Source organism: Pithys albifrons, chromosome Z (genome assembly GCF_047495875.1).
Source record: "Pithys albifrons albifrons isolate INPA30051 chromosome Z, PitAlb_v1, whole genome shotgun sequence".
Classification (NCBI taxonomy): Eukaryota; Metazoa; Chordata; class Aves; order Passeriformes; family Thamnophilidae; genus Pithys; species Pithys albifrons.
In genome coordinates this window covers 40,125,699-40,194,467 of record NC_092497.1, presented here as the reverse complement: position 1 = coordinate 40,194,467, position 68,769 = coordinate 40,125,699, and the positions used below count along the sequence as shown (strand labels likewise).

At 41.0% G+C, this 68,769-nt stretch overlaps 2 protein-coding genes across 2 annotated transcripts; both read right to left on the bottom strand.

Annotated features, from left to right (window-relative positions):
- Positions 1–13,556: 13,556 nt before the first annotated feature.
- On the bottom strand, positions 13,557–50,640 carry PGGT1B (protein geranylgeranyltransferase type I subunit beta). The gene is given in 10 exon segments (XM_071580644.1): positions 13,557–14,136; positions 14,139–14,273; positions 15,354–15,462; positions 15,740–15,924; positions 17,267–17,312; positions 21,781–21,913; positions 23,407–23,558; positions 32,996–33,063; positions 45,147–45,265; positions 50,489–50,640. Coding segments are annotated over 10 exon segments (1,125 nt in total). The 5' UTR covers positions 50,623–50,640; the 3' UTR covers positions 13,557–14,092.
- A 163-nt stretch (positions 50,641–50,803) lies between these two features.
- CCDC112 (coiled-coil domain containing 112) lies at positions 50,804–60,211 on the bottom strand. Its single transcript, XM_071580642.1, has 9 exons — positions 59,840–60,211; positions 59,390–59,505; positions 58,056–58,177; positions 56,348–56,437; positions 55,052–55,127; positions 54,095–54,485; positions 52,872–53,276; positions 52,106–52,201; positions 50,804–51,015 (listed from the first exon to the last, which is right to left on the bottom strand). The coding sequence occupies exons 1-9, from the start codon at positions 59,879–59,881 to the stop codon at positions 50,836–50,838; spliced, it is 1,518 nt and encodes a 505-aa protein (XP_071436743.1). The 5' UTR covers positions 59,882–60,211; the 3' UTR covers positions 50,804–50,835.
- Positions 60,212–68,769: the final 8,558 nt, after the last annotated feature.

Below are 68,769 nucleotides of genomic sequence, written 5' to 3'. Positions count from 1 at the left end.
TCAGTGTGAATCTCCAAATGATTATCAGCACCAAGCAGCAAACATACCTTTGAACCTACAGCTCTGTAATGATAGGCTGTGTGAAAAGCCAAGGAATTTACAACCATTTCTGCTCCACAGTGCAAGAAGACAATATGAAGCTGTTTACTCCACTGGAACCCTTTCAGCTGGAGGCACACCTGCACCTGAATCTCACCACAACTTTCTTACGTTGATGTTCAGTTTTTCAGTGCCCCCTAACAACCATCTGCCAAAGCCTGTGAGACAAAAGTCTCATGTGGTGCACACACCATGGGCCTGCTCCAAATCAGCACTTTTGTCTTGCATTCTTTTGCCAATATCCACATTGGGATTTTGAACTATGTGCTCTGAATTTCTGGCTGCTGTCTCATGTTTTTTTTTTTCTTTTAACAGTGTGGTTAGTTGGTTTTGCTTTGTTTGTCTGTTTGGAGTTTTTTGGGGGGGGAGTTGTTCTGTTTGTGCTAAGTGTTGTAGGTTATGGACAGCCTAGGCTGTAATTAAAGACTTGGGACAGAAAAGATGATTCCTGATTCCTCTCTTGTCGCCTCCTCATGTCCCACTTCCATTAATGGATCAATGTAAATGTAAAGAGATGTAAATGTAGCTTAAGTCATGAATTGAGTCAGAGCGAGAAGGTTACAGGAGAAGATGGAAGCAGCTAATGGTTCTTTCATGATCTCTTGTTGGAATGGCTTAGTTTCAGCATTAGTTCTGTTAGGACTCCAGGTTCAAGTGCTGCCAGTGATACTTAGGCAGGAGGATGCCACAAGCAACTTCTGCATTGATTTCACAACTTCAGCAATGGCATCCTCCTAAGCAGCTCTAGCCAGGATGATCCTGGCCCTTGCATGACAGCACTCTCTGCCATCAGCCCTGCAGAAAAGTGTGCTTCTGCAGAGTTGAGCAAGTCTGAGCAGAGCCTTGTGGACAGTTCAGTGTCATTAACAAAAGCTGTCTCCATAGATCCAGACTACCTAGGAATTTGTGACTATCCTCTGCAGCAGCTCATGTTTATCTCCCCTTGGATGGAAGACAGCTTGTGCTAGCCTTTGTCTTGAGTGACTGAAGGCTGACAGGGGAACGTGCTCTTGGAAGGCCAGAGACAGATGGGGAAGCTTCATGTTGCAGATGGTGGTCCAGGGAGTTTCACCCCTCTTAGTAACAATCACTGTGTTTTACACAACCTTTACTGAGGTGGGCTGTATGTCAGAAATAGCTGGGAGCTCCTCACCTGTTTCACATAAATTGTGGATAAGAAATTGTTGTTCATACTTTTCATCTATTTTGTCTCTTAGGTCAGTTTCTTTCTGTGGAAATAAGATATCTGAAAAGTAATTCAAATCTTCTGTTCTCATGAAATATCAAAGTGTGTTGTCAGTTAATCAATATTAGAGTATGTCATATTATGTTAAAATGAAACAGTATTATTTGCTTTCTATCATTTAAACTTGAAGCAATCTCAAAAAACAGGGAACCCAGACAGATTATCAACTGATGTAAACTAAGTTGTATAATTTTATATCAATGGAAAAATGTTCGGAATTGCAATCCTGAAATATCATGCAACACAATGTTCTGCCTTGACATGTTGGTATACAAATTAAAATACAAAGGGAATTTGTGTTTCCTGACCTGTGAATTACGTTGATTCTCCCAGAACAACGACAGCTCTATATTTTCTGTTTGATCTCCTTCTCTGTCTTAGTTCTAATTCTGAACTAAATTGAGCAGTGAAGCCTACACAGATGCTCTTCTCTTTCTGTTTCCCTGAGATTGTGAGGTATTTTCCCACTTCCTTTGCACAAGCAGTCACCCTCAGCAGCCATCTACCACCATAGTGGGAGGGTCTTCTTCCACTGTGCCCCTGTACGTCACACTTGAACTTGTTGGCCACTGTTACCTGAGGAAATCTGCTTAAAGAGTGAGTGAAACCAGTTGCAGAGGGTTAACACAAACAATTCGGTATGGAGGAGAGAAAGAATGCCTCCATTTTATAGCATGCATGGGAGAAATAGATCTGTGTGCTTTCATCTCAGTCAACTCCAATGACACGAAGAATTACAATACAAGAGCAGTGGAGATACAAGAAAGATGATGTTGAAGGTAGTAGAAAACAGTACTGGAATTCATCATTAATTGATTCAGTGTTAAATTGCACATGTACGAGTAAACATTTGAAATCATGAAAAAAACCACACCTCTGAAAGGCATATCCCAGTGTGCATGTCTCTAGTAAGGATTGTGACCTGCTTTTATTCTCTTAACAGCATTCAGAGGCCTGCATCCAGCTTGAGCAATATGAAAGAAAATCCATGTAAATAGTTTATGAATTTTATATAAACTGCTGCCTTCCACAGGGAGTGATGTAGATGTGAACTGTCATTGGCAGAAAAAATGTTGCCATGAAACAGATGAGACCTTTTTATGACTGGAAAGGTATTGCAAGCAGGATAAAAGAGACCCAGTATTTGAAAGATCACAGTACTTGCAAGCAGACCTAAACCTCCTCCTGTAATAAACCCCATTCCCTCTAATTCTTTTAGGCACCACAGGGGGATTTTTTCCTCCCATTTCCACCTGTGCTACTCTAGGGCAGAAGAAGGAGCACAACCCTCTGGACTGCCCTGACAAGTAGTCAGGAAACCATCTTCTCTGTGTCTTCCACATTTTTAACTGAGGTCCATCTCTAGCTGTACCTTTGCTTTGACAATCATGTTAATAAACTCAGGGTTCAGATTTAGCCTGTGATTTCCTGGGATCCCCAGATCTCTTACTGTGATGCAGTTGCCAATTCACATCTTCCCTTTCTGTTGTAAAATTTGATTTTTGCCCTCTCAACTTCCTTAGTGATCTAATGTTTACTCCTCATCACTACAGACTGAAATAGAGTTTTAGATATTTTTATGTAGTTTGTTGTAATAGATACTGGCAAAAGCATGAAGGTCACAAAACCCATAGGACAAAATAAGGCCAACAAACAACATGAGACACTGAAGCAGTTAGGCTGCTGGTCTGTGGCTACATCAACTCCATTGCTAATGGCCAGCATAAAGATTCTCACCCTTCACCTGTGCCTCTCATTTCCTGTACTTCTGGTTGCTGGTCCTCAGGCATAGGCAAATCTAACAAAATTAAAGATGAATTTCAAATCCACAACACATTGGAGCCAGATATTTTGTTCTACTGTGCTCATACTACTTGGTACTGGAAATACCTACCTCTAAGCCTTTTGTCTTCCTCCATTTAAAGACATCTGCCCACGTACCATAAACATATTCATTCGGGATTTGTGGGACACAAAAATTGAAAATAAAGTACAGAGTGAAAACTGCATCTATACTGTTTGAATATTACTTTTATGTATGATTTCCTCCTAGACTGTCCCATGCAACACTAGCACAATGCCACATGCCCCTGGGAACAAGTTCATTTAAGAAATATGGGTTAAGTATATAGACTACAATTAATATTTAATGTATTGAGCATATTATTAGATATTTATGAGGAAAAAGCTAAAGTACATAATTATGCATGCCATGAATACATAATGTAATTGCCATTTTTTGTTGCAACTACAGTTAATCAAGTTTGACAATATAAAGAGAATTTTAGGTATCTAGAGTTTTACAAAATACTAACTGAGCAAAACACAGCAAGCTCGAGTCTATTCATTTACTGATTTTATTCACTTACTTAAAAGAATTTGTCTAGTGAAGAAATCAGAGACATGCAAATCAGGGACGGATAAGGGAAACATTAGCATTGGTTGCTGAGATATGCATGCAAATGTTGTGATTTAGGTTTTAGTGATTTTGTGTGTTTTGCAAAAGAGGCGGGTCTGTAACAGTGAAGGCCCTGAAGAGTGCAGAATAGGCACAAAAGCTTTTTAGACTTAGCTGGCCTTCAGAGACTATTACACCCCTCCACAAAGCTTGTCCAATTCAAGCCTTCAAGGTTTAAATGTGTCAGCTGGGCTACTGCACTTTTCTTTCAGCTTAATTAGACCAAGATTATGTTTGAGTTAACTTTTCTGTTTCAAAACAGCCTGCCATGTTCCTGCAACAAAATTATTTCTCTGCATTTACCCATGAGTTAAGAAAATCTTTAATCCCCACTAAGAGTGGGTTAAGTTCCTCGTGGATTGACATTACACAGAGCAAGGCTGGTGCAGACCCCACTGTGCTGTGTCAACGCTGACCCTCTCAGTGTTGCATGGCACCAGAATGAGCCTGCCCTTTGCCTATGTGACCACCAGGCACCTGAGCCCGTCCAGACCCTCCAAACCAATAACTTCAGTTAACACCAGTATCCAGCTGGGATCAGCACTTAAGCAAATGTCATGTTGCTGGATTACCTGCCTGCAGGAGCACTGTGTCTGCTGGCCTAGGCAGGCAGCACTGCACCGAGAGTTCCTGCATCTCTTTACCCCTTTGAAGGCTGACAAAGGCACTGGTGACTGGTCAGAGAATGTCTGGCTGAAACAAAGTTGGCTTATGTATATAAAGGGGCATGCACAGCAGAGCAAAAGGCCAGAAATGCCACTTGGGGAATTTATCTGAAGTCACAACAAAGCAAATTGTTCCTTGTGGTGTTAACAAAAAGTGGAGGGTGAAGAACAGTGACACTCTTACTTCTTGGTCCCATTGTGAGACATGGAGCATGGAGAGAGGATCTGGGGCAGCAATTTGCCTAGGACCTGAGATGGATGTGAGGGCTGGCCAGCAGTATTTGGTGTCCAACCCACTCCAATCATCACTCTGCGTGGTTCCCTGTGTGTGTGTTGCAGGTGCAGATCCACAGGGCACAGCAGCAGAGCTGCAGCTCTGCGTGCTACAGTGCAGAGTGAGCTGGTTCCAGCTTTGCTGTGTGAGCCTGGTCACTTGCATCACATGGGCCACGTGCAGAGCCATGGTCCCTCACAATGTGAGTCTGGGCCCTACAGTGAGCCCACAAGCACTTATGCACTGTACCGGAGTTTCTAGAAAATGAAATCTCCCTGGCTTTCCATTCAAATTTGTTTTCATTCCTTTCTCTTCTACAGGCTGCTTGACAACTTCAGCAGTTCTCAATGACGTACTTAAAAAAGCCTCCCTGATACAGCAGCTCAATTGAGTGAAACAGATTTCCCTCCAATTCAGTTATGACACACTAAAATCACAGAGGCACACTTGCTTTGCCCTGCTGTGAAGGAAAGTCAAATGTGTGGTTGGTGTGCTAAGGGTGACTCCTCCCATTGTCCTTCCCAAATAATTTGTCAGCCAAGGATTTCAAAGAGGTTCAAATCTTCATTTGCTCGTGTTTGCAGGGCACAGACCTTCACTGGAGTGACTGATGTTGGGACATGCACTTATAAAAGGAAAAAAAAAACCAAATGCCAAACCTTCCCTTACATCCCTGTTCATTCCAAATCTGGCTAGCATCAAAAAGCACCAGAAAGCTCAGCTTATTCTGACTCGATGAATTGTCTGTGGGTAGCTGAAGTAGGCTGACAGTAGGAATGGGAGGGGATTCCAGTCCAGACTAGTTATCAGATCAACAGTTACTGTAGATTTTAATTTCCTTTTATAGAAGGAAGACTGTGGGAACTATTGCTCTCCATGGCCTGTGGAGTCTTTGGCTTAAAAAAACGGCTCCCTGGGGAACAGATGCTATGTCACATTTCAAATGCCAGACTGAGTGTTTGCTCAGGTTTCCACTGCAGCCAAAAGCAGTGTGCTTGTGTTCACTTCATGCAAGGACTATGATGCTTCCCTGTTCCATTCATCCTGGATCATGACTTGGAGTTACAGGAGGTGAGAAAGCCTGTACCAGTCCTGAAGGGATACAGGCAGTTTTTAAAGCAAATGCAGTTAGGGCTGTCGAGCAGCAGCAGGAGAAATGTGCTAGGAGCCTACTTGATGCTGTGTATGGGGGGCTGGGGCACAGAGTTCAGGCTTCGGTGCCTGCCTGGGTCCTGTGCTGGTGTCCAGTGAGCACAGGAGCATGCTGACAGCTGTTACAGGGCAGTGGAACAGCTTTCCCACCAATAGCTGCCATTCCCAACTTGTACTCAGAGCTGGCAGCACCCCTCAGTAGCGGAGTGTGCATTCTGGGCAGAGCAAACTCATGACTCTGATGTTTCCTCTTTCCTGGATAAGCCAGGGGTGGCAGAAGGGAAGGAGATAAGGCTTGTGTTATGGCCAAGGAAGCTCACTTTGTTAACACGGTTAAAAGCTTTCCTCTAGATGCCCACTACCACAGTCCTAATTTTTAACAGCAGCTCTTCATTCTGTAGAAGGAAGTTGCATGAGGCTGGAGTTTACGCTGAGAACAACAGATATGGAGTCATCAGAAAAGTTTGGTGGCAGTTTGTATGGTCTGTGCAGGAAGCTATCTATAGCAACTGGGAAGTCACAGGGGGCACATTTTATCACTGGTCTGCAGACTCACTCTGGCCATATACAGGGACTTATATTTATAGAACCACATACCAAAATATAGAAGAGCCCTGTGCTTGTGTTGGAAAGCCTCAACACATCTCTCTAGCAGATTCATCTCCTTGGTCTCACCAGAGAACTGTGCATTTCAGAGGATACTTTGAAAGGATGCATGACAGCCAGCACCTCCCAAGGATGGCTGATCTGTAGAGTATGAGCATACAAACCGGAGTGCAAATACGCCCAATTTGTCTAATATTTCTGATTTCCTCTAAAGTATTTTTGTGCTACTTATAGAAACATTTCCACCATCCTGCTTCCCATCTATGTACCTCGCAGACTTGCTCTGTGTTAAACAGTCCAACCAGTAAAACTCTCCATAATTTAAGATTTTAAAGGCTGGGGAGCAGGAGTGAGGGTGGTGTGGGGGTGGTCGAGTGTGGTAGGGGTGATGTTAAAAAATTAAAATATTAGAATGGAAATAAAGAACTGCAAGAAACAGTTCAGGAGGGTCCTTAAGATCCTAAGGGCTGACCAAAATACCCCAAGGCGGGACAAAATGTTCGTATGCCACTCCAGACAGTTAGTCTAACCTGCTGTGAAAGAGGGCCCCTGAGGAATGCTCCCTGGGCAGTATGTTTACACAGATGATGCCTTTCCATATAATGCTGCTCCACAAAGAATCTGAATTTAAAGGACATTTTAAGGCATATAATAAGCAGCATGAAGGTTGACAAAGACTAAAATGTAATTCTGTAAAATGAGCCTATTTTAGTATGGCATTGCCGTAATTTAGAACTGGTTGTTAAATGAAGACTCCGGGACAGCATAACAGCAAATAAATATAGCTCTCTGCTTAGGGAAACCTTGAAATTAACCAAAGGTAACACACAATTTCAACAGCAATCTTACGTATTTAGCTTTCTAGGAAGCATAAGCACTGCTCCCATCCTAAAAGCACACAGGAAGGGTGATGAAAACCAGAGAACTTGCCTTGACTTCTATTCTGTCATTTTTCACATCAAATTGCCCTTTTCAGTTCAAATTGTTGCAGATTTCACATAAAAGGTAAAGTGGGATACTCCTTCCTAGGGTGAGGTATAGCCTTTGTCCCAAAGGGAACAAAGGGAAGATGGAGAAAATTTCTGGACAGAAAGCCAGGGATGACTCTTGCAGAAACAGCCTCATGAATGCCTCCATACTCTCTCATTGTGAGCATGCAGGGCACTTTGTTAACTGGTTCACACCATTGCTCCTGGTCCTTGTGCCAGAGTCTGGTATTCATCACTGTTACAAGTTAACGTGGAAGACATCTTCATAAGCAGACTAAAACTGTCAAAACACAACTCCACATGAGCATCTGCCTCCTTACATTTGTAAGTTTAATATAAAAAAACTAATCCGACAAATTGAAAGCTCCTTTCTTACCCACAAGCTTTCCCCCTCCCATGCACATTTTTAAAATCTTGAAGTGAGAGATTGCAGATGGTTTTCACAAAGATTTTCTCTTCCTTAATGAACTTCCCCTTTTAATTGTGAGTCAGGGACTATTTCCTTCCTCAGAATCTGACTTGTTCTCCAGTAAGAATGGCTCCTTCTGTCCTGTCTCATTCTCAAGTACAGAGCCTGTACCTACAGACATTTAAAAGGATGCCAGTCTCACCTTGGTGCAAGGCAAGATCATGGAGCAGACCCTCCTAGAAACTATACTAAGATGTGGGAAATAAGGAGGTGATTTCTTATCCCTTCACTAAGGGCAAATCATGCCTGACAAATCTGGTGGCCTTCTTAAATGGGATTACATTTGTGGATATGGAAAGAGCAACTGACATACCTGGATCTGTGCAAAGCCTTTGACACTATCCCACATGACATCCTTGTCTCTAAACTTAAGAGAGGGTGGATCACTTGACAAATTAGAAATGGGCTGGACAGTCTCACTCAGAAGAGTCGTGGTCAACATGTCAATGTCTGACTAGTGTCTGAAGTGTTAGGGTTGGGATTGGTGCTGTTTAACATCTTTGTGAGAGACATGGACAGTGGGACTGAGTGCACCATCAGCAAGTTTGCCAATAACACCAATGTGAGTGGTGTTGTCAACATGCTGGAGGGAAAGGATGCAATCCAGAGGGACCTTGACAGGCTTGAGAGGTAGCCCTGCGCAAACGACATGAAGTTCAACAAGGACAAGTGCAATGTCTTGGGCCTGGGTCAGGTCAATCCCAAGCACAAGTGTGGTGGAGAATGGATTGAAAGCAACCCAGCCAAGGACTTGGGGGTGCAGGTGCATTAGAGGCTGGACATGACCCAGAAATGAGCACGTGCAGCCCAGAGAACCAATCATGTCCTGGGCCATATCAAAAGCAGCATGACCATCAGATCGAGGAAGAGGATTCTACCCCTCTACTCCACTTTGATGTGACCCCACTTGGAGTGCAGCATCCAGCTCTGGGATCCCCAACACAGAAAGGACATGGACCTGTTGGAGTGGGTCCAGAGAAGGGTCACAAAACTGCTCCCAAGGCTGGAATATTTCTCCTATGAAGACAGGCTGAGAAGAGGATGTTCAGCCTGGGAAGGAGAAGGCTCCAGAGAAACCTTACAGCACCTGAAGGGAGTCTACAAGAAAGCAGGGGAGGGACATTTAAAAAGGGCATACAGACAGAAAAAGGGGGAATGGCTTTAAACTGAAAGAGAGCAGGTTTAAGTTACACATTACAAAGAAATTCTCCACTCAGGGTTGTGAGGCACTGGAACAGATTGCCCAGAGGAGCTGTGGATGCCCCATCCCTGGAAGTGTTCAAGGGCAGGCTGGCTGGAGATCTGAGCAAACTGCTCTAGTGAAAGGTGTCCCTGCCCATGGCAGGGGGTCTTAAAACTAGATGATCTTTCATGTCCCTTACAACCTAAACCATTCTGTGATATGTCTCACAAAGTAATGCCTCAAAAATAAAGCAGTTGTGTGATAGTTTGCTGTCTTGGTGGACTTAACTTTAAAACCTTCGGAGGTTGTAATTTCATTTACTGTGGCCTTGAGAAGGCAGTTCCTCACTCAGAACATGTAATTTGCAAAAAATGGCATCACATGAGGTACAGCTCACAAGGAATTGTACTTTTCCCTCAATTTCCCAACAGTTCCCTGATTGTTATTAAATTCAGACATGAATCAAGCAAATAAGAGACCAGGAAGACAAAAGCTTTAAAATGATGAACTGAAAATCTGACGCACTGTAACCACTCAGTAATTTAATAACTAGGTAGTATAAAGATGTTGAGACTGTTCTTTTTCACCCAGTGGTTGTCTAAACTGAGGAAAAGTGGTCTCTACTTGCAATAGCAAAACAAGAGCTCTTTAGAATCCCCTCAGTATCTAACACCAACTTAAAGAGACAAACTCACTCAACTGATGAATTTTGGAGATGTTTCATATTTTAGTTGCTGCAGTAGCATCTTCCTACCTGGGGTCTCTTCCTCATGTCCTGACATGCCTCCTGCCTCCACAGGGACACCATAGCAGGGCTCCTCCAAAATGCAAGCAGATGGGCTTCCCACAAAGGCTCTGACTGTGGAAATCACTGCTGCTTCTCTTCCACACTAGGCAAACCCACACTGAATGGCTACCTCAGTACAAAGGTGAAATGTATTTTTCAGGAAACTCTACAGTTTCTACAGGGCATTTAATTTTGTTACTGGTGTCCATAGAGAACAGCATATTTGATGTAGTTTCTCCAGCTTGTCTCAGGTTGTCTTTTACCTTGCTACAGGACACTTGACCATGGAGCAAGGTATTCTTAATATGTGCTTAGCATACATATTTCAGGTATTTCTGCAATGCCTAATTTACTTGTTAGTAGCTGATGATTGTTCCATGTAGAAAAACAATGACGAAGATGAGTAGTTCATTGATACAAACATGCTTAACAGCAGACTTCCAAAATGGTGTTATTCTATCTACCGGCAGCTATGTTACAAATCAAGTTGCTGTGAAAGCCCTAATGACAATTTTTAAACCCTGAGTCCCCAGATCCTGTTGAAAGGATACATTTAATTTCCTTTGTTGAACACAGCATTTCAAAGCTGCTTGTCTGGAAGAGGAGCTAGAGCCATAGACATAGGTTGGAGACTTTCAGATAGGATAGGGGCACTCAGACAATTGTCAGCCTGAGTCAGTACCAGAAAGCTTTTGAGTGCTGCAGAGGATAAAGCAGTAACTTTATAAATACATTGTTAATAAAGAGGAGGAATTAGGAAACACATCTGTTGCAAACCACCACTGCAGGAACATTAAAAGGTTCTGGCAGTGTACAGTAGCTGTTCTTCATAAACCTAGCCCTGATAGCAGAGATTTCACATCCTCAAGCGCAGAGTAAAGCCATTTAATTGTTAACTTCTTACTTCAGTTCAGCCTCAGCAATGTAAGGCTGTGGTTAACACAAAATTGTTAGAGCTGGGTAGTAATCATAAGCTTTGAATTTCTAGCTACACTTGAGCATCACAGTTCACATTTAAGTTTTAGCTGCATTTGGATGTATCTGTTTTAAAAGGGACTTTAGGTTACAAACTTCTTACATGTGACCATTGATTTATCATTTAAAATTTTTTCCAGTCAGAAGATAGGATAAACCACAAAACTGGTAGAGGTAATTCAATACAGTCTAGAATCAAAATGTCTGCTACACAGGAGTGTTCAGTTGTTCACCATTTCTTTGCCTGACATCAACTGGGGCATTAAGAATGGCAAATCATGCATAAGGGTTGGTTATTAGTACAGATTTTTGCCGACTTATAAAGATCAGAGATTTTAAACCAATTAATTAGATACTCAGTGTGGAGTGAAGGCATACACATTTTGCTGGCTTCAATCAAACAATGCGAATTAATGTAAACAAGTACTCCTCGTGCAACCTTTAGAAAAGGGTAACTCTGCTGTCAACACTTAGCCTATTTAACTGGGAAAAAAAGAAGAGTTGTGGAATAATTGCATGCCAAGGAGATCGAAATGTAACATCCATGTAACAACCCAAGATAGCTTACAGATACTGAAAACCTGCTTTTTGAAGCAAAACACTGTTAAATTACTTGCCATGAGAATTTAAATTATTGTTCACATAATGTCATTTTTCGCTGTTAGCCCCTTATTTCTGCTTCTCTACCCTGATATCCCTCACAGATGAGAACCTGGTCACAGATGGGGAAACTTAGGAACCATAATTTAAAATTTCTCAAGTATGGATTTGCTCCACAATAATCTAATACATCATTCCTCATTAAGCTAAGTAGGAATCAATATTTGAGCTGTTTCCCAGCTGAGACTAAGAGCACCTTATACCAAAATTCAAAGGTAAATCCTCTAACAGTGTATGCAGTAAATGTTAAAAAACTTGCAGATGGCTCATCGGCAAGGCAGAGACACAGTGGTAGGGATGGGGTAGCTATGATTACATCTCATGTTCACTGTAACTACATCACATCACAAAAACACACCCCACTCTACCACAAGTCAACATGTGGCCACCATCTGATGTCAAGACAAACAATGACTGTGTTATTCTGAACATTTTTTAATTCAAGATTTTTTTGTTTGGTTTTAAATGGGTTTTCAGCTAGGTAGATCCCCATGACCTGAGAGTCCTCTGTTCAGGGAAGCTACTTCAGCCCTTGCTGACCAACATCCCATTAAGCCTCTCCAGGAATATGGGATCCCCACAGGAACTGCTGTAGTGAGCCCTCAGCCTGGTAGGTGCTCTCTTTTAGGTATCTTGCTACTTCTTTTTAGTTGTAGCTGAATTTCCAGTCATTTTAGCATGTGGGTAATAAAATCAATTCCGAAGCTCTGTTTTCCTTCTTTGATTCCCTTCCCTCATGTTGCTTGAGTAAGTACCTCTCTCTTGCTCTTGCTGCATAACCTTACCTTAGGCAGTTCACATCCTTTCCACCACTTTGGTTTCATTCTTACTCCACACTCCCTTCTCTAGTTTTCTATTGCCTCCACCTGTCCTATCTCCTAGTTTTCATTTCTCTTACTCTGCACCAATCCTACTCAAACACCTCATTCACACTCCCCAGTACCAGCCCCAGAGTTCTCTTCATTCCACTGCTCCAGACTCCTTAGTTTTTCCAGCCATGTAGTCTCTCCTCTAAGGAAAGTGTCTACTGGGACGTGTCTACATCACATTACCTTACTGCCCGCTGCTCCTCCTCTGCTTTTCCAAGCAGATCACCATCATTAGTGATGTTCCCAATGCTGCCATGTCAATTAATCTGCTACAAAAATAAAATGAATTTTTTTAGGTTGGAAGGCTGCTACAGGATTAGACACCGGGACTGTTCTAGTAGCCTGAAGATGCCTACTGGATCTCTCTGACACGTGTGACAGGGGTACAGCTCTGCTACCCTCTTCATTTGCCTTGCATGGCAAAATCAGAACCACGGTTATCCCTGACGGTCTTTTTGCTGACTGAAAGGGTCTATATCCTGTCTCTTTGGGCTCAGCAGTGGCAAATGGTGTACTTGATCTGTTTTCAGAAGTCTTCAGTTGTCTGTGTTTGGAAGTCCTTTAGAAACAAGAATGTGCCCTAACAACTAGCAAGCAGAAAGACATCCTGGTATTGAACACTTGAAAGGCACAAACTGACCTGACATCAATGCATCAGCTGCAAGGTTACTTACTTTAATTCTGAACAGCGCTTCAAGCATACAAAGTAAAGCACCACTACCAAAGTAACCGAGAATGTTCATCATCACTTAACAGTACACCATTGTCCCTTTTTAAAGCCCAATGTCTCACGCTTTACACAAAATGGTTAAGAAATTTGGTATTCCACGCTAAAAAAGAAATATGTATGAAGAAATTACCAGAGTGCAGTTGTACAATTTTAATGTATTGCAAAGGCTTATCTTTGGAAACAAGTTCTAATGCTACTCTCACACACAGGTACATTTCCAAAAGACTGTGTTGAATATCTCTTATTGACATACATCAATATGCCACATTGCTATCGAATTTCACATGAAGAAACTATTTCAGATGAAAACTGTTTGGCTAACAATCCACTGCAACTGTGTAAAAGCTACTCAGAATTACGAAATCCATTTAGTAAGGCCACACAACATTAGAAATCCAGTATATTGGATAAAATAATTTTATTTTTATTTAATTCCTTTGTTTGTGAAAAGAAAGTTTATGGAATCTGAAAGTTGATGATAAAAGGTAACTTTTAACTGAGACTTAATATGGGAGATTCTCTAGCAAAAAATATGTCAAATAGTAAGATCATAAAGAACTCCAAGGTTCTGTGCTATACTGCATATGTAAACAGATTTGAAAATATTCCCCATTATATATTTTGACACAGTATGCACATATTTAAAAAAATAAAACTAAAATGAAGTTTGAATGCCTCAAGGGATTTCTTAGAAGTAAAGCCATTTGAAAAGCCATTTACAGTCTGTGGTGACAAACTTCTATATAATCAAAATATCTCCTTTTCTCACAATGCAGAATAACCTGCTGAAGGCAACTCCCTATCGAAGTGACGTCAGCAACACAGATCTGATTGTATGACTCCAGCACTTAAAAGAGCACATTGGTTATACATGGCTTTTAACCCTGGGCTACAGTTATGCTACAAGAACTAAATTCAAGTCTAAATCAGTCATGTAGAGAGGTGTGTGTTGTCTGAAAACTGTTTAAAGTCCGTGTTTTCCACATCTGATGAAGGTGGTGAAGGCGCTCTGAGGTTCTTGTGCTTACATTCAGGGCGGGATGAACTTTGCAAATACCAGACTCTCCAATTAATGACAAACCACAGATCCCAAAGTAGGCATGTAATGCATCTGAAAGGGTAGAACAGAAAAAATAAAATTATCTCAGGCTGTAACAGCCAAATGTTCCTATATTCAAATAATCCATAATAATTACAGACAAGGAAAATAAACAATCAGGTGCTATTTTTTAAACTTGAGTTTTGACAGAAGGAAATCAGTTTCTGCCAGCCACCAGCGCAAACTAGTTTTGTATTATAATGACTTGCACACTACTTTATTTTGTCTGAGTGGCAAAAGAGCAAAAGAATTTAAGCACCTGGAAACAACTTCAGCCCAGGAAGCAAGTTTTTTTCAATAAACCATTTTTTGGCTGATTATTTTATCAACTATGAGCTAACTACTGTAACACCAAAACCAGTGCCAATAGTTGCCAACAGCAAGATTTAGGGGAATGAAAGTCATTGTTTTTCCTACCTTCTCCGCTTCCTGATAGAACACCCTAAGGACAGGAATTCAGGCAGCCTGAACAATAGACAAGTGCCACCATTTGTTGTCCCATGTTGCTCCTGCTGCCCACCTTACAGGAGCACTACAACTTGCCAAGTCTGCCTCCTCTGGGTAGCAGCAAGCTATTAGATTGGATCATCTGGCCATCAAATCACAGACAAAAAATGGAAAGAGGCTGTGAACTTCATGTGCCCCTTGCAAATTCTCAACATGTAGTAATCTGGGGAGGTGTCAGAAAATTCCTATCTGACTACAATGATCACAGAATGACAGAATTATTTAGGTCGGAAAAGATGTCTAAGATCAGAGTCCAACTGTTAACCTACCACTACCAAATCTGGCACTAAACGATGTCCCTAAGTGCCAAATCAACACATCTTTTAAAAACCTCCAGGGATGGTGACTCCACCACTTCCCTGGACAGCCTGTTCCAGTGCTTGACAACCTTTCTGGTGAAGGAATTGAACTATATCTCTCTCTTTTCACTTCAATCATGAAAATCTCATTATATTATCAGTTGGGTTTTTTTCTTTTTTCTTTTTTTAAAGGAAACAACTTCCTTCATGCCTTTCAGATGTCTGACTGCTGGAATGTATTTCTAGCTTAGAATATGCTCACCAGAATTTTGAGAAGTAATTTTACCTGGATGGCTATCTGGCCACTTGGCAAATCCACCAACAAGGCGATCTTGAGTTGACAGGATGTAATTTCGGTTTTTCTCAAAATTTGTATATTGGAATATGTTCAAGAGCTGAAAAGAAATTAGAACATAACACCAATATGCTAAATCTTAGTATATTTTTAATACTAAAATATAGTGCTTACTTTAGAGGTAAGGAGTGACAGCAGGGATAGAAGTAATCTGGTAAACTTTCATTTCCTGCATTTCTGCAAGATGAAAGACCTTTATATCCATCAGTGCACAACTAGGCATTTGTGCCAAATATCTAACTCTTTCAATCAGAGAAAATGATGCTTAAAGTAACCAAAACAAGTCATAACTACCCTATAGCTGTTCTGTACACTACCTTCAATGTTGCTCCCACCCAGAAGGAATAGCAAGTGTCTACAGGTTTGTTGGGTCGTCCATGGTAGCCATTCTGTTGTCTCATTATACACCATCTTCTTATTCTGTTCAGTTCTTTTTCCGAAAAAACTTCTTCCAGTTTACCCATCAAACACAGTGATGCAATACCACAAAATGTAGAGCCACCTGTGAAGAGAGAGATGGGTTTGCAATGCTTTGACACTCAGATTTTCACCAAAGCCTGTTATGATCTCAGTCAGAACTTTAACTAAGGTGTGAATAATTAAATTAATGGATTTTTAAAAGTATGAAAATGTTAATTTTAAATCTAAAATCCAAATAGATAAGAACACTTTAGTTCAATGGGTATGTCAAAGGGGAAAAAAACCCTCAACCCAACTCATGCACAAATAAACCTGAATTAATTTTCTGGTTATATCTCCATGCTGTGCAACTTACATTACACAGCAGCCAAGAAATAAGTAAATTGCATTGCAACAGAAACTTTTCTTCATATATAACTTAAAAAAGAAAGATATTGGGATGCCAGCAATCACACTGAAGCAGAGATGCCAAAGACAGTCACAGACACAATCTCCCAAAGGACACAGACAAGTGTCTGAGGAGCAGAAATAAAAAAAATAAAAATAATTTTTTTTAAAAGCGTAGTTAATACTGTGAAAAGACTCCTGGACTCTCATGATTGAATACATACAAATTGTGCTTCTACGAAAATTTTAAGTGTCAAGGAAACTGCATGGTAAAATTTGGAATTAAAAGAGAAACTCATGTTCTTTCTTTGTGTAGCATGGCCATCCCTTTTTAAAGCCCATCAAAACTTATTGTGAGTGTATTCCCTGGTATGATAAAATTAGAGGCTGGGAAGGACCATAAGCAAGCTGTTGATAGAAGAGCTGGGGCCCAAAGTTCCTTGCACTATCCTGGTGCTGGATGATCCCAAGAGCTCTAAGGTTATTCTCATTCTGATTCTGAAATGCAGCAGGAAAAGGCTTCTGAAGTAATGCCATTCATTACCACTAGCACTCCTATCTTCAGAACTACCTACTATTTACAAAAGTTAACTGCTGCTTCAAGATTTGAGCTCACAACAGATTCTGTCATCTATGAGAAAAAATGTTTCTAGGCTTTACTAATAGCTGTTGAAATTGAAAATTATCAGGTGCATTGCACAGTATCTCTCACAGATGAAAATCATAGAGTAGCAATGGCACGTGTGGAAAAGGTTTGCTCTATCAGTAAGAGATGAGAACTGCAGTCAACACCTTTCAGTGAAACATTCACGAGGTAAAATTAATGGAGTTGACATATTAAGAGCCCATCTGCTCTGATATTAAGCTGGAACTAAGGGAAAAGGCATTATAGTCAGAGGCATGTTTTGGGTTTGCTCCACCTCACCCCACTTTCTTAAAATCAGAAAAGAAGGAACAGAAATGACATACCCTGCACCTCGTAACAGCATTTTCAATCCCAGTCTTAAAATAGATGTAAAACATTTTAACATTCTTACCATGAGATTCCAGTCCAGCTCCTTGTGCCAGGCCGTTATCATACGACTGAAGAAAAAAAATCCCACAAACCAGTTGCTTTAGAATGACATCACTTTCACAGAAATTGCAATTTCTTAGTTTACTATCAAAATTATCAACAGACCATAACATGATTAAGTTCTGGACCTCCAAAAGCTCTTGGCCCCAGGCAGTTAACAAATCAGCCCTGTTTCAGTGCAGGCAGCTTTTATGACTTTCATGGAATTAATTTTCGGTTTAAGTTGAAAGTCTGAAAATGGGTAAACACATCTTTGCCAGAAAGTAAAAGATAACTTTTAAAGAAAAAAACAAACCTATTTTTTGTCCTTACAGGAATTAAAAATGGGTATGTAATCAAAAAAAACCAAAATTAAATGAATAATGTTATGTGTCTCTAACCCAAAAGCTGGCTAACATGCACAAAGGCAAATTCAAGTTACTACTGAGCACAGAATACTCAAATACAAGAAATACTTCAGTAAGAAATGAGGGGGAGGGGGACAGAAGCAGTAAGATAAAATCTTTTCCCCATCCCTCTGAGTGCTGACATGAATTTCTCATGTTTTCTCCAAAGCACTCCAAAGTGGCCAGTAGGTACAGGACTCCTTGCCAGACCACTAATAACCCCCATAGTCCTAACAGGCTACAGGACCTATCATGTCTTTAGGAATTACAAAATTAAGGATTACTAAATTACTAATTACTAATTAAGGATTATTTTGTAGATCTGCTTTTAAAGCTAACATTGAGAAGAAAAAAGGAAACAAAAGTAGACAGAGAAGCTACATAAAGCTACATTGCTCTGGTTTTGAGTTGTTGCTGCAAGTTGAAGCAATGAAAAAGACTAACATCTGACACATACACTTCAAGTTGCAGCTTGACTTTCTAAAGTTTGAACCACTCAATTTTGAGTAATCTCTATGAATGTTAAAATGGTATAAACTCTTAGGCACTGCCTTCTGAGAAGGTAATCAAATGCGCTACCACACTCCTTAGACCCATTAATTGCTAAGCAAAGGCAAGTTGATTGGCAAAGCTATGCTGGCAGAGCTAATTAACTCTACAAACAGCAATTGTAAGGAGGGAAGGCTTGCTTTATGTACAACAAAGTAATTAACTCCAGAAAAAAAGCTGTTAAGTGTGTATGTCAGTCTACTATGTTGGGCTGTACAATTAGCTTGAAATTCTAATAGACAACAGCTGACCTTTACAACATTGCTTCATGTACCAATCTTCTGCTGTTCTTGATATGCCTAACTCCACAAACATGTGCTCTCTTTCAGCTGTATTGAATTGTATCTCTCACAGTTTTCACAATGCATCACTAAAGGAAACAAATTCCAAAGAATAGCCCAAAAAGTCCATAAGCTTATTACAAAGAATATGGTGTTCAACCAGCCATGTTATCCTCAGTCCAGATTAGTTGCAGTTTACATGTATGTCAATCTGGAAAACTGAACAAAGTTCTCGTTAACTGTCAGGTGCTTCATTTATGTGCAAATGATGACATACAACAGTCAATCAAAACCACACCTTTCTATCAAAGCAGTTTACTACTGAGCAAGGCAATCTTTTGTTCTATAATTAATGAAAGTGACAGAATGAGGAGATATTGTAGCAAACCAGCAATAAGTATTTGCGATAAAGTCTACGCCTGTATTTACTGTATAGTTAGCGACACAACAAGTAACAAGTGCAATAATCTCAAATAGAATTGGCTTTGAATTATTCTATATATAAGCTTTTTTAGCACCACCCACAAAATCTTAATGGGACAAATCAAGCTAACATTCTTGGATGCCACATTCCCCATTCACTGTATTTATGTATGAGATACACTTTTAGAAATACCTCATTCATGTGATAGGTAATTAAACTGTACTACATCTCAAGGAGACTGATGGAAAGACAGGAATGAAAGGAAGGAACAAACACTGCTGTGAAACGATTTTCACAATGGGCTTTGCCAGAATGGCTCTGAATGTCTGAATCTTCCTCAGACACATCTTCAGCTCTAAGTGTGACTAAGCAGGATGAAAAGGTTTTGTGTATTTTCCCAGCAGTACTAGACACCTTGTAACTGAATTAACGCACTGCAATACTGGTCTGACCAAACCATGCAAACCCAGAAAACAAAGACAAAACGAGTGTACAAGTGCACACCAACTCTGCAATGAATGAACAGCATGCCAATTGAATTAAAGACATTCAATTGAACACAATGTATAGTCCATCTACCAATTCACAGTAAACCTGGACAAAAATACAGCATTTCTTGTCATACATTTGTACATGGCAAGATGACTGTTGCATAGAGAACACTGCTGACAGGATCTCTACAAATTACTCTCTGAGCTAGTCAGAAAAAGACACAATCTTTGCAATAAGCCACAGTGGCTTCTTGGCTTTGACCATGCCCAGACTCTAGTTGTACGTCACTGGTCAAATGAAGCATTAGTACCAGCCCTATCAAGAAGTGTTGCTCTGTTCAGACTTCAGTTAATAATTTCTTTTAATTGGTACAAATTTTCCCAACAGGAACATAACAACTGGAATTGGCATGTGCAAAGATTAACTAGAAGCCAAATATGAATTTGGTTCAAGATCACTGTAGACAGTAGATCTCCACTGTCACTGCAAAGCTCTGAACTTTCAAAGAATCTCCACTTGCTTGCTCTATTAATGGCCTTATATGAAGCTCTCTAGCTTTGTCTTAGAAAGAGTTGCTTCTGCCTTCCTTCATCTTTTCAGTGCTAGTTATTACTTTACATACCCATCATACTCCACTTACCAATCTTATTTCCAGTAAAAAGAGTCCTGGTATATTAAATGCTCCTTTTACACAAGATGGTTCATACCTTTCACAGTTCAACTGAAGTTTCTTTGTATCCCTTCTAGTTCCACCATATCCTTTGGGACCAAAACTGCACTCAAATGCTTGAAATGCTGACTAACACTCAATGCAATGTACAGAACCATAAAATGAGGATTTTGTTCCTTGGTTTTGTTTTCTATTCGGTCTTAATATTTGAGTCTCCTATTCATTCTACCTTTGCTAAGCTATCTGCATAAAGGCTAATCTCAGTAAACAAATGTCCAGAAAGGATCAGAGAAGGAAAAATCCTTCCGATTTAACCAGTAAAAGCAAACACTCTGCCTTGGCTCTTTCCTCAGGCTGTGAAAGGAAAATGGATAAATCACTGTCCCTGTATGAAACCCTGCAAGAGGCTTCAGCAGGGATATTCTCATCCTGGGAAGCCATGCTAACAAAGGTGAGATACCAACTCCTGGGGGACAGAGGCTCTTACAGTATCCAGGCAAAGAAAATGCCAGGATCATATAAAAAAAACCCAACCTCCTAGGGACTGTTCTCTGGAGAATACAGGGGTGTGTAGAACTTGTTATGGGGTGGCTAGGAAAATGACCAGTGGTGAGAAACAGAAATATCAAAACAGACTGGGGAAGAACAAGCAAGGGAAAACAGAGGGAAAAGGCAAATAAATATACTGTTAGAGCATGAACAACAGACTGCAGAGGTCCATATGCCTCTATGATTGAGTCCTGGCCTTGATCCCCTTGGTCCATCCAAGACCACAGCAGTGTGCCAGGAAGCTTCTTGTGATGTACAGTAACAAATACTTAGGCATCTAACTATGTCCTTTAAAAATATACGAGAAATAAAACCCAATTTGGCAGGAGATTCTTTCTCTAGACTTGTTTCTCACATAAATTTTACAATCTCACTGCTGGCAGCAACTACTCATTTACATCAGAGGCTGAATGTCATCATTAATTTGGGTCTTTTTTGTGGACCAAAAGAGTTTACCACGTTTACTCACATTCAGGTAACTGCAGTTTTCAAGCATGCTCAGCTTCTTTAAATAAATTTATTTTAATCTTGGAAAAAAAAATTCCAAGTAATGAAACATCATGGGAAAAAGAAAACTTTCTCGAACCAAATATGAAGACTGTTTGCACATAGAAAAAAATGTCTATATACTCATGTGTATTTTCCTTCATTCCAAGTATCTAATAAATAAATAATGAAGCGCACAATTGGAAACAATACATTAAGTATGAACTGATGTCAATAATTAGTTTTTCCTTTGAATCTGTGTATCTTTTAAAAAGCAGGACTACAGCTCAATGTGATGTGAGGATTTTATTGATACAGTGCTTTATAAATGTTTTCTACATTACAGGAACAGTTCTCAAAAATTTGCTTTCATTTTTGTATGATTTTAAAGAGCAAAGATTTAATTTGAAGTGAGCAAGCACAACAAAAGACATTCTCTTGCTAGCACACACATTACATGAAAATATCAATGCAAAAAAATGAATGTACTTTGTCCTTTTCAACTTGCTAAAGTAGGAAGAGAAGTAAAGGAATCACTATAATACATCAATTTGAACAAAGAGATTTTTTGACCATAGTTAAGAAATAAAGCCATAAACCTTAAACCATAGAAAGAAATGACATTTTGGGAATACTTACCATACTTCTTCTGATATAGTCTATAGCTTTTTTCATATCCATGCCTGACCAGTTATCGAGCATGTAGCAGATACAGGAAGCACAGTACACAAACCTCATATCATTCTCACTTCCTTCCAGCACTGCACAGAAACTGAAAGAAACATTTCTTAGACACTGTGTCGCCTGTTACACCAGAAAATATGAAAAGCCATTCAAGGAATTGCACAGTGTTTCCTTTAAAGATTAGTTACTTCTATTTACAGTAGCCTGATAAATATAACCCAAAACTATGTGAGATTTTAAAAGATGTGATTCTAAGCCAAGGAAAATGAATATAACTATTAACATTGAGGAGCCCGGGTGAGTATTTCCAGGAATGTAATGAAACTGGTCTTTATTCATCCAAGATGTTAATGCTTACAGTCTTTCAACTGTTTTAGCATATACTGATACATTAGTTACCATTTTGACAATTACTGTTTTGGGCAGAAATCAGGCTGTCTTCATAGGAATCCTAACAGCTCACAAAGCTTTCTTTCCCGACTGCATCTTCCGGATCAGTCTCCCATGTATGTATAAATGTAATTGCTAACACCACCATTTCTAACACCAACAATGGAAATATCCTTCAAATCAGATACTCAATTCTTAGGGTTAGAACGTAGGGTTTCCAAACACCATGAACATTTTAAAGTTACTGTAGCTGGGTTATTTTGGCACAATCTCAGAAAGTATTAAAATGATGATGGATGCTGTGATTTGGATTCTTGTATCAGGAAGTGGCCAGCAGAACCACGACAGTGACCGCCTCACTGCTCTCAGCACTGGTGAGGCCACACTCAAATCCTGTGTTCAGTTTTGGGCCCCTCACAACAAGAAAGACACTGAGGTGCTAGAGAATGTCCAGAGAAGGGCAACAATGCTGGTTGAAAAGGGTTGAGAGCACAAGTCTTATGAGGAGATGCTGGCAGAGCCTGAAGTGTTCAACCTAGAGAAAAGAATGCTTGGGGGAGGCTTAATCACTCTCTACAACTACCTGAAAGAAGGCTGTGGCAAGGTGGGGGTTGGTCTCTTCTCTCAAGTGGGACAGAGGAAATGGCCTCAAGTTGCACCAAGGACGTTTACGTTAGATATTTGGAAGGGTTGTTAAGCACTGGAACAGGCTGTCCAAAGAAGTGGTAGAGTCACCATCCCTGAATATATTTAAAAGACCAACAGATGTGGAGCTTATGGACACGGTTTAGTGCTGGACTGGGCAGTGTCAGGTTAAGGGCTGGACTTCATGATCTTAAAAGTCCTTTCCAACCTGAATGATTCTATGACAGAAAGAAAAAGGTCAAAAGTTGAATTACTTGTGACAATAAATAAACTTTTAATTGTTTCTTCTATGATTTGTTGCCTAACAAGCCTCCATTTGGTTCAAAGAGCTAGTTAGTATACTCTGATGGGCTACCTATTTGCAATAAGCCAGCACATGAACTGGCATGTGTTGTATGATTGACATTGATTACCAACTAAAGTATTGTCTAATAGAACAAAAAGATACATAGTTGCTTTCAGAAAAAATGTGTTTCTTACATTTCATTCCATATCTGTCTTTCTATTAATTATCCAGAGAGTTATAGAATATAAAGTAACTTTTACCTTCCATCCTCCAGCTGGAGAGCTCTCAGTCCTGCCAGTATGGCATCTTTATTTACTCGATTTAAATCATCTCCAAGAATAACCAGACAGGATAGGCCCGTGTAAGTCATTGCTATGTGCCCACTATCATAGGGATGAGATATCCCTGGACCCTAGAAAAAAAGAGGAAAAAAATATAAATATTGAAACATCACAATGCCTTATATCACAGTCAAGCTTTCCTTTCTTTTTCCTAATTAAGAGGTAAACAAATGTCTTTCCTCTTTGCTGGTTACGGTTAAACTGAGGGCATCCTGCTCAGCTTTCCTCATCAAATTAAGCTCTTGCATAGCTCTGTTACCCTTGTAAACACTTGGTGAGTAGGAAGCTTTGCAGAAAAGCTTTGCCATGCGTTACATTTATGCAACACTTAAGCAAAAAGAGGGTTTGTCCTCAGCTGTACCAAAGTTTATCCTGACACACCATTGGGCATTAGTTTCCTGGCAGCTGGGTAAGCACTGTAAAACAGCCAAACCTCTGGAGATCCCCTCAGCAAAGACTTTGCAACCCAATGATCTACAAGTAGAAAGCAGTATGAGAGATTATTAGTGATCTCTCTGTCAACTGAAGCAATATCAAATTAGGCACTCATCTACTTTCACCTATACTTTAAAACAATAATCAGAGGTTAAACAAAGTATTTACATACCAAAAAACCAGAGAAATATAGACTATCCTGAGCTGAAGGGATCCACAAGGATCATGGAATGTCAACCGAGAAGCTAAAATGAGAGTTAAGTGCTGACTAGTAACACAATACAAATCACAGAAATGGGCAGGGGATTGATACTGCTGTGCTAAAACTATTTGTTTTCCTTATAGTATTTTATAGCCAAATTTCGGACTGTACCACTTCATGAAAACAGAGATCACATGTAACAATATATCTGTGTATACTTGGGATGTTTGGAGTTCCTGAAAGACAACTATTTTGAACAGTATAAAAGCTTCTAAAATACTGAGCAGTAGAAACAGATTTTTAAATCATTATTTTACTTTCATTACTGCCTAATCAGTTGCCATTTTTATTTTGCAAGTCATTCTGAAAACACAAGTAAAAAACAGTATAAAACCAAATTTAGTATTATGTTGTATGTCATTAGTATTTTTCAGGCAAATCATGCTTATTTCCAAAGCCAAAAAGCTATGTTTCTAACACAAAACTAGGAGAAAAATAATTATAAGCCACTAAACAGCAAACGACCACTCTCACAATAAGGAATCACAGTTGGGAAAGGGAAGCAGAAAACAAGTTGAAATAACTGTAGCAGTCAAGCTCTAGATATGCAACACGGAAGCAGAACAAGAGAGTGAGTGATGAGACCTGCTCCTCCTCACTTTTATTTCTAGTCCTGGACCCTCTAATGAGAAGCGGGCAAGACTTCAGAGTTCCCACTCCTATCCCTGTGCTGCCAGTGCTCCCATCACTGTCTCCCACCCTGCACATCCCCCAGCCACACACATACACAGTGGTGGAGGCGGGCAGGACCTCTGGAGTTCATCTGGCCCAACCTCCTGTTCAAGCACTGTCCTCTACAGCTGGGTACTTCACACACTTATGTAACAGAACACAGAGCCCACATAACAGGAGGGCTTTGAGGGGACAACAATCAGAATAACTGGATATTTCACACAACAAAAACCCCCTTCAAAACCAAAACCCAAGGAAACAGTACCTTTTTGTCTAAATCTGAAAATTCCTAAAATTTGTAGTAACTGGCCCTGTGAGAATTTGGTATCACAAAACAGGAATTTGGTTTGTCCAAATGCAAAAGATTACAGCAAGTCTTAAATGTTCCATGAAAAAATTGCCAGTATGGCTAAAATTTGCTGTTGCAGTTTGGGATTATTATGTAAATTCTCTCCCCTGCCACTTAACTGCCCAGGCCAGCGGTTAACAAAAGAAGCAGTTAACTGTTGATCGCTCGGGTGGGGGCAGGTTTGTCTCTTTTGGTTTTTTTTTTTTTGGATATTCTCCTCAGTCTTGGCTCGGCGGAACGCGGGAGCGTGGGCTCCAAGGAGGCAGGCTGCCCTGCTGGTTACTGCTGGGGTTTTCCTGGCTGTCTCGCTGCTGCCTACCCCGGCCTACTTTTCGTGCCGCGCTGCTGCTGCTGCCTGCCTTGGATTTGCTTCTGGTTGCTCGTACCTTTCTGCTTCTTGGACGGGGAACACAGGGGGAAGAGACTGAGTCCATCTGAAAGCTCACTGCTCGTCTGTCTCGCTGGAGAGGGACTGAAACTCACTCTGCAGCCAGCCGGGCTGTGACATGGACACTTAAGTATAACCTTTCCTCCCGAGGAAAACCTGCTGGGTTTTGTTGTTGTTTTGTTTTTTTTTTCTTTCTCTTGTGGTGTTGGGGAAGTGGGTTGCACTAGTCTGTTTACATATATATATATATATATCAGTTATCCTTCTTGTATTAAAATTCCTTTTCTTAAATTTGATAAGGAGTGGTGTGATTATCGTGGAGGAGGACCCTCCCCTGCTTGTGGGTAAAACATTTTGGTTTTTTTTCCCCTCAAACCGAGACATTTGCATAGGTGGGAGGAAGTGTTGCTAGATTGCCTCTGCTACAAAGAACAAAGTAATTCAGATGTTGTGTAGAAATCTTATCAAAGACACCATAATCAAAGAATGTAATTAGGTTTCATAAAAATAAGTTAATTTTTAAGTTATTATGAACAAAAATTACTTTTAGTTAAACCTATCTACTTCTGCCTCATAGATCCTTCTGACTGAGGTGACAGCAGCAGCTGAGCAAACTGTCAGACTAAGTACAAAAAAACAACTGCTGCCAGCAGCTCAGATTCATGGGCCAAGAACACAAATAAACCAAATGAAGTAATTTTAAGAATGGTAGAAGCCACAGCTCAAATACTAGGAACAACAAAGCAGTGAAACTGTGGATGGAGTGCGCTAAACATCTAAACAACAAAAAATACACTTGATCCAGTATGATTATTTCTACATGAAGGAATAACACAACAGCAGTGGGTATGGACAGTAGTGTTGAGAGATACCAACCAGTCATTTGGCATAACTTAAGTAAGTTTTCAGTAGACCGTATTATACAGAGTGATAACACTGTGTGATTTATGATGTTGTTTTTGGCTTAGCTTTACTTTCTTAGCGTAAGTAGCTGGATGAAGCCTCAGGCAGCAAGTTTTGAAAATACACCTAGATATGTTTTCAGCTGAAAGAGTTAATTTTCACAGCAACTTTCATAGTAGCTGGTACAGTGTTTTGGCTTTGTATTGGAACAACATTAGTAACACACTGCTGTTTTGGTTGTTGTTATGTTTAGCCTGTGTCTAGGGCTTTTTTAGTGTCCCATGCTCTACCACAGAGCAGGTGCACCAGAAATCCAAACAAGAAGACTACAACCACCAATTGTAGAAGCTGCAACTTGACAAGAACAGCCTGTCTGCATGGACAAAAAAGGAACCCAATAAGGTGTTAAAAGACCCCAGACCAAAAATTACCATGGGACCAAGGGGTGTGTACAAGGCATGGGAAGAGTGAGTAAGCAGTGGATGTGTAAATTCTAAGGTTGTAACTGTCCAGGAATTTCTGGGTCTCTCTCTGGAGGTACCCACCTTGAGCTGACTTGTCACTGTACCACTCTACTAAATCATTTAACTTTTATAAATCCAGTGGTTGAGACTCTGCTCTGGGAAACCCACGGTTGAGAAGACAGAAGCACATCTGAGAGTGTGAGTGAGGCGTCGAAAGGGGCACCTGCCTGGATCTTCTTGGAGTTGCTCACAGAGAAAGGACTCTGGTTCTAGCACTTAAAGTCTCGGGTGGCGTGTATGTGTGACTCCTTGAACGGTGTAAGAATGCTCAGGCAGTGGGTTCTCCTTTAACAGGAAGAACAGGGCCCACTAACGGAGAATTTCATTCTGAGTGCACCTTCTGGTTCAGTTTCATTTAAAAGGAGCGTTTCTGTGTGTTGCTCTTTTAGAGTAAGCACAAGAAATTGCTCTTATAAAGTGCTCCCTACTGAACTGAGCTAATGCACTGGTGCAGACATACTCTGAGAACAACAAAAAGGGATATGACCAGGTTGTGTTTGCTACACATGTCACCTTTTGTGGTAGTTAGTTTGAAAGTTCCACAGAAAACAGATTTACTTGAATCTCAGAGATGGAGTAAACAGTTCTGGTTCTACTGGCATTTACCATCATGGTCTCCACAATCTGAGCCTTCGTTGAAAGAGTTAACACCAAAAGAGGTAAGGTAAAGGGGAAGCTTTCAAACATTTAAACATGGTTGAATGGCACAACAGTGTTTCCTATCATATTATTTAGAACTGCTATTTAAACATAGCTCAAGGACACCAGCATTTCCAGCCAACCACCGCACAGAGAGATGGGAAATTCTCTCTGCTGCAAAAGCATGGGCAAGATCTATTCAAACACTAATAAAAAACACTACTAAACATGTACCTGCACAGACAAAGTCCCACTATCAAAAAACTTTCTACCTGCACCTGGCACTGCTGTCCCAAGGAAGGGTTCTTTCACCCAGTGTGCACGGAGCCAATGCACACACAGACCTGAGATAATTGTTTTTGACATGTCTGCAGAGAGATCGGTGCCGTATGGTAAATCCACAAAACCAGCACACCTAGTTACAGCCAAGAAGCATAATTATTCTTTCAAAATACATAAGTATTCACTAATCTAATTTCTAAATACACGCCTATGTAATAGCTATTGGGCAATCTTTTGACAGCTTTGATTTAAAGGTACAATGTATTTTAGGTTTGTTGCGGGGGTACAGTGGGTAATGGCCTTCCCTTAGAGCCTAAGCTGTAGAAGTGTGGTTTTTACTTTATAATGACCTAAGTCCATTTAAAGCACATGAGTTTAGCTGATTTAGCTAATTTCAGCAAAACTTACTGTACACTGCCATATGCAGCACCTACTCTCTAATTCAAGGTGTTTCTGCTCTTGTAATCTCTTCACTTGTTTCAAAACCACTCTGCAAGACCTTGCTGTTTCCCACAGAATCACAGAATGGCCTGGGTTGGAAGGGACCTTAGAGATCATCCAATACAATTCCTCTTCCATGGCCAGGGACACTTTTCACTAGGCCAGTTGCTCAGAATCCCAAAAAATAAAATACAGAGGTATTATCTTAAAATAAAAAAAATACATAAACATAATATAGAGATGTTTTGACCCAGACTTGTCTGGGTCTTTATAGCATTTATTGTTATTGTCTATTTATTTTTATCTTCCATTTATTGTTGTCTTCTATATGAGTCGCTCTGGAAAATATTTTTCTAAGTTATTCATCTTTCATCAGTATCATTGTTGCAGCCTTGAGAAAATACAATGTTGTGTCAGAAACACAAATGAGATCTTTCTTCCCCCAAGTGAAAGCGTATGCTATTTACCACAATTTTACATAAAAGTTTCAGGTATTGGCTTTCAATCTAGCCCTAAAAACTGATTTACAACATTTTAAAAGATTGAAAATACCTACACCCACCTGAAACTCTGAGAAGACTGTTCATCCCTAAAATAAAAAGCTAGTTTAAACTCTAATAACACCAAATCAGACAGATTGGAGAACTTGCAGCCATTAAAAAAATAATTATTTGCTAATTTTAAAATGAATCATCTCTTAAATGTGGTGATAGAAGAGTCACTGTTATCCTTCCTTTATAGTTAAGACTGTTAAAATTTGTGAAGGCTGTGTGGTGAGCTGGGGAAGTGGATATACTTTTGTTTTACTTTTTGCTACTGTTCCAAAGAGCTGTGAAGACACTGCCATCAAAGACCAAAGGGGTAACTGCTAAACAACCACAACTCTCAAACCAGACCCTAGTGAGCTGTCTTCATAACATATAGTAAAGTTTGATATTCTAACATATCCTTTGCTTTTTTTTCTATTACTTTGAAGGGTGCCTAGTGACAGAAAAGATTTGGCTACCCCCCGTATGGCACCTTCTCAGAGTTCAAGAACGAAATCACTGCAGTAGCATGTAATAAATATCAAACATCAATGCACATCCAAAGCATTTACAGGCTTTTTAAAATATTGTGTGTGTGTGTGTGTGTGTGTGTGTGTGGCTCGGCTTCGCGAATGAAGATTTGGGAAGGGCTGTCCCCACGTGGGTGTGCCCTTCCAGCCTGCGCAGTGGATTTTAGGTGAGGCACAACGTGTGCAGAACTGGCCCCGCCGTTTAAGTCCTGAGGTTCATCTGCCACGGCCGAGCGAGCTTGGACAGTGCCAGTGAAGTCCTCAGGACTAGAACCTACAGCACCCGGCATTTCCCAGGAGGTCTCCCATCCAAGTACTAATCCAGGGCTGACCCTGCTGAGCTTTCGAGATCTGACGGGATCGGATGTCCGGGAGGCATTTAACTGCCTATTTAAAATATTATGAATAAAGGAAAATTACAAGACCATTCACATCTTAAAGTCATGGCAGTTATTTCCAAGTCTTTCTGAGTTAGAACATTTCAGGGCAACAGTGCTGGAAATAGTTTAGACTTTTGTATGCCAATAAATCAAGCAGATATGATCCCTCTAATGCAGATACCATGAAAAAAAGTGCTGCAATGCTTAAATAAAAAGCACATCCACATGCAAACAGTTTTCTAGAGATAATGACTTCATAGTTAATTTCCACAGGTTACATGGTTCCACCTCTTTTTCCCTTCTGCATATTGGCTAACATATTTTAAGACACTGATGGACTGCTACATATTTACTGCAAAGAGAATATTTTAATATGAAGCATATACCATTGGAAGTTAAATTAAAACACCAGGAAGTACTGGGAAGGAAAAATAATCTTACAGACTTTTTGTCTTCAGGGCCTTTTACAAGATCTCATAACTAGATCCAGAAATAAATATTCTGGCTTTATACACTGATTTAATGCACTACACCACATGGCAATGACCCAAACCTTTGAGGAAACATGAGACTGATTCATTTTATTATCTCAGTATGGTAAAATTATGTCTCTATTCGTTATATGGTGCTGTTATGCCACAATATAAGCAGGACAATCTCCACTTTCTTTACATGACTGTTATGAAAGATAACTGTCTTTCTTCCAAGTAAATCCAGTCTTGTTCTTATACACCTATATTGAAATTGGTTGCTATTTTATCTCTAAACTTTATTTTCAACAAATTATCCAAATAAGTCACCACTACAGTTCCTAAATTTGTTTAGGTTTTAAGTTGAGTATTTTTCTTGTTTCCTTCAAGTTCAGTGGGTGGATGGATTGTCACTGAAGTAAATTTCTGCTGAAACTTGCTCCTATAGTGAGATCTCACTGCAGATTTCACCCACTGTGTGTAACAGGATAAAAACCAAAGCAAACCAAGGGACAAATTACCTTTCCCATTACATGCTGCTGAGCACTCAGCATAGGCAAAAAACTGTCTTCACAATTATTTTCAGTTTGTTGTAAAGTGCAACTTCTGAGTATTGCTGCTGTAAGTACTTGGCTGACTTGCTATGCAAAGAGGCACATGCAGTTATTACCCCAATGTAGACTAACATTTCCAAAAGCTACTCAGAAGCATAAAGTTACTCTCAAGCCCAGGACAGAACTACCGTACTTCTTCCACAGTCCCTCCTGCTCTCTGGCCTCTACTTTCCACATCCAGCTGCATCACACCTTCTGTAACACCCTGAGCAGCCTCTGCTAACCTTCCTCCTCTCTTTTATTAAGGACACTTCTTTCCAGATATAACTTTAACTCTCTTGAACCTCATTTTCCTGGGCTTCAAAACATCATCTCTTATGGCCATGACAAACTGGGATGAACAGAGCCTTGCCTGCACCTCAGTCTGTATCAGGAGCAATTAAATACTTGTGATTAGACACAGGAAGAAGAATACCAGTTGCAGACAGTGAGACTGGAAGAAACAGACAGGCCCAGTGTATTAATGCATGCCTACACAGCTGGTGTCACTGCCAAAATTTTGGAGATTTTTTTGACAGTCGGATGGTCTACATGGCATCAGGCATACTTGCATCAGATAGGATTTACTACCTAAGAGGAACAGGAGAGTCTTTGCTCAAGAGCTCATGGGGTCCACCAATAGAGCTTTAAAGCAGACCTTGAGACCCCTGCCACACCCTCCTCTCTTAACTGGAGAGCTATGGATTTGATGGGTGGGCTGCTCAGTAGATAAGAATTGGCTGGATGGTTGCATCCAGAAGGCAGTGATCAGTGGCTCAGAGTCCCAGTGGGCATCAGTGACAAATGGTGCCTTCAGGGATCTGTGCTGGGACCAGTGCTATTTAATAGCCTCACTAATGACACAGATGTAGGAATTGAGTTCATCCCCAGCCTGACCCCAGCTGATGGCACCAAGCTGAGCGGTGCAGTTGAAACACCTGAAGGACAGGATGCCATCTGGACCAGCTCAAGAAGTGGGCACATGGGAATCTCATGACGTTTAACAAGTACAAGTGCAAGGTGCTGCCGCTGGGTCAGGGCAGACTGGGAAGGTACACACTGGGAGAAGACGTCATCAAGAGCAGCCCTGCCAAGAAGGACTTGGGGGTGCTGGTGAAGAAAAGGCTGGACATGAGCTAGCAATGTGCACTTGCAGTGCACAAAACCAGCCATATCCTGGGCCGCATCAAAAGCAGCATGGTCAGCAGTGTGAGGGAGGGGATTCTACCCCTCTGCTCTGCTTTGATGAGACCCCATCTGATATGCTGCATCCCATTCTGGGGTCCCCAGCACAAGAAGGATGTGGCAAGTCCAGAGGAGGGCCAGGAAGATGATCAGAGGGAGCACCTTTCCCGCAAGGAAAGGCTAAGAGACTTGTGGCTGGTCAGCCTGGAACAGAGAAGGCTTCATGGTGACCTATCTGTGGGCTTCCAGTACCTGAAGGGAGCCTATGAGAAGCATGGAGAGGGACTTTTTACAATGGCATGTGGTGACAGGACAAGGGGGAATGGCTTCAAACTGAGAGTAGGTTTAGATTAGTATTAGGAAGAAAGGGTAGCGAGGCACTGGAACAGGTTGTCCAGAGAAGTTGCAGATTCCCTTTCCCTGGAATTGTTCAAGGCCAAGTTGGATGAGGTGCTGAGCAATCTGGGCTAGTGGAAGGAATCCCTGCCTGTGGTGGAGGGACTGGAGTGAGATGATCTTAAGGGCTCCTTCCAGTCCAAACTATACTATGATACCAAGGAACAGCATGTTCTGCACCACTTAACATGGGGCTGTTCTGCCTTTCTCTACCATGTGACAGTTCCTGAGATAGAGAAATTTCCCAGCGTTAGCAAAAGGCCAAAGAAGGAAAAACTGCACTGAGACAAAGCACAATTTGTACGCCAATTTCTTTACTGATCTGGAAACTCAAGTCCTAGGTATCATTTTACTATGTGTCTTACGCATGTTTCTTAAAAGCTCTGCAAACATTTCAGTGTATTAACAGTACAAAAATCTCTGCCTTCCAGATTTTCTCTAATTGTGCAGTATATATTGTAAAAAAGACACATCATCATTTATTGTCTAATTTAAAATATTTCACACACACACATACACATTCTTAACTGACCTTGGAGGGATTGAATGGCATCCCTAAATATGAAGAGCCTCTGAATCCACAGCGATTCATGTTTGATCCTGAAAAAGATTAAAACAAAACTAACTTGTCTTGTTAAAACACTCATAAACCATAATTCTCTACTGAGACCAAGACCCATTAGTTCAATACTATTGATAATATTAGTAGAATTTGCATGTGTCTCCCAGTTTCCAGCCTCAGTTTGTTATCAACCATTAATTAAAAAAACAAAACAAAGAAAACCACAAGCAAACTTCATTCTGCTGTAATGACAAAGCACCTTTTTTTTCCTTTATAAATTTAGTGGAAATAGAGTGTTTGGATCAGCAAGGAATTGTCTTCCATGCTTTTCAGAAACAAAAAAAAAAAACAAAAAGGATTGCACCTCTGGGAAAATGCCCAGAGCTAACATATTTGCTGTTCCTCTCTGGATCCCTGCCTACGAATACCGCCAGTTCCCAAGGAGAGCTGCTTTAAGATACTCTGTAACATGTTCAAGGGCAAACGAATGGCAAACACATTGTGGCTATCAAACATTTCTGTCAGTGATTCCCTATACTTTTTCAAATGTGTCAGAATACCTGAGCATGCTGCATACAGAAATGTAAACCACACACTGTCTATAGAGTTAAGTACAGGTTTGCAGGGCTCCATTCTGCTTTTGCACAGCAAAAACTCAATTGTTTCCTGCTCTGCCTCTGAAAGTAAAAACATCATGAACGCTGTAGTTAAACAGCACCAGGTTCTTTTTTTTTTTTTTTTGAGTTCTTCAGCCTTTAACCTAAAAATCCTCGGATACTAAGGCAAATTGCACCAGACTAAATAAAAACGAATAGTTATAAAGCTGAATGCCCTAAAAACATCACTGTACAATGTAGTCTCTTCTCCGGGGACACCCCCTTGTCGCGGGGGAGAAGCTTGCGTGCCCTCATGAGGTTGAGAGCTATGCTGGAGGTGGTTTGTGCCGCCAGTAGGGTCTCCCATGCCAGACAGGTCTCAGCTGAAGGGTCAGACAAAGTGTGTCCACGGGCAGGACGGGCTCGCTAGCCGTCTGGCAACCATCCTAGAAGAAGGACAACTCCAACCCCAATCCGGGGCAGATGGAGCTCGCTTAGCCCTGTAAGGCCATCCATTTAGAGAAGGATACTCTAACCAAACCTACGTCCTGAGGTATTCGCTGTCACCGTCCAAGCTCGCTAGGCCGTGGCAGATGAACCTCAGGAGTAAAGGGTGGGGCCAGTTCTGCGCATGCTGTGCCTCACCTAAAAAATCCATTGCACAGGCTTGAAGGGTTCACCCACATTGCAAAGCCCTGTAGCGACAGGTGAGGGTCGAAAACGGCAGGTGATAGGAAGCAGCTGGAAGCCGCAGATCCAACCCTGCATGCAGGCGGTTCAGGATATGGGTCATTAGAGACTTGATCCCGGAGATGACAGTCTCTTGCGGCAGCATCCTGAATGACCAAGCAGCCTTTTCTAGGGACAGCACTGCTTGCTCCACACGGAGAGGGGCTTAGCAAAGGTGGCCTAAACAAAGCTCATCTCCACACCCGGTTGGATAACCGCGGCCAACCGGCATCTTCCATGCGGTCAAACGAAAACAAAGAGATTTCAAAGGCATACACCTGTCTGCAAAGGTGTGTTCAAACTAACACTCGCATGTTGGAACATCAGAACCATGCTTGATACTGGGGATAGTGGACGTCCTGAGCGTCGTTCTGCTCTAATTGCCCACGAACTGTCACGGCTCAACATTGACATTGCTGCTCTCAGTGAAGTTTGTCTTCATGAGGAAGGCAGCCTTAAAGAACATGGTGCTGGCTACACACTCTACTGGTCAGGCAAACCCAAAACCGAAAGACACCTTTCAGGAGTTGGCTTCATGATCAAAAACTCCATTGCCTCCAAACTTGAAAATCTGCCGACAGGTCATTCCGATCGCATTATGTCCTTACGCCTTCCCCTACACAACAAGCAACATGTTGTTCTTTTTAGGGTATATGCCCCAAATCTCCAAGCTGACCCAGCGGAAAAAGACAAATTCTACACAGACCTGCGCCGCCTCACCCAAAATGTTCCTGCAGATGATAAGATCATAATCCTTGATGACTTCAATGCCAGAGTAAGTAAGAATTCTGAAGCCTGGAAAGGAGTCCTGGGCAAGCATGGCGTTGGAAACTGCAATGACAACGGACGCCTCCTGCTAGAGTTTTGCGCAGAACGGCAGCTCACCATCACCAACACTATCTTTCAACAGAAAGACAGCCTGAAGACAACCTGGATGCATCCTCGATCCAAGCACTGGCACCTCATTGACTATATCTTAGTACAACAGAGAAATGTCAGTGATGTCCGTCATACTCGAGTGATGCCGAGTGCAGAATGTCAAACAGACCACCGCCTTGTGCGCTGCAAACTTAACCTCCACTTCAAGCCCAAACCTAAGAGAGGTGGCATTCCAAGGAGGAGGCTCCAGGTCAGCAATCTTCAAACGGCCACAGTGAGAGACAGCTTCCAGGGAAACCTTCAAACTAGACTTAAAGATAATCCCATAGATCCCTCTCCTGAGGCACTTTGGCAACATATTAAAAGTTGCATCCTGCAGTCCTCTGAAGAGTCCCTAGGGTTCTCCTCCAAGAAAAACAAAGACTGGTTTGATGAGAACAATCAAGAGATCCAAGAATTGCTGAAGAAGAAGAGAACTGCTCACCAAGCACACCTTGCTCAGCCATCTTGCCATAAAAATAAAGCCGCCTTTCGTCTTGCATGCAGTAAGCTCCAACAGAAACTTCGAGACATCCAGAACAAATGGTGGCTCGACCTAGCAGAAAAAACACAACTATGCGCAGATTTGGGTGATCAAAGAGGATTCTATGAGGCCCTGAAAGCAGTGTACAGACCCACACACCAGGTTCAAAGCCCCCTACTCAGTGCAGATGGTCAACTGCTTCTAACAGATAAAACCTTCATCCTGAACCGATGGTCTCAGCACTTTCAGACTTTCTTCAGTGCCAGCTGTGTAGTCCAAGGCTCAGCAATTCAGCACATTACACAACAACCAGTGAAACATGAATTGGATGCAGTCCCTACTATGGGAGAGATACTCAAGGCCATACAGCAGGTGAAAACTGGCAAGGCAGCTGGGGTTGATGGAATTCCATCTGAAATCTGGAAGCATGGAGGTCAAGCACTCCATGCCAAATTCCACGAGCTTGTTGTGCGTTCCTGGAAACAAGGGGAACTACCACCAGATCTCCGTGATGCAGTCATCATCACCCTGTACAAGAAGAAAGGAGAAAAATCAGACTGCTCAAATTACCGAGGTATTACTTTGCTCTCCATTGCTGGTAAAATCCTTGCAAGAATACTTCTGAACAGATTAGTACCCACTATTGCAGAAGATCTTCTACCTGAAAGCCAGTGTGGTTTCAGAGCCAATAGGAGCACCACAGACATGGTGTTTGTTCTCAGACAACTGCAAGAGAAGTGTAGGGAACAGAACAAAGGTCTCTATGTAACCTTCGTTGACCTCACCAAAGTTTTCGACACTGTGAGCAGAAAAGGCCTGGGGCAGATCTTGGAACGTTTAGGATGTCCCCCCAAGTTCCTCAAAATGATCATCCTGCTACATGAGGATCAGCGTGGACAAGTCAGATATGGCGATGCACTCTCTGAGCCCTTTCCAATAACCAATGGTGTGAAACAAGGTTGCGTTCTTGCACCAACTCTATTCACAATCTTCTTCAGCATGATGCTCCAAAGAGCCACAGCAGACCTTGATGAAGAAAACGGCATCTACATCCGATATCGTACCAATGGAAGCCTATTCACCCTAAGGCGACTGAAGGCCCACATCAAGACCCTGAATCACCTTGTCCATGAGCTGCTTTTTGCTGATGATGCCGCCCTCGTTGCTCACACAGAAGCAGCTCTGCAGCGCTTAACATCCTGCTTTGCAGAGGCTGCTGAGCTTTTTGGGCTGGAAGTCAGACCGAAGAAGACAGAAGTTCTCTACCAACCTGCAACTCAAGAAGTCTTCCATCATCCTCACATCACCATAGGCAATTCAGAGCTTAAGTCAGTCCAGCAGTTCACCTATCTGGGAAGTATCATTTCCTCAGACGGTAACATTGACAAAGAGATAGACAACAGGCTGGCAAAGGCATACAGAGCCTTCGGAAAACTCCATAAAAGAGTCTGGTCCAATAAACACCTGAAGAAAAGTACAAAGATCAGTGTCTACAGAGTCATTGTACTATCTACTCTTTTATATGGGTCTGAATCCTGGGTCATCTACCGCCACCACCTGCGGCTTCTCGAACGCTTCCATCAGCGCTGCCTCCATTCAATCCTAAATATCCACTGGTCTGATTACGTGACCAATGTGTCTGTTCTTGAACAGGCAGGGGTCAGCAGTATCGAGGCCATGCTGATGAGAACGCAGCTGCGCTGGGCAGGGCACATCTCCAGGATGGAGGATCACCGCCTTCCGAAGATTGTGCTCTATGGTGAACTCGCCACCGGCTGCCGCAAGAGAGGAGCCCCAAAGAAGAGATACAAGGACTCCCTGAAACAACACCTCAGCATTGGCCATATTGACTGCCACCAATGGTCCACTCTGGCCTCCAATCGGGATTCATGGAGACACACCATTCACAATGCTGCTGCTTCCTTTGAGAATGCACGGAGAGTCAGTCTTGAGGAGAAAAGACAACGCAGAAAGAACCGTTCCTTGCCAGTGTCACCTAGGGAGACGTTCCGCTGTGCCTTTTGTGACCGGACCTGCCTATCCTGTATCGGCCTTTTTAGCCACCAGCACGCTTGCAGCAAGCGTGGGTAGTGCCCTTCTCAAATCTTCGTTCGCAAAGCCGAGCCATGATGATGACAATGTAGTCTACAAGTTCTTGAGTAATTTATCAGCATATTAACTTCCAATTCTAAGTATGTTCTGCATATACACAAAATTTAAATCGAAAGTTTTTACTGGCCTACAAACTTCAACTTGGCTGAAGTATGCAAGTTTCTCTATGAGACAAGTCTTGGGATCTACCTGGCATGGACTGAAACACCTGCAATATTCAACTTGCCCCACAGTTCCATGAAAACTGCTTGTTAATGATTCTATAATGTAAAGAAAGCAATTTCAGCCTGCACTAAAAGCTGATATGCCACAGTCAAATCCACAAAGAGGAAACAGAAAAGTGTCTGTATTTGTAGACAAAAAAAATGGTAACTGTTTTGTTATAATCTAAACATTCTCAGCAGAGAATATTTGTCTACTTCCAGAATCAAATACTTGCATTTCATGTTGCAGCAACCTTCGGAAAGCACAGTAAATGAAATTAAAGACTAATCTAAGATCCTCTGAAAGACACTGTCCAAAAAATTTCACAATTTCAAAAATGACACAATGTGAATGAATCAGTTAGAAAATAACTAGAATTTCTGCTATGTCAGTAGCAGACTTCTGAGGCAACACTGGAAAAAAATCACCATTCACTTGGTGCATTTTCAGTTGCAATGAATCTGTGTCTTATGTGCTTGAGCAAACTAGAAAACTGACTTTGAAATGGTACTAAGGTGGAAACCTCTCATCCAGAAAAGTTGCTGGCTTACTGGCACACAGCTATTCTGGCCTGCTGCAAAGGAAAATATGCTACAATTAGGATAGTTCTGCAGTTGAACAGAACTGTGCTGCTGGTTGCCAGACAGAAGGATTCATCCCAGAAATACTGATCCCCATCACGAGCCTTTTAGACTGTAGCTTATAATTCATTATCAAGATGAAATGGCAGCATGAAACTCGAGTGCCATGCACTGTTAGTGGTTCTGAATTCACAGCTACTCTGAAAACAGATTAAAAATAAAGTACATGAATGAAATTGGGACCCGTTACTCCCCTTAGCTGTTCAATTTTCATGTAGTATTTTAAAACCTTTCTTGTACTACTAAACTGCTATAAATTAGAAAAGAGTATGTGTAATTTTAAAATGCTGGATTTGCTGCCAATTTAAAATCTATTTTGACTCTTTTTGTCAGTATTTCTGATCTCCCATTCTAGACTTTACACACTGGCTCCTTGGAAAAACAGAAGATTAACATGATTCTTCAAAGCCCTTACGACTTAAAGGGAAACTTCAAAGGGACTTTTATTCTCTCTTCCAATCTCCATTAATATACATGCAGTATATGCTTCCTAGACATTCAGTATTACAAGAGAATTGCTAAATTTCCAGTCACATACATAAATTAAGAAATAGAACTCTGTGTTGATAAGGGAAGCATTAAAACAGGAAGGGAAAGCGGCTCATTTTCAACCAGATGACTCTGGAACACTGATGTCATGTCTCAACATTTTTTTAGCATCTCAATATACAAGTTCAAAATCAAATGGGAACCAACAGCGAGTTAGGGAAAATTACTGTCTTTCAGTTTATGGAAGAAACTTCATAATGTCAAACTTCACCTTCTGTGAAGCTAGTTTTACTACTTTGTTGCAAGGTATGTGTACTTCTTATTTTATGCAATAGCTTAGTAGTGCTAATCAAACTTTTGCCTACTTTCCTGGGCCACAAATGGGCTGTCAGCATCAGAAATAGAATTGGAAATTAGATATACCCTAACTAAGAGGGTGTGACCATAGCTTATGTCTCTTGTAAAAAATGTCTGAAGTGCCCAGTTCAGCTCCAGCACAGCTCGCTGAAGCATGAGCACAACTGCAGCTGTGAAATGGTACCACCTAGTGTTCACTTCCACCATCAGCTTACTAACCACTTTCTGAAGGAGCTTAAGACAGAGCAGAAACTAAAACATATTTAATCAACTGCATAAATACTGCAAGCTAAACACAACCAACCTGGAAAAACTTTTCCCATTTGACAGATAAAGTATACTGAGCCTTTTCCAAAACCAAAAGACTCCATTCTTAAATCAAGAGCTGAGACTTTGTGAAGAAAACCACGTTACTTAGGTGTGCTTATGCCAGAAAGTACTTGAGATAGGTAACAGAGCTTGAAGTGATGACCACGGACCACTTATTCTATGAGCTCTTTTTTACAGACAGAACACTTTTGTTATTTATATTTTATTATTTCTATTGCATGAAATGATTGATAAGTTTTACCACTACTTCTTCACATTTAGATTACCCATGCAGTCCTCTTTCTGCAAGGCTTTTCTCATTTTGCTAAGTACAGAAGTGATTTTATATATGCCATTAAAATTTTATTATATAAAAAAGAAAATTACAGCTTTAACACAGACTGACCCTGTCAGTACATCCAGATAAAAGTACATATAAGCTCTTTTTACTGACCAGGGCTAAGGATGTAATTATTCCTGTAAATCAAAGCACTGGAGGATGTCATAAAATGCAAAGTTGCATTCTCTAAAATGGAAGTCCATTATACATCCAGATAAATACTTCAAATGTAGCCATTAAAGAAAGTTGCATTGGAAGACAATTCAGATTTCTGCTCAAGAAACTCATTATCAGAAAGCACACATGTAATAATGATTTCAAAAAACAGTCATTGGCATTTTATACATTTTTTCAGTACTGACACTGAAGAAAAAATAATTATTATTACTTATCTAAACTTAGATTTTGACAGAAGTAAGTTTTAGGTCCATGTTGTAGCATAATGGTTTTTTAGTCTGCTATGTACGGGTCCTGTGGGTTCAATACTACAAATGAAATAGGTCTGAGTGTTCCTCTTGATTCTGTATTTTAGTACAGCAAAGTTAGGAAGGATCCAACTGCCAAAAGGTACAATTCCTTCCCTCTCCTTTAGTAGGCTGGCAATGGCACTCCCAACCAACACAGTTCACCAACACAACACAAAGCTAACCTTTTGTTAGATATTTAAATGCATGTTTTTCTGCCACTTCAGCAAGCTCTCAAGCAGGGTCAAACAAATGCTACTGTTTGTATGGGGGAGGATGGTGGATGAATAAGGCCAAGCACTGTTCCCACTGTCTGTAATGAGATTACTCAAGTACAAAGCTCTGGATTCACTCTCTTTTAAAAGTGCTGAACTGGCTTGTAAGAAACTGGGATACATCTTTCTTAAATTGCAATGAATTGCACTTTAAGACAGTTAAAATAAATTTGAAATTCTGTGAAGCAACTGTACTATGAGAGGAAAATATTAGAATTCTGACATGATAAGGATCTTAAGAACAAGCAGCTAGTTGAAAGAGGGGTTTTCATCAGACATTTTCCAACTTTAATAAGACGTAAAAAAAAGTCAGTCTAAATACATGTGATTTCTGGGAAGGCTTATCAAAGAGCACCACCTTCCTCAAAATGAAAAAAGAAAAAAATACTTTTTCAGTATTTCAGCTTTCTAAAAGGAAAGTTTAGTGAAGTCTTCCTGCAGTGCACACACAAATAAAACAAAAACACACACTAGCCACTCACCTAAGCAGAGTATGTACTAAAAATGAAAGAAAGGTAATCATGGCCAAAATCTATGCAATAGAAAGCCAAACTATTTAGCATGAGTTATAGAAGACAAGGCCCTTCAAACAAGCAGAAGGCAGCAATAAGTTGAAGCATTCAGCTGAGTTTCTGTGTGAGGGTCAGCTTGCATATGTGATATGACCTTCCCTCCTAATTAAAACTGGTATTAGGCCAGTCTCTGAAACACTTGAGCTAAAATTATGGTACCTAAAGGACATTATTTGTTTGAACCACAGTTACAATAAACCCACAGAAGAATACAGTCTATCATGACAGATCTTAATGTTTATCTCCCTTTAGTACATTTCAATTAGGCTGACAAAGTATGTATTTGCTTTCTTAGTCAGCCAGATCCAGATCTCACTACTTTGCATTAGTGAGCTGTAGTTTCACATAAAAATTTCAAAAACTACAAACCTCTGAAGTAAAGCTTTTATTAGCCATCAGATGCATTACACACCAGTAAATACAAACATGTTACCTAAAACTACCACAGGATATTGTGGGACTCTACCTAAAAAGTGTTCTAAACTACTAAATTCAGAATTTTCTGCCAAGTTCTGTAGTGCCCTGCTGTCGTGGGTTGACCCCTAACCAGCAGCTGAGCACCACAGAGCTGCCTTACAGTGTCAGGGCAGGAAAACAGAGAGAAGGGGAGAAAACTCATGGAGTGAGACAGAGATAGTTTGAAAGGTAAAGCAAAAGTTGTGAGCACACGCAAAGCAAAGGAGGAATTCATTCACTACTTCCCATCAGCCAGGCATGTGTAAAGCCACTTCCCAGAAAGCAGAGCCTCAGCAGGTTTAAGGGTTACTCAGGAAGACAAATGCCAGATCCTTAAACTTTGCCCCCTTCCTCCTTTTCCCAGCTTTTATTGCTGAAAATGATGTCAGATGGTGTGGAGTATCCCTCAGGTCAGTCCTCAGGTCAGTCTGGGCCAGCTGTCCTGGCTGTGTCCCCCAGCTGGTATCTGCTGGCGGAAAAGGAGTGCAGCGAAGAAAAGAGCCAGCCATGACACTGTGCAGGCACCGCTCAGCATCAGCTGCGAGACTGCTGCTGTTTACCAATACCCTTTCAGTCCCAGGCCTAAAACACAGCAGATTAGGGGCTACTATGAAAAACAGTGAGTTCTATCCCAGCCAGTATATATATACACTGTAAGAGTTATTGATAAAAATAAACACATCCTAAGTTTGTAAAGCATCAACTGTTCTGTCTCACATTCACTGGAAAAATGACTGTAAGGTAGCAGTAGATCTCAAAATAATTTGAACTTGCTATCTTAAAGAAACATTTTAAACGAAAATCAGCCAAAGTTGTATAGATAAGGGAACCTTTGGAGGGACAAATGTGAAGAGATGAAAAATGTAGTTTTCTTTAAGAATTACAGAAATTCTCTTTTTGCCTGTTTTAGAAATTCAACCATTGATGTGATCAAAAACAAACCACAAGAGTTGTAAAAATATATTCCAATTTAAAATGTATGTTTTAAATGGTTTTCAGTCCCAGAACCAAATTTAGTGAAGATATATCAAGAACAATACAGTTACTTTAGATTGCTTTAGATTTGGAATTCAGTATTCCAAAAACTACACTATAAAACAGTTTTAAAATGTAAATGTTTAAAACACAGTATTTCATGGAAAGACAGATTTATCAGAATGCATGTAAAAAAAGCTGCAATAGTATGTTTCTTTAAAAGCTGTGCTTGAGTGTTCATTTTTTCACCCAGAAGGGTTCAGATCCATCCAGCTAGCAATCACATCTTTAACTAGAGATGCACAAGCATTTGAAACCAAAAACTTCACTGCTGTAGCCTATGAAGACTTTAAATGCTTTTTCAAACAGGCCAAAAGAGGGAGTAAGAGCTTTGCTGATCAGAGGCAGCCAATTAATTCTGGCTGCAGACACCCAGAATTAAAAACCAGATTTTATTGGAAGTAGACATGACAGGAGGGTAGGCATTCCCTTCCTCACACTTGATCCTCCCACATTCAACTTGCTGCTGCTCGCATCATTTACATTTTGCACTGTTTATTGTCCCCTAGATGAAGCAAAAATGAAATAAAAATAATGCTGAAGTTTTAGGGGTCAAGTGACCAGATAAGAGTACTGTTATTGACAAAACCATAAGAACGGGAGTTATTAGTGTGATATGGAAACACAGGACTAGAGGAAAGCTTGTACTTGTGTTGAAAAGCAGAGATTTATAACTTAGAAAGCACAGAATGCACTGCCAAAAGCATCCTCCCCAAAACTACTCTCCTGTAGGTTTTTTGTGGAGATGACAGCTAGAAAAAAGGAGCACATCTCATGGACTGTAGACTCCACATTTGTGAGCTGGTATTTCTACTGCTCTCCCTAGGAGGCTTTGACAATGGGAATATTCCTAGCATTGGCCACGTAGAAGCTCCCAAAGAATTACTGTACACTATGAAAGACAAATAAAAATGCCTCTTCTAATCCCTGAAGTTTTGCAAACTTTCCTGTTCTTTTAGAACACCCTCTTGAAGACTGGGATAAAAGTCAGAAACTGAGCAACTCCTCATGGAAAGATTTATTAATGGTATGGGACAGAAACCCTCTCATGATTAAAAACATTGTGGGAATAATTATATGATCCAGACTCTTAATTTTCTATAATCTGTTTTGGAATACAACAAAAGACAAAAGAAATCTATTGAAACTAATTCCTGGAGTGGATCTGATGGTTTCTCAGTCTGCAGTATAAGAAAAAGGATCTTTCTATTACTGCAAAAATAAAGCATCAGCAATCTTGACTTTCATTTGTCATATATAATTAAGACTAAATAATATAAGGAAACACACATCCACCCAAAGTACTGTTTTATAGACACGCACCTGGAATGACCTTTTCTCTAGAGACCGCCAGCCTGGAGCAATACCCACCTCAGCATTGAACACACCAGTCCCTCCTGCCGTAAGGCAGCAGTGCCCAGCCCACTCCTCCCTCACTCCACCCCTTCTGCTGCTGCTCACTATTCACCTGCACTGTCACAGAAAATACTGCCAATATAAATTAGCCCACAGGAAAAGCACCTCCCCAACTTCTGTAAAGTCACAAGCAATTAGACATTTCCTGTGGGCCTCCTCTCCAGCTTGGATCTGCTGTGTACCTTCCAATCTGAGAAAAGCTGCTACACAGCAACACCATTAATCCCTCTAAAAATATTGGGTAAATTCAAGCTTCATAGATCTAAGGAACAGATTTTTCTTGCTCAAACAGGGACTGTTTTTATCATTTTTGCCTCTTATCCTTACACCTTCAATTTTACAAAAGCTGTTCCAAATAACCACTTCTGTGCTCAGAGCTCCTGGTATGGGAGTGGAATTCAATATAAACACTATTAGACTTGTTACAGTTATATAACATTTACATTTCTTTTAGAACCAAGTAAAACATTCCTCTGAGATGCCTAAAGGTGCAACTTCATCATATTATTTTCATATCTTCAAATTAATTTCTCCTTTTCCTAACTATTAATTGTGAGGGACCTATTTCCAAGATTTGTTTCACATCACTATCTGAAATTACCAGGCCAGCACTTCAGGAAGGTCAACGCTGTGTTTTGTAAAAACTAGAGCCATCCACTATTCCCCAAGTAGAAAGCAAAAGTAAAGATGTTAATATCAATAAAAAAACTAAAAACTCACTCACTGTCTTCAGTGGGAAGGACCTGCAGGGAATAAATCCATTCTATTATATCATCTTTGTTCACCACATCTAAGGAATCCAACATATCCAGACCAGAGAGTGCGAAAAATGCAATTGTCAACCTAAAAGAAAAAGATAAGACTTACACTTCCCACCATAAAGATCAATGGGAAATTAACAAAACGTTGCAGAAACAGATACATCTATGAATTCTCAGTCTTTGATAGTGGTGCAACACAGAGACTAGCTCCAAAACATGAAATTAATCTACTGGATAAAATAACATTCTTTGTGCTGTAGATATTTCTCCGTCTCAACAAGGTTTTTCATTTAAGCTGTCCCTCTTTTTATATAATGACATGACAATTCAAAGTTAACCTGACGCCCTCTTTACCTGAATACCCAACAAAACAACCCTCTACAAAGTAAACCAGCTTATGTTATTAACACATGGAGCACTAGTTCTCTGTGAGGAATTCTTATATGAACAATACCTAAACATGCATTAGGAGTATATGCAAGCTGCTTCTCACTTTGTCCCAAACCCAGTTTCAGACACTTAAGTCAGGTGTCAAACAGCAAAGCCTACCTTGTAATCAAACAATGCAAAAATACACATACAGGGTGAATTAACATCCAGAGCCACTTATTTCTTGTCCTTGGGCATAAAGCAGCCCAGATGACTACCTTGTTTAAACATCTAAAACTAAGCACACCAAAATCAAGTATCCAACATAGCAGTGAAGTAGGTACTATGCTGGAAGTCCCTCTTCCCATGATTTCTTTCCTTCCATAAACATGTCCTACCATACCTGCTAACTAACACTTTATTTGTGGGGTTTGTTTCTGCTTCAAACCACTGCAGCCACACAACTCACAGCAAGGGCCCTCAAATGTGGGTTAAGAACTTCCCAGAGTTTGCTGTGAGAGAAAACACCCATGTAATGGTACCATGGAAGTCTGAAGTTCTGACTCAGATCAAAATTAGCTGAATGCACATTTTGCCACCCACACTCACGTCTGCCTATCTTCTGGAAATTCTTGCTCCTCTTCTACCAGATAAGATGATGGATTGTGAAACAAGTGCTACATATGCAGAAACTACCACTCTGCAGGTCAGGGAAAACCAAAAGTTAATACCAGCTTTCCTCAGGAGATTAAGTTGTAACCTGCATTTTCCTCACGAGCTGGTGAACCACTTTGGCCACCAGCAGTAGGCACCCCTGACGATGAGGAGACAGATGTGGAGAGGTGTCCCTACAGCCACTTAACTTCTGCATGTGGTTTTGCATCAGAACTGCAAACAGTAAAACCAAGGGAAAAATGGTGATGTGAGTCAGCCCAAAACACACCTTCAAAAGAATTATTCTAATTAAAACACAGCAGCCAAATGACAATGAAGGAGACACTAATCTCAATACAGTGGCAGAACCTCCAAGGGTGACATTCCTACCAGTGGCCTGGTAAAATATATCTCTTTACAATTATTATTACAAATAAATTCAGTAGAGAAAGCCAAAAAAGGTATGTTGCACACAAAGGTATTTCTGTGTAGAACAGGAGTAACTTTTAATTCTTCTGATGACTAAAAAATTGTTTTTCAAAGTGCAAAATTAACACTTCAAGGCTAATATCAACTATTGCTCTCTGTTTAACCCAAAATCTGACCCTGGATAATAAACAACCAATGCAATCAAAATCACTACTTTTATTAAAAACAAGGAATTTACTGTTCAGCTACAGTAAATTATTTCTTTGAAACACTGCCTATGTGTTCTGATTTTCACAAACACAGACAGTCTTTTACCGCAACTAACTGAAAGAGATTTTCACACTATTTTACCCAGCTAAGCTACTTCAAATGAGGCATAAACAACATGCCAACATCAGTATTAGAAACTGCTATGAAGCAGGTCCAAAACCACAAAGCTCTGCACACAATACAGTCAATAAATCTCATCTACAGTGGAAAATGCTATGTCAGATAAATGATTTTGAACAGTGGTTTTACACATAGTTAGGTTTCGGTTCACTTACTCAGTTGATTGTCTGCCTCCAGCATTACCAAGGAACAGCCCACACTGGGTGTTGGAATTTGCAATAGGCAAGAACCTCTGTCACCTCTGGATACAGAGACGTCCCAGTACAGCACCTAGATACTGCATCCTTACTCCACAGGCTATCCTGCCTCACAGAAACTTAAGACAGATGTTCTAAGAAAAATAACTCTTAGCAGCATTTTAGGTGACACATGAAGTGTAAAAACTTTATCTTTCAGCCATTTCGACAGGGGACAGTCAACAGGACATCTCTGATGACAGATTCAGACCTCTTCACCTTCAGGCATGAGCAAAGACTACAGTTTCTCAGCAGAATTCAGAAAACAATTGAAAAGGCCAATTTGAGAACCTGATTTAATGTGCTACGAAGAGCACCATGAAGTACCACAATCTGAAAGACTTCAGAAACTAAAAGAGTTGTATTCACCTGCAAAACCTGATAGTATGCATAAAACATTATTAATCAGAATACTTAACAATTATTCTTGTTGCAACTACTGTTGCAAGCAGGAACTACAGATAAAAATAGTTATGAAGGCTTTGAGTCAAAAAGTTGAGTAAAGACTATTAAATGAATTTGCTTTATCCTCCCTTATGGTTTGGCAATCTAAAGCTTAAATCAGAATAGACAAGCAGAGTGTGGAAAATTTCAGTCACTACCACCCTTGCCTGGTGACAACAAATGCAGTTGTTTCTGCTGCAGTGCAGTGAACAAAAAACATCTCACTGACAAATGACTTTATTTATTTACTAATTTATTTCACAAATCTTTAATTTAGCTGAGTTTCCCTACCTAATTCAGAATGGAATCACACAAATGCAGGAACAGGGGAAATAAGAATAAGAGGGTTAACAGCATTTCTTTCTGCAGCAGTATCAGATCCAGAGGTTTGCTTAAGGTTTGCTCAACTCAGCTTGGCAAAAAGGCAAACTTAGTACCCTCCATGCCGGGGATGATGCATTTATGGTTTAATCTCCCACTTAAAATCTGTCGACAGACATGCATACACTCCTGCAGAATACTGATCTAAGAATCACTGCAAGAGGACAGAAAAACCTGTAGCTGACTAAAAACTTCACGACTTCAAAAAAATGCATGCATTTAGATGGCCTTGACTTTTATTCTAATTCAAAACTTAGACTGTGTTTATAAAACAAAAATTAAGGGATAGTGAAATAGTTCCAAACTGACTGCTACAATTTTCAGAAAACAAGCACTGTTTCAGTGCTGCACAGCTCTTATGTACAACACACTGGGCACTGGCTAAAGGTAGTCCTGAGGCTACTGTGACCACACACCAAATTTAAGCTCAGCCATCAAATTAATTTCTCAGGGGTTCTCAAACAATCGTTACCACTAGTATTACTCAGTAAGACTGGGGAACACATTTTGTGAAGTGGAGCTTCTGTTTCAGGTCAGCGGCAAACAGCAACAAGCTTGGCAATGCACATCAGAGCCTCCCTCCAGTGGTCCCACCACTCGCAGAACGCAGGCCCTCAGACGGGAGGAGCCAGGACCTGACAAGCCAGGCCCTTAGTGGAGACCCCAACACTTCACTGGGCAAGCTGCTCATAGTTAACTCTTCCAGTGGTGAAGAACATTTTCCTACAGCCACACCATTCTTCCTGAAGCACCTTATTCACATGGCCCCTTGCCCTGTCACCACGGTCCCTTCTAAAGAGCCACACCTCCATCCTTCTCTCCAATTTGTTTCTCAGTAATGGAAGACTCTGATCAGGTTTTTCCTCTTGTAGGCCAAAGACATTTTTTTTAGCATTTTCATGTCAGTGGGGCTAAGGTTAGCTATCTGTGTTATCACTGTAATACATCTGCACGTTATTGTAACTTTAAGGTCTAAAACCAGTTAAAAGCGTAAGAGGCCTAGAATTCCTCTTGCTGCCATATAAAATGAGCCAGCACACTGCAACACTAATTAATTCCTAATGAATAAACTATTTACAGCTCTGAAATCAGAATTTCACAAAATTACAGAACACTGGGGTAGGAAGGGACCCCTAGAGACCATCTAGTACAACTCTACCTCTGCCAAAAAGCAGGTTCATCCAAAGCTACTTGCACAGGATTGTGCACAGGCAAGTCCTGAGTTATCTCCAGGGAAGGAAACTCCACAGCCCCTCAGAGCAGCCTGTTCCAGAGACTGGTCACCCCCACAGTGAAGAATTTTCTTCTCATGTTCAGATGGACCTTCCTGTGCTTCCGTTCATGTTTGTGGCCCTTTATCCTGTCACTGGGCACCACTGTGGAGTCTGGCTCCATCCTGTTGCCACTTCACCCAAACCTTATGATATTTGAAGGCATTGAGAAGATTCTCTCTCAGTCGTCTCTTCTAAAGGCTGAACAGGCTCAGCTCTCTCCACCTTTCCAAAAAAAACAGATGATCCAGTCCCCTAGTCATCTCCGTAGCCCTCCACTGTACCCTCTCCAGTAGTTCCTTTTCTAATTTACCCCTTCAGTGTCAAGTTATGTTATTTAACACAGAGTTTGCCACTATCTGTACTAGTCCCTACACGTTTTTGCCAAGTGTTTGTGCTTTCAGCTGAAATAAGGCTTGAATCAGCAGGATGACCTGATCAAAGCCATTGAGCATTCTTCCCGGCAGGACTTGCAAGAGATTACAAAGAGAAAAGAATCTGATTATTTTATTGGTTGAATAAAGTACCAAGCTGTTTACATGTCTCCAAAGTTTTTATCAAGTGAAGCTTGACAATCAAATAATTGGTTTTCTTGTGCCTCGGATGTAACCAACTACCTTATGTGAACATTCCAAGAATATAAAGTACATTTTGAAGCCATTACGGGGACAAATGTCCCTCTCATTCATAATATACTTCACTAGTATTTTACGTCTTATACTAGCTAATGAAAACTGAAAATATTTCTCTTACATGAACAACAATCTTGTGCGTGCTAACCCTGAGCTACAAAAACCTTAAGTAACTTATTTTAAAATGGCTTCCAGGGCGGATTAAGTGAGTGAAGCGAAGGTCTAAAAACAGATTAAAAGGATCAACAAGTCTTCCCTCGAGGATAATCTAGCAGTTTACGCCAGCAGAAACTACACCCCTCCATCAACCCGGATTTTTGGGAGCCGTCTGCCGCTGGCCCTATTTACAGGGAGGGTTTTCCCTCGTGGGGCGGCCGTGCCGCTCCGTGCCCACCGCGGGCCGGGCCGGGCGATGCTTCCCCGGCCGCGGGGCTGGGGCGGGGTACGGCGCCGGCTGTCCCGCCGCGCCCGGGGAGGGAGGAGCCAGGCCCGCTGCTACCTGCTGGTCTCCAGGGACGAGTAGCGCTCGGGCAGGATCTGAAGGCAGCGCTGGAAGAAGCGCACGTGCCGATCCCGCAGGAAGTCGAGGCGCTCCGGCTCCGCCGGGCACGGCGCCGCCGCCGCCATCGCCATCTCGCCACCGCCCGCGCCCGGCGCGCCCCGATGGCGTCACTGCGGCACCCGCCCCGGGGCGGGGACAGGGAAGGGAAGGGGAGAGGGAAGGGCAGGAGAGGACAAGGCGGACGGGAGAGGGGAAGGGCAGGAGGGTACGAGGCGGAAGGGAAGAGGGGAAGGGCGACCCACCCCACCCCACCCCACCCGGGGCTGTCCCAGGCGACTGTGCTTTTAGTGCCACGGGACAGCACAGCGGCCGGTCCGACAGCCAGCGCTTCCTCCGCGAAACTCCCAAAAATCAAAGGGAATATACGTCCTGTGTGAAGCCAACGCTGTGCCGGCCTCTGGGAAGGGCTGGCTGGTTCTTCGCCCTGCGGTAGGGCCGGGCTCGCTCTGCAGGCCGAGGCAGGGCTGGGGACAGAGCAAAAGGCGTGGGGAGCTCGGGGAACTGCAGCCCTGCCACGACGCACACCCGCGGCTCCCTCACCTGCCTTCACCTCCCCTCACTGCCCCATGGCTCCCTCACCTCCTCTCACCTCTTCTCACGTCCCCTCACCTGCCCCATGGCTCCCTCACCTCCTCTCACGTCCCGTCACCTGCCCCACGGCTCCCCCCACCTGCCCCACGGCTCCCGTCACGTGCCCCACGGCTCCCTCCACCTGCCCCACGGCTCCCGTCACGTGCCCCACGGCTCCCTCCACCTGCCCCACGGCTCCCGTCACGTGCCCCACGGCTCCCGTCACGTGCCCCACGGCTCCCCCCACCTGCCCCACGGCTCCCCCCACCTGCCCCACGGCTCCTCAGCTGCCAGCAACACCTCACAGCGGCGCTGCCATCTCCACCCCATGTGCCTCCCACCCTTGGGGAGATACACACAGCCTGGACTGGTCTCCGGGGACCTGAATCTCGACCTCAGAGTGAAACAAACAACCAGAAAAAAATTGGTCTTTTTCGTTGATCAGAGGAGTCACATTACACTCCTTGGGTCTTCATCACAGAAACAAGTGCAGAGTAAAGGTAACAGAGCTAGACAGAAAGAGACATTTCCCTCCACAGGGAAAGAACTCTCACAGGGAAGGAAGAAACATGAAATCAGCAGGAGGGGTCACAACTGCTTGCTGTCATCAAATTTTAGTAATTTAAAAGGTTAAGCTCTTTCAAAACCCAGTGTACCCAAAATGCTTCTGGAAATGGTAGAAAATAATTTAAAAAAAATAAAAGCCAGCACCCGTAGTGCAGCTCATTTGTATAACCCATAGGCTTTACCCAGATAAATGCTACCATGAGAAAAATCAATTCTCATCTTCTTTTTTTTGTTTTTTTTTAATACAAGAATAACTATGCCTGCTGCATTTCTGTTTCCTGATAACAAGCATGACTTTGTTTTCCTTTATCAACCATTTAGATAATTAAAAACAATTGCGTTTTAGATCAACGAAAAAACCCTTTGCTTAAACCACTAAGCTGCACACACCTCAGATTAAAACAAAGAAAAAGTTACCTTCTCTCTCAACTTTGCCAACCTTTTTTCTATTTCTTGTTTCTCTATTTCTTTAGCTTCTTTCTGTAAACCCCTTAGCTCCAGTCTATGTAGATCCTGAAATATAATGAATGGAAAAGTAAACTTTTCTTTAGAAGTAAAACATTATATATATATGAAGCCTTTTCACAGTTAATTATTTTTTGTTCTAAAATTATTGTCATAATACAGAGTAAAGTTTCACTAGGTACTACTACAACTTGTCCTGCACAAACAAATTATAGTTACATGGCTTTGAAAAAAAAATGGAGTGTAGTAGTTTATTTATAAAACTCTAGTGTGAATGCTGACGATATCAGTTCTCCAGTAATTGCATTTACATTGATATGAAATGTAACAGCTACTGAAACCTGCAGGATATTCAAACATCTCTTTTTATCTCATATCTCCTCACAACTCTCGGGGCCTCTGATGTTTTCTATAGCAAGGAGGGAGGACAGCACAGCTGAAGAAGTTTCTCCCATTTTCACACAGAAGTAAATAAAACCACTTCTATATGTAGAAGGAAACATGGGCTTAAGTAATCCTGCAGAATTTAAATACTGAGAAAAGGAACATCTGCATCTAAAATCAAGTTTCATACTATTTCTTGTTTGCAATAGGTGCCGTTTTTCATAGTGCATCAATAATGGATGAAACTTGGATTTTAAAAACTGTTTAACATATATTGCAGGAGGAAGTAGGTGACTCTAAAACAACATGCATAAATGAAGATGTAATTACGCACACGCTCTTGAAACCTAGAAATTCTTTCTGCAGAAATTTTCTTCCTTTTGTCCTTTTCCGCTTCCTCTCTCTTCTCATGTTCAAGCTTTTCAAATTCCTCCTTTATTTTCTTCTGCAAGGTATTCCTTTCCAACAGTAGTACCTTTAGCTGGTGCTCTTTTCCTTGTCTTTTCTCCCTGTTTTCTAGTTTTACATGTGATGCTTCTTCCATTGCAAATGCTATTGCTTTCTGTTTCTTCCATGCTTCAACTGCTGCTTGTTTTCTTTTTCTTTCTTCTTCTGCTTTTTGCTTCTGAGCTTCTTCACGATGCTGCCATTTTTCCTTGAGCATTTTTTCTGATTTCTCTTTCTCCTTCAAGTTTCTTTCTTTTTCTTCCTGCTGCTTTTCTTTCCACTTCTTAATTGACTGCAAGAGACCAGTAGGAAAAATATCCAAGGTTTTAGTGAAATTTTACCCATTCACATTGATTCAATCTGACGAAATGTATACTCCAAGGGCACAAACTGTAGATAGGAATTGAAAATCTACTGAATGCAAAACTTACAGCAAAGAAGCACCTTTATAGGTTTTCTAACTTCTTTTTTTTTAATGAGTCACAGAAGCAGATCTAATAGATTTCTGCTAAAACTGTTTCAGTTACAGCAACCATAACAGCTTTGGGTAGTTACGAACATCGGTGTAATATGTTTTTTTAATGCAAATATATTCCAGATCCTAATTTTTTTTTCATATTAAGAATTCCACCCACTATTTCCTGATATTTTTTATGTCAGTTTATCTTTTATTACTCAGATGGTTAGTTCTTGAAAGAATCATAATTCTGTATGTCAGTCTGGCATAGGTATATTGCCTGTATAGTGGGACAGACATTCTCAGGGACAAATATATAGAAACTGCAATTTTCAGATGAGATCATTTACTGCACTGAGATGGGCCTCTAACTTGCTAGACTGATGCCACCAAAAGCATTTGTAGTACAGTTTAATACACAGCCCACTTCAGTGTGTAATTAGGTCTCTGCTTATTGGTAATTATTTATTAAAGACAAATACTTTTGGCAAGTTGAGAATGCCAAAGACCTCAGTTACATACCAACAGAAACTGTAACAGAAATCCACCTAGCATTACCACCAGAGAGGCAGATACAAAAATAAGAAATGTATACATTTTAAAAATAAGTACTTTTTCTTAAATTTCCAAAAGCCCTAAAGGGGTTATTTTACCTCTTTCTTTCTTTCATGTAATATTAGAAATTCTTGATACCATTTGTCATGCTGTTCAATATCTTCTTTTGTTCTTCCACTGAGATACTGAAGGGCTTCATCCATATAAGACAACTTTCCTTTGTATTTACTCCGTACTTTCAGAAAATTTTGATGATCATAATCATCCCAGCCTCCTTGCCGCCCTCCTGTTTGCTGAAGAAATCTTTCAAACTCTACTACTTCTTTGGGTAGGTGATTTTCCAGTGTTTTATCAACTGTAACTGTGGTTGATGGTAATTTCAAAACTTTTTCTGTTGTTAAGCTGCCTAACACCCACAGTTCCATTTTTCTCTCGAAAAGACTGAGCTCATTAATGGTAGCTTTTTCCTCCTTCAAAAGCTGTTCATATCTGAAAAGTGACAAACATTGAAATGCAAGAAAAAAAAAGAATCCAGGATTCATTATCCATTCACCACAAATCAATTTTGGAATTGTTCAATGCCACACAAAAGCTATTCTCCAAAGATTGAGAGCTGAAGGAGTAACAGCACAGTTGTAATGATCCGATAATAAAGCACCACACAATGAGAATTAAGTTACCCTTTTACTGAAAGCACATATTTGTGGCATTCATACTAAGTCAATCCCCTCCTGACACCAGTAGAGAGGAAGAGAAACCCCCACAAACTCACTTAGAAAACAGAACACCAACAGCAAAACCACCATTATCTAATTTCTTCTGCAGCCCTTCTCTAAAGAACCTTTTCTTAGGCTTACATTGGAATGCTGCAATAACCTCTCTAAAAGGCAGTTTATCAGGATTCTAACATTGATAGCTCGTGCTTTGATTTACAGTAATCACTAGGAAAAGAGTAAATCTAAAGAATAAACTTAAATAGTTTGCTGGACTAGTGCAAGTTTTCATTTGTCTTATGAAAGTATTTGTTCTTGTAGCTGAAACATGTATAAACATACATTTGCCTTTGTTCCTCTTTAAAAGCATTAATTGCATTTTCAATTTCTTCCATCATTGCCTTGAGCTTGTCAACAACTGAAAAAGGAAAAGAAGAAAAAAAAAGCATAAAACTTATGACAACAGTATTTAGCCAGCACTATCCTGAAATGCAGAGACTTCCATGACACAGTGTACAAAAAAGCATGCACTTCCACCTCAAAGTCTTAAAAGACACGACTCTTATTTATTCAAAAGGTGTGTTTATGTAGTGACTTAGCAAGCTGGATGCCAATCTCAGTATAAATGTTTATTTCCATTAAAGAAGTCTCATTATGACTAATTTTCAACTGATTCCTAGTATAAGAGAGCCTTTACCCTACAGAGTTCTGCTTTTGTTTTTCATAGCAATGCAGTTAGTGACTTAAACACACTCAAATATTTGGTTTATACCAGGCTGTAGCAATCCTATTTAGCCTGCAGGTCACTGTAAGACTTTGTCCTGTGCTATCAGCATGCTGAAGTCCTGACTTTGAGTAAGATGGTAAGACAGCTGTCCAGAGAAGATTCCTTTTGCAAGGGTAGAAAAAAGTTTTAGAATCTGTTTTGAACCAGCATAACATCTCTGTTGATACATACTGAACACATAGTTAAAGTAACCTGGATTTTGGTAAAGTTACATAATCTAAAACTCTTATTTCAGTTTTCATGCCTTGTTAGTCCTTGGTATTTTCACTGACACCTTAAGAAGATAATGATTTTTTTGTAGATAACACACTGAATAAATGAAACGGGATGCATTTTATCTAGCATCAGAAAGCCCTCAAATACTAGGAGGGTCTCAACCTGAGTCCCACATAAAGTAACAGAGTATCACAAGAGAATGACTCTTTCCCAAAAGTTTTAAAACATCCCAGCTGAACAAGTTCCTGCAGCATTTTACACTTCAAGCCATGTGGCAGCTAGAAATTAGTTCCCTGTAGAACCTACTCTGTGACCTCTTACCAGATCAAAGGGAGTTACACAGAATACCAATTTTATTTTACATAAGACAAAGAGTTATATATAGAAAATGCCTGGCTTTCAACAGCCTGAAAGAACAAACACATCAGTTGTAACACCAAGTAACTTTCTGTTTACACACAGAACTGCTTAATCTTTCACTATTTCTTAGGTCTTTGCAGTCTTCCCTTTCCAAATTCCTAAAAAAGCATATAGACTTGAGGAGTATCCCAAATCTGCAGGACAATGACAAGTCCAATTATGCCAGAAACCTGTCTGTAGACAAAAATGTTTCAAAATCTATCATCATGACTTACATTCTGGTGTAGGCTTCACATCCTTTAATTTTTGCTGAAGTCTCTTCACATTGTTTTGTATTTTTGATAGCTGCTGCAGGATTTCAGCTTCTGTTACACAGAATAAGGTAGTGATAGTTCTAATAGTTTTCTGTCCCTCAAAGTCAATATAAGAACAAGAGCAATGGAGTATCCGAAATAAACTGGGGTTTAATCTAATCAGGGATATAAATTCTGTTTGATCGTAAGAAACTGCTGTGATATCTATAACTGCATGTAGCTGACCACATGATGCATGTACCTCCCCATATTGCATCACAAGATTTTAAAAGTAGTAGCTGCTATTTCTAAAGGGGAATTTGGAGAATACTGCCCATGCAGGTGATAGCTTCTCTAGAGTTTTGAGGGAGACTTTGACCTAGGCCTCAAAACACTCATCTATGAAGAGAAATCAAACTTGAAAGTGTTATGTGCATGTACTACTTCAAAGAGATTTGTCTGATGTGTTAAATAGGGTAGAATAAATGTTTTTGTGTACTCCAAGCCTGTGTGCAATAATTTGCTTTGCTACCACTTGGCTCCTCATGAATCCATAAATACTGATGAGAATGCAGTTAGTACCAAAGATGTATCCAGAACAAGACATATCTTCCATCCTAAAAGATTTAACAAAGTAAGAGAGTGCAAAACCTAAAACTAACAGAATCTAGCTAAGACATGACCACTAGTTCCTGCTGAGATTACAGGAAGTGCAAAAGCACACAGATCATGCTGAAAGACCTGAACATAGTAAATTGGAATTCAGGGGGTTCTTGTACATGCCCTAGAATATCATAGTCCAACATTCCTTCACATCTCACATGTGGTTCCTTATACCTCTCATCACTGTCCTCTTTATTATCTCATAACATTTATCTCCACCCATACATTCATGTTCCCTTCTTACTCCTGCAAAGCTTTCTGAACTTATTAGCTTAGTCATTCCATGAAAATATTTACATTTCTTAAGGACTGCAAGATGTAAAGGATATTTTAAGATTACTTAAAGAAGCACATTAAAACATATGCAAATTTGTAAGATAAGTATATTTTTAGTTGTCTCTATGTTCCTTTCCTTTCTTCAACTTATTTTGATCAGATGGCATAGCATGATTTATTTGATTACTTTTGAAAGAATTCAGGAACTGTGATCAGGGAGTAATTTTTTTTTTTAATTATATGATTAGTCTGTAAGTGGAACAGATACTGTAGGACAGATCATGTACCATCTCTCAGTACCATTTAAACTAGGAATATTCATGACCCAAAAAGTTGAAAAATGAAAACATTTTTAAAAGTATATTCAAAGGCAGCGATCAGTATGCCAATGTTACAGTAAGAATGTATTTATTGTACCTAAGATAGACTACATTAGATTTTGCAATACACACACAAAATTGATGTTTCTTGAACAGTACCTTTCCATCAAAGTTGTTGTGGGTGGTATCTTACATTCAAGATTACAAGAAAACAGTTAATGACATAGAAGGCCCCAAATGTTTATGCTTCTGACTTTTGCAAGTGAATTGTGGAAGTGTTTATAAGCAGTACACACAGTGAAATACCACACTTACCAATATCTATCTTCCACATAAACTAATCTCCCTGTACTAGTGATTATTAAACCATTTACACAAACAACAGTGAAGAAAAAAAAGCAAACGACAAACCCAAATAAAACACCACTTACTTTCTGTTTTTCTGCTGACAGTCATGCTGTGTTCCAGATCCTCTAGTATTCTGTATTCTACCCTGAAATCACTCTTCCTATTATAATGCAGTCCATTTTTGTCTTTTTCTATATTTGCAAGCCTAGGAAAAAAGGGTGCCACACTGAGTAGGGCATGAGTGCTTAGCAAAGCCCCAAAGTTTTCCAAGGTTAGTGAGCAGCTAAAGCTATGTCAAGAGGACTGTCTTAGATTTTCCACAAATCCCTGGTTTGTCCTTGCAACTGTCTTCAAGGAAAATCTTTTGGCAGTTTTAAGACTACACACTGAAGTAACTTTAAGAACTTGAACAAGAGAAAGAAATTAACAAGGAAATCACCTCACTGGCAGACAATGAGTGGTTCATATACTGAAACAGTCTGAAATTCTATGTGTATGCTCACTATCTGGAAGCCTTCTGAGACTTTTCCCTGGGGAAGTGCGGGCAGACAGGATGAATTGATGCAGCAGCACACTTAGATGGAGCCCCAGCACAGAGATGGCTACATAGGGAAAATGAGCCACAATTAAATGGCATGGCTTGTTCCAAGTTGCTTGGAGATGTCAACATTACCCAGCAGTCAAATTTGGAGCCATAACCCAGGATCCAGGGCAATCAATGTGAAGTCGATTTAGTCAGACAGGGTAAAATACTCCTGTGAGACTTAAGTGCCACTGTTCATTCAGGATTCACAACTACAAACGTGTCCTTCAGCCAGGTGGCTACAACAGCCAATTCCTCATAAAGCTCATCTGTTCAAGAAGAAACTTCCCTGTTCTTTCAGCTACCAGCATAGTTGTTACCAGCTTGGTCAGGATGTGGGGAAACAGATTTAAATCACTTCTGTGCCTGAGTTGCCTTGAACACTCATTTTCCAAAGCAGTGGCCTAGATATTCTAGATGAAGCCTTTGCACCTTCCCTGGAGAAGCCGCTGTACTGCTGCAGCAATTCCCCTTTTGTTTCTGTGTCTTAATAAGGGCTTTAGGTCCTTAGAAGGGTAAGCACAGCTGAGTAGGAAAACTGGAAACTCAGTTGTGCCACACACACTTCCTTCTTATGTACGCCTAAAGCAGCAATTCTTACTAAAAGCAGATGACTGGCCAAAGTCCAGATGCTAATTGGCACAAGAGGGCATTTTGGTGCTCATAAGCCTATCCTGAACTCCCCAAACAACCACAGTAATTTGTCTGAGCTGCTCAAAAGAAAACCTTAGCCTGAAGATTTCATTACCATATATTCTTTACGTTGAAACTCAAGTTAATGTGTTACCTCCAGAACAGCATGAAAACATACTTATGATGAAGTGTTTAACTTACTGAGCTTTTAGCTTTTCTGCAGTTCTTATGAATTCAACTTTCTGAGCTTTCTCAGCTTTCGTCTTCCAGTTCTGAAATTGCAGATCAGCACCCGCACTAGTGGCACAGCCCTCGTTCTGAAGATAACAAAATCAAATGTTATTCACGAACAGTATGCTCTTTTGTTACTTATAAGCAGACAAGGCCACAGTGCAAGTGACAGCATCCCTTCTGACTCAGCCCCTTCCCGACCCCAGGGTGCGATGGGCTGCGGAGTCCGGGCGAGCTGGTACCCGCCACGAAATGCACTCGTTCCACGGAGAAATAGAACAACACGGCTTGCTTTGGCAAAGGCTGCCATTCCGCAGCCAGCCCCACGAACCCGCCCCGCTCCGCTGCCAGGCTCCGCTGCCAGGCTCCCTGCCCTTCCCTCCCCGCCCCGCTCCCGGAGCCCGCCGGGCCTTTCTTTACCTGCGGCCGCCCGACCGCCGGCGCCGAGCCCGGCGCGGCCATGGCTGTGCGGGGGGACTCTCCCGGCTGTGAGACTGCCCTGCCTTACCCTGCCCGGCCGGGCCCAGTCCAGCCCGGCTCGGCTCGGCTCGGCTCGGCCCGATTCTGCCTAGCCCGGCTCGGCCCGGCTCGGGTCGACTCTGCCCAGCCCAGCCCGGCTCGGCTCAACTCGGCTCGGCCCGGCCCGGCCCGGCCCAGCCCGGACTGGCTCGGCCTGGCCCGGCCCGGCCCTGCACTGCCCGTGCCCGCCGCGATTTAACTCCTTTTCCTCCTCTCTGGTCCGCATAGGGCTCGTGTTACCGGCCCTGGTTTCATCCGTGTCGCGATTCAAGGCTTTGTGTTCATTGATTTCCTCAGCAGGAGCAGAATATGCCCTTGGTATCCAGTCAGAACGTGAAGAGTTTCACGGTACTCATCGAATTTTCTGGGACTCTCAAGACCTGGTTTTTCACCCATGTGAACTGTCTGAGGTTCGTGCTTGAGCTTTCAAGTGAGTTGCCATTTAAGGTTGCTGAGGGATAGAAATAATTATTCATGCACTGGCTTTCCTAGCCAGAGAGGTTTGAGCACTGGGGGTTTTCCCTCTGCAGAACACAAAGGCAGTTGCAGGTGCAGCCAGAATGCACTAAGCTGAAGACATTTCATTGCCTAATTGATGTTTTTTTATGGCACTTCCCTGATACATTTTTCCTCTTCGTATTTTATGTCTGTACTTAATATTTGTTCCCTTTGTATTTGCTGAATTTGAATTAAAAAGTAAAGGAGAACATTTCAAAACCTGAAAATAGTTGTCAGCATAAATTAATGAGCATTTTTCTCACAGATAGTTACCTGGAACGGCTTGTAAAATATTCACTCCACAGCAGTGTTTCAAAGTCCTCTGGGTGAACAGATGTAAGAGGATCCATCGCTGTAAGAGGATCCATCACTGCTGGATGTAAGAGAAAAAAGCAAGTAGTGTTAGTATTTGCTTTCCTTTGGTGACTGTCAGTCCTTCCAAGTTTTGTTACTGTGATCATCAAATTGGCCTCTGTTCAGGGACTGCTCCACAGGAAGCCCCTGTTTGCAACAAGCATTATAATAAGGTGTCCCCACTCAGTGTAATTTAGATACTGTACAGCAGTTCACCAGTTTTTGGATGGACAATCTCTATTATTGTTTGCCACACACTTGATTTGTGAGTTACTCAGAATCCTGGGAACTTTACATAGTTGAGCTGGAAACCATATGCAGGGATATTTCAGGAATTGTGACAGAGTTAGGCTTGATTGCTTCTGGCTTTGAGTACCAGGGAGGTGGATGTCGGGTTGTGATGCTAGTATAAAGATGAACCTTGGCTTTCAGATGTGCCAGGACATTACTTCTTTCCCTTGGTAGAGCAGTACTCACAGCTAGGATGTGCCTGCCGTGGGTTAACCTTGACTGGGCACCAGGTGCCCACTAAGCTGCTTTATCATTCCCTCTATTCAGCCTGAGAGGGGCAGAAATAAGATGAAAAACTCTTTGGTTGAGGTAAAGGCAAAGGTGGTACTTGGAAACAAAGAGAAGCAGAAAGATATATTCCCTATTTGCTCCTCGTAGGTGATGTCCAGGCACTTCCTGGGGAGTATGGCCCCAGTACACATGGCAGTTGCTTTAGAAGACAAACATTTTAATTAAAAAAATGCACAACATCTTAGCTTTTATTTTTAGAACATCATATGGCATGGAATGTGCATTTGGTCATTCTGGGTCAGTGTTCCCAGCTGTGTCCCAACCTCTTGCCCACTTCATGCCCACTGGCCTTTAGGAGTGATTTTGGAGAGACAGCCCTGGCACTACTGAGCACTACTCAACAGTAGCCCAAACATTGGAGTGGTCTCAACACTGTCATTTCCACAAACACGAAGCACAGCTCTTTGTGGATTGCAAAAGGGAATGTCAACTCCATCCCAGCCAGATAAAATACAATGCCACAAACTCTTGGATAGCCTCTGTGCTCTTTTTATAAATAGGTAATCTAAATCCAGAAGAAACAAAATAGATATTTACATAATTACCTCCTGACCTCTCGAACATTCTTTCTCAGCTTAGTTTGGTGTTTGAAGTCAATGAATCCCTGACTTCTCTGTGTGTTTTGCTTCATAAAATGTTTCAGGATTTTTGCACAAAAATAAAGCATGGAAATACACCAAGAAAAAATTAAAGCTGTTAAAATTTAAAAGAGCAAGGTATACATAGAACAGGAAAAAAAGGCCAAATAAGCCATTAACCTAAAAGATGCAATGCCAGAAATCGGACAATTGATCACAGGCATTTTATTTATGGAAGAGGCCTTCTGTCACATCATTGGTTCAGCAGTATCTGATATGTCTGAAATCCTTCAAGCCACATAGAGAAGAAGAACTGCACCAGAACTTCATACTCCCATCCATGAGATCCTTGAGGAAACCAACTATCTCACCAAGAGAAATAAGCATACACTCACTGGACTTTGGGTTTTTTTTCAGTTGGTGCCTTTGAGACCTCCACAGGAATACATTAGCACAGTTGCCATTAGACAGATGCCATTAGGAAATCAAACTTGAGGCAGTTTAAAAGAGGAAGAATAAATTAACGATCAGAAAAGAATCAAATCCCTCTGAGTACGACTGTCCACTTGTGAAGGCATTCATAAAGTTGTCTAGTTACCCCACAGCATAAAAACACCTAGTTGCTGCTAACATGGACTTTCCTTGTGTTTTTATCTCTGAAAATGGTGTGTCCCCACTATCCTAGGCTCAAACTTGCAGGCCAGAATGAAACAAACACAAGGCATCAGTCATAATAAATTAAAAAAATGAAAATAATTGCTAATAAAAAGCAATTGCTGGTACATGAATGATATATGCTTATTCTGGGGAACTGTAATAATGGACTAGGGGGTGGACAGGTGCACCAGCACTAAGTGCAGTAGTGGAGAGGTGAGCGAGGCTCTTACAGCTCTGCACTAGGAAGGCAGGCCGCGTTCGTCTCTTTCGATTTTGTCCACCAGATGTCATCTGAGAAGCACGGATAGCTACTAAAGGCGTAGCATTCCTTTTTTATTCTTTTTCGGGTTTTTTTTTTTAGAAACAAGCAGCAAGCTTTTAATGTCTGTAGGTAGCAGAGCCTGCATTCTGCATCCAGCCTTTGGCTGTCTCTATTTTGACACCCTTTATTTGGTAAGGACAGAGCAGTCACACTTCTCCCTCTGAAACCTGACCTGGGGTCTAACAGACCTTACAGCCTGGACACCACAAAGTTTTGTCACTCTGGAGCTGCAGCCCAGTCCCAGTGTCCCCCAGTGTGTTCTCCTGACAGTGCCTAACTTGCCCCAGTAGCCGAGAAGCTCCAGAATAGACAGTGGCATTGTAGAAGATTCCTTTTCTGTTGTTCAGATAAGTGCCTGTTCCATTCACCCTAACTCATTTTTGTATGAGGATGTGCTTTAGCTACATGCTTGGTGGCAAGATGGAAAGAAAGAGTAGCTTGGCTTTCATGTTTTATTCTCTGTAGACTTTCCAAAGAAACCAAAAGCACAAGACATAAAAGGAGGCCTGGGATCAAATGGTTTAGTTTTAGTAAGTTTTAGTTTTTTAGAATATATGTTGTAGAAGTAATAATAATAATAATAATAATAATAATAATAATAATAATAATAATAATAATAAAACAGCTATATGCTTAATATCCGCTGAATACTTGCCTCCCCTCTCTTCTGTGTTTGAACCCTGACTGAAGTCTAGAATTCACACCAAAACTGAAGTGGAATAACAAACAGGAAATGAAAGAAACTTGGACAAGCCCAAGTGTCCCAAATGAATTTTAATGTTCTTCACTTTCTTCAAATTTACAACTATGTAAATAACAACTGAATAATTATCAATCATTCATTCCTTTTTTACTCCAATTCTTTCTTTTTCCCCCCATTCTCTAGAACTTTTTATTCTACAACCATACTCAAGCAAACAACAAGAGATTGCAGGCATGCTAGCAAACAAACAATTCCTAATGTGTTGCTTAAGTCTCAAAGGTTTTCTTTGAAAGTCATTCTGAATGTGATGAAAGTGCTGGTTCTAAGTTCAAGTCCCACTGTTCCAAAATACTATCCTGAGACCTGGCAAGCAGAGGACACAAATGTGCTCTGGCAAAATTACAGAAAATTTTAGGCTTGGCCAAACCTCAACAGAGGAAAAAAGTCGGATGCCGTTCCTGGTACACATTTGTACATTCAATCAACAACCTTAGCAGCTGCTTATGTTTGAAACTGGCACACTGTATCTTTCACACTACTATGTCAGTCATCCTGGGGCTTTAAGACCTTTCTCAGCAGCTGTCTCTGCCACTTCTTTTTCATCGTGAGTTTTAACTTATCAGCTCCTATGCTGCTTTTCTGTAATTAGTTATTAATGCAGTGAAGTGTGATGGACTTTCTTATGGCCTTTTCATTGTCCATTTCTGTGGCTTCTGCCTGAAAAACACTGGCTGCCTACTTTGGGCTGTCAGGAGCTCTTCTTCCTCCTGTCATTTAAAGGCCAAGAGTCTGCTAACTCAAGCCAACTCAGCAGCACTTCAAAGACCCGAAATATGTCAGAGGCAGATAAATGAGAAAGCATTACCAGTGTAAAGAAGATTCTCTAGGGAAACATGCCCTGCAAAAAAAGAAAGGGATTCCTAGATGCATGGGGAAAATGACTGGCTGACAAAGCTGGCCTGTACTAGGAGGCAGTGCAAGGGTATTTGTGCAGAAAAGCAAACCTGACATACACAAATAAAGAGAACCACTTGGTCTGTCACAAGTGTATGGGCTAACATTGCTACAGCTGGAAGAGGTTAAGAGTTTCTGGATTGGTTTCATAATGGGCACATTAAAACTCCTAATTTTTATGATTACTTTTATTTTTCTAAGTTTTGGTCCCTACAGCTTGGTATGGTAGCTTTGAGAATTAAGTGATTAAATTAGTTATCAGAATTAAATTTTTAAGCAGAATTTGAAAACCTATGGTTTAGAATGTTGTACTTCTACATTTTTTTATTTGTAGTTAATGTAAGTCCTTATGCTTAAGCAGCTGAATGAGCATGTGTGATTTGGGACTGTAACTGCACAATCAGTACAGCAACACACATATGTCAATTACAGTCACAATTTTCACCCTTCATTTTTCTGGGTATATATTGCTGAAAGATGTAAGACACACTCAGTGCTAGTTGACATGGAAACAATCTTTGTGGTTTAGAAAGGGAACACATAAACAAAAAGTCCATTTATAGAAGAAAAAAAAGTAATGTTGTCCAAATGCAGTTTAAAAATTAAACTTGAAATGGGGACAGCGTTTACTTTTTTCATGGCCACCATCAGGCTACCCCAGTTTCACAATTTATTCCAGAGTTCAGTAGCACAGAGTTGAACATTGTGGGTTTCACAGACCTGCTCTTGTAATGAAAACAAGCACTTTGCTGGAAGGTTTTATTCACATTCACTGGGTTTACTTTGACTAACACCCATTTATCAAAGAGAAACAACTTCCAGACCATATTAAATATTTCGTCTCATTTTACACCTGGCCTCAGAACAGTTTACTACAAAATGTGACAGTACCAGACTGTGCCAATATTAAGTCAAGTAAATGTTTGGGCAAAAGGTGAAATAAAATTTTGTGGGAATAAAATAGAGTCTTTTAGAGGAAAAGATATCGTGGAGACATTCAACACATTGTCCTGTTCCCTGGATCTTTCCTGGTATCTCTTATGGGGAGTATACAGTCTCAAACTCATGTGATGCTGAGATAAGTACTCCTGGTTTATGTCCTGATCACGCCCCAGTGAAGCCAGCAGGAATGTTGCTGTATGAACAGTTTGACACAAAAAGCATTTGTGTCTAGCTTGATGCTTTTTGCTAAGGTTTTGGACAGGTTTTTCAACCCCAAATACTACAGAGGCAGCATTGATAAGCAATAAGAGAGAGAAAAGATAGAACTCAGGAGGCTTTAGCCCCTTTATTTAAGCTATTGCCTTATTCTTTAATTTTCCTTTTAAACTTGATTTAAAACAGTACTTAGAGTGAGAAGACACTCGGTGGAAAAACTGAAAAGCAGAAACAGGCAACAGGGAGTCTACCTGTTACATATGCAGGGACTGATCGGGTAGTCTGAATACTATTGACAACAGTCTTGTGATTCCCAGCATAGCTCCAGGAAGCTGAGACTGTGGTAAGAACCCAAAAAATACTCTATGTAGATAATTTTCAGTTGTGTTTGAAGACACTAACCTCTTACATATTTGGCCAACAAAAAGTATAAAGTGACATAAACATTTTTTTCTCTTGGATGGCTACTACTGCATAGCTACCTTCAAAACAATCTATATAACCATTACTAGTTCCTGTCTGCAGTAGCCAGAAATGAGAAAAGGCTTGAAGTGAGATGAAAGTGAGAAAAAATCCAATGAACCTTTTACTCCAATGAATGTTTTACACTTATGTTGGAAACCTCCAATATCAGGCAAGTGTTATGCTAACAGGGCTTGAAAATGGTATAATCACTAAGTGACCCCAGGTCAAACTGAGATCAACAATTGCACTGTGTTCTTACAATTTTTATTCTTTCCTATTTGTGTTTTTTGCTTTTCTTGGATATCAGATTTTTGTCCCTTTTAAAGTAGAAAATGAAAGCAGAGTACTTTTGATTAGTTCCTGCCTGTTGGCAGAACTGCCAAATAGCAAGCTGTTCTTTTCAGTGAAAATGAATGGACTATCAAGATGTATGAAACGCAGCTACTTGCATGTAGGTGAAGAAAATTTTTACATGAGTAATGTGATATCAGATATGCAAGGTGCTGGAGACAGCTGGAGTGAAATAGCTCATGGTGGAGGTACAGTGATGCAGTGAGTCTAGAACAGGGACAGGAATTCAGAGAATGTCACTCCTACCTCCAGCACAGCTGCTCATGGGGCCTGAGGCAGGTCACAGAGGCACCACTGGCCCCTACATGGAACATCATCCAGTGTGCAGTGCTTGGGGAGCTTGTGTGGATAGCTCTGAGGCATTGCCACACACCTTAGGAATTACTGTGTTGAGAATTGCAAGTTAGAATTTGTTCAGCCATTCACTTTGCAGCCCACAAGGTCAAATAAATAATCACATCTGCCTTTGTGCTGGAACTGCTGTTAGACACAACTGTAAAATGCATGTGTTAGAAAAAAACCAAACAAACATGGAAACATAAGCAAACACATAGAGTGTGTGTACATTATCTTGTTAACATGGACCACAAGACTACAGGTCACACCAGTCTTCAGTTAGATAATCCACAGAAATATATTTTGTTGGAAAAACCAGCATTGTGGGGCACAACAGAGAAAGTGAGGGACATGCTTGATTTCTCCTCAGAAACAAGCCCTTTTACCAGTCTGAAACATGCTTCAGGCACTGACGAGGAAATGCAGGAAGTCATATAAGGAGATCTTTTCCCTTAATGAAGTCTGTAAGAAAGGGTAATGCTGCTGATTACACTTCTGAGAGGAAGCAGCCTGCCATGTACACTCTTGGAAAATGAGAGGCATGAGAACTATATGTTACAGAACTTTCTGTCAGATTTGGGGGAAAATACGTAGTGCAGTATATTTTATATTTACAGAATAACACAAACAGATTGGACTGTTAGTGGGGAAACTTGCAGGGCTAATTCATCAGCAGACAGGCCAGGATAATTAGACAGTTTTAGCTGTGTGTGAGTGTGGCCCAAAATCTAAAGGTCAAGTTGAGATTACAAGTGGTTTTAGTGCTGGTGAGGGTACCGTGCTCACAAAGTGAAATGGATGCATGCTGGTGTAGGCTGTTCTGTAGCACTGCTGAAAATAGCATCCAAAGGTTTCCACTTTTTCCTGTGTTTCCCATGGGTAGTAAATCACAGTCACCATTTATTTCCCACATACATCTTCACAGGACACTTCCAAACTCCACTTGAATGGGTTATACCCAGAGCTAAGGCAGGACAAAAGATTGCTGAAAGCCACTATTGCCCCTATCACTCTCCTCCTTGCTTTCTGGCTGAGTGATCACTTCAGTATACACAGGACAGGCAACCCAAAATGAGCCGTAGGATGTCATGATAGGTACATGATAAAGCTGGAAAACATCCCTCAAGTCCAATATTCCCCTTGGAAACTATTCCACTGCACAATTACACCATTAGGCAAACTGTTATATTCTCTGACAGAATTTCTCAGGCAATTTTCTCCATTTCTAAGGAAAGTTCATATTTCTTTTTTTTCTTCCCATAGTATAATTTTATTTATTGGAGAACTCCAGTAGGACTGATATGCTGTCTCAGCTTCTGACTTCTGTCAAGAGCTATTTCTATTATGTTTTCTCTTAGGGAGACCAAATCTAGATCCTGACCATTCCTGCAAGTCAGATTCCACTATCAAAGCATGTAACTATTACAAACCTTCAGTATCCCAATTGTACCATACAACTGAGGATAATTACAGTTTATGACCGAGTACTATGAGTTATCTGACACTTGCTGTGTGTACGAGAAGTTGTCCTTTTTTATGGCTAAACCTCTGTTGACCTTGTTTGCTATTTGTTTGTGAATTGGTGTTTTTCTGTCACAGCAACACAGTGAGCACTCAAATGAGTACTGTTTGCTAGGACCCAGGAATACTTGTCTGGCAAATGCAGTGAGACAAACTGATGCTCTGACATTGCTGATGTAATGTGATTTGAAAAGTTCCCCTGCTTGGAGAACTACAATGCAGTGAGATGCATGGCTTTGGCATGATCTTTGTGTTGGAGGCCTCTGTGAACACATCATCATATCCACACTAGTTCAGTACCTCTTCAAAACAAAAGCAGTCCTTCTAACACTGCTTTTGTGCCTGTGGCATT

Excerpts from the sequence above, each read along its gene's own strand:
- CCDC112 (XM_071580642.1), bottom strand. The coding sequence starts at position 59,881 with ATGGCCGCGCCGGGCTCGGCGCCGGCGGTCGGGCGGCCGCAG. Across the intron at positions 59,506-59,839 it reads CGGCGGTCGGGCGGCCGCAG|AACGAGGGCTGTGCCACTAG; the intron begins GTAAAGAAAGGC and ends TGTTATCTTCAG. Across the intron at positions 58,178-59,389 it reads GCAGAAAAGCTAAAAGCTCA|GCTTGCAAATATAGAAAAAG; the intron begins GTAAGTTAAACA and ends CTTTTTTCCTAG.